This window comes from Enoplosus armatus, chromosome 24 (genome assembly GCF_043641665.1).
Source record: "Enoplosus armatus isolate fEnoArm2 chromosome 24, fEnoArm2.hap1, whole genome shotgun sequence".
NCBI lineage: Eukaryota > Metazoa > Chordata > Actinopteri > Centrarchiformes > Enoplosidae > Enoplosus > Enoplosus armatus.
Genome location: NC_092203.1, coordinates 642,204 through 714,292, shown reverse-complemented (window position 1 = coordinate 714,292; position 72,089 = coordinate 642,204). Strand labels below are relative to the sequence as shown.

The following is a 72,089-nucleotide window of genomic DNA, read 5'->3' as shown; positions in this document are numbered from 1 at the left end:
GCAAACCGTTGGCTGAGCGAAAGGCGGCAATGAGCCAAAAGCAGAGTTAGTGGTTTCATTCCTACAATGGGAGCGATGGGGGATGTGGGAAGCCTTCATGGATGCACAGTCAGTCAGGCAAGAGGGGCCGAAGGAACAGCAGGCTAGCGCCTTAGCACCATTTTTTATCAGAAAAACTTTTCTGGACTCTCGCCCTCTAACTGCAAATAATTTTAATTACGCCTCAAGCAGGAAATTCTCAGTAGAAATGGGCTTACAGCACCTGGGACGGCCCAACCGCAGAAACAAGTGGCCAACGTGCTAAACTCTTTGCTGCACTGATGGGAAACTTTGGAGGTTGCCCTGTAACCACCAACAGTGAGGATGCAGAAGCCTTATTGGATTCAGGGAGCACAATTGCTTTGACCCATAAGTCATTAGTCAACCCAGCAGCTTTGGTTGATTATTAAAGAAACATATTTTTTTCCCCCCACCCAAAACTGCTTCGACCTGCCGCCATTTTCAACACCGCCCAAGCGGTTTCCAAGACTCCAAGGCTCTGGTGGCGCCACAATAGATAGAACAAGGACTAACATCGAATTCAAGGTCGACCCCCCTTCACGGGCGAGGGAACGCGCACGTTCACATTACGCCATTTTCATTCTGACGTCATTTTTAGCCGACGCAAAGCGTTAACTCGTGGCTGACGTCACATGGCTCATGAAGCTATTTTTTGCGCGATTGTTTTGGCCACGGATAACGTTAGCTACTGTTCATTTGGCCCAGTAGTTTAGGCGACATCTTGCCAACTCAAATCACTGTAATGAAGGGATTCTGGGTGCTGAAGTTCCAAGTTTTCAACAATTAACTCGATGTGCAAATGCGGCTTTATTGGCGTTAATACGAAAACCAAAATGAAAACGCTATTTCCATCTGCTTCTAATTAATGAGGTCTTCTTCCAAACATTCACCGTGGGCCAGTGTAAACTTCCATCTCCCCATAATCCCCCCCTCCCGCCTCCCCTCAGAGTGTAAGGAATCCCACTGAACACGGGGCGGATTTCACACTGCGCATTAGCGAAGAGTCTTAGAGTGCAAGATTATTTCGGCACTCCGTGCAGAGGACAGTGACATGGAAAATGGGAGCGCGAGAGAAAGGGATGACATCCACTAAAGATCATGAATCACATCCCAATCTCTAACAGGATTATATGGTCTGCACTTGAGCTCTCGGGGGGGGGGGGGGGGGGCCACCAGAGCAGCCCACCGCAGAATCAGATGACACTGAAAGCTCATGCCGTGGCCTCATAAACCGATGCTCGGGCCAGTAGTGCTGCGCTAGGGAATGTTACGAATGAATACATTGACACTGATGAGTCAATGAGCAACCAATGGGACAAGATCAAGCTGTCAAACAAATCCGTGAAAACGACCTTAAAACGACCAAAGCCGGGGGGATTTATTGCAGGAAGACATACTCAACCGAAACACTAAATAAAGGCAACCAGACCAAACAGCCCAGGGCCATTTTGGTTTCACCGGCGTTAATGAAATTGCGCGGATATCTCACAATAAATGACACAGTTAGAGATTTCTTTGCGGGAAAAATCAGACCGACAAAATAATGTCTCAGATTGGGAAATCAAAAAAACAGGGTTACGCGCGGGACTATTTCTCGGCAGTGAGCAGTTGGCAGACTTCAGGACGTTACTGAGCCCCATTACGTTTACATTTTTGCCCGTGTTAATTTGTGAGCTTAGCTTAGCTTAGCTGAACCGGCCGCCGGATCCAGAGTGGCGTCGGTCTGAACATGGAAATCTCGGGCAGGAAAGTGCGTTTTTTCTCGGTTGGGGCCAATGAGAACGCTCAATTACAATGGAGGCTGGGGCCCGAAGGGGCTTCAGACTTCGCTTCATCGACGTACGGGTAAGTGCACACTTCGGTGCGTTTGATCCGCTGCGTCGTGAGAACCAGTTTGGCAAACATTTCGTGTCACCCTCCAACTGCGTATCCTCTAAGTGTTAGCAGGGAACCTGTTGCGGTTAGGTGCTCCATGTTCCTCGTTGCTGAGAAAAAAAAAAACAGGACAATCTCCTCAGAAACTTGGCCTTTTTCCTTTACTCCACAGCACGCTGTGAATGTGGAATTAAAATTGGAGGGCGGGTTGTATTTTCCAAATGTTCCACCTGGTATTACACATGGTGATATCAGACAAGTGCGGCGTGAGGAAATGTACGGCAATATCAATCGGGTAGATAGAGGAGTGGAGGGACAGGAGTGGTGAAAACAGCCTTTGAATGACTGAGGAGACGGCGGTGTTTGTGCACAGACTTCTTCACCTCTCCCAACAGCCAGCCTTATCTGACGCTCGCTCGTAGCGGAAGGGTTCGGGAAGTTTTGGAGGAGGAAAGTGGGGCAGGTAGACTTACAAAGGCCCATCACTTTCTTTATATAGTACACAGCCTGTCCAGAATATAGATCAGGTTGCGGCACAGTATCTGCTGCTCCGCCGCTCTGCCCTTGAGAGGCGGAGGGGGAAGGACAGGGAGACGGGAGGGGGTATCTCTTCCCGTGGCAGACTTCTGGAGAGTTGGTCGAGGAGCAGGACTGGCAACATTTTTTGATAGCATTGATTGGACGCAGACGGGGGTGGGGTGGGGTGCGAGGGGGAATTGAATCGCACTTGGCAAGTGGCTCCTCGGGCCAGAAAAGCATGTCCTTGAAATATTATTTTCATACTCATTTTCCCAGTATCATTGGATTCTATTATAGCACAGGACCAGCTGAACGGACACTCGAGAAATGTACGGTTATTCATACGCCGAGAGAATCCACATCTCAATTGTCTCAAAGCTTTTCTTCAACTTTAACCACTTTTTAAGTTTGACAGTAATGAAAGATGTCAATAATTGACTGAATAGCCACAGCCAGCAGAGAACATGCTCTTACTACTTTTCCTCCACTAGTGCTATGGGGGGAATGAAGAGCTGTGAGACCAGAACTTCAAAGTTCAGGTCTCCTCGTGGTTGTGACGAAATTGTCAGACATTTAAGAGTTGTTGTTTTTTTCTGTACAAAACTATCCAAATACATTAAAGCTACAGTGGGCAATATTGTTGAATTATCATTTCGGTTGAAATAACAAAGTCTGACCACAAAAATGTGTCTGCGAGCACCCGCCCCCTTTTTGTATTTAGTCTTTTAAAAAAAAAAACTGGACCCGGTCTGAATCAAACAACCAATCAGGGCTTAGCTAGCGCGTAACTGGCCAATCACATCGACTCTGGGCTTCTGCGTCTACTTTCTGGATTGGAGTGTGAACTGGAACGGTTGGAAGAGAACACCCTGATTGGTTGTTTGATTCAGGTCCTCCTGGTCCAGTATTCTAAAAGACTAAATACAAGGGGGGGGGGGGGGGGGGGTGGCGGTGCTCACAGACATACATTTTTTTTTTTAAAGGAGCCCTTCAAATTTAAAAATACTGCCTACTGTAGCTTTAATTATCATACACCTTACACTGGAGCTATGGTTTTGCTAACAAATGAAAGGTTATTTCACTTCAAATTTGAATAGAAATCATAACAGCAGATACTCAACTTCTCTTGCAACATGGATAGTAAACACCGGGGAGCACGTTTTACTCTTTTCCAGGCCGAAAGAAAACCCTCAGGAGAGATTGTACTGAGTTACAGAAGCTAGCGGGACAGGAAGCGGACTGGTGGTGTTCAATGCAGCTGAAGCGCCAGGGTGTCATAAGCCTCCGAACGTTGCCCCTGTCTTTTGAGTCCTGCAGCGATTCTCACATAGGTCTGTTGGCTGGCCAATCAAAGCTGTGCTTGTAGGGGGGGGAATAAAAATGCAGGAACTGGCGCGTCCTTTTTACGTGTAGCTAGGTGCAAAGTAAGGATGCGGATCCACAGGGTTGTGGGTGGCCGCGTAGGACGCCCCAACTTCAATGCAGGACCCATTGCGCTCCCATCCATCCCCTGCCATTAATCATACATTAATTGACGTTGGGACTGGGTTGGAACGTGTCTGAACGTAATCCTGGGTTTGGCAGAGAAAGAAAGCGGCAGTCACGATCACGAACGAAAACGCCAGAACGTTGAGCAAGTTGAGACCTTTTTCCAACATGGATTCACCCTCGCCATCACGCCGTGTCCCTAAGACTTTTCCTGATCATTGGTCAGTCTCTTCATTAATTAACCGCAAGATGATACGTTTTTTCACTTTGGACGTCGAAGACTTTCTTTTGACTGCTCGCTCTCTCTCTCTCTCGGTGTCACAAGGTCAGCGTTCTCCTCGGACGGGGAGATAAGGGAGCGTTCCCCAATCGGCGCTAGCAGAGGTCTCTGAGAGCGCCTGATAACGCCGCACCTGCGTTATCTCCCGTGTTAAAAGTCCCTCGCCTTGTTAGCATGTTAAATGATGGATCGTCCTCTTGGTGTACAGGGGGGACTCCGTGCCCCTGCGGCTCGGAAACCCCGGCGCGCTCCTCCCCCCCTCGCCGTCCGATGATAGATTACCCTGCTTTTATCTCAACCCCGCTGATTATTCCTCCTCTATCGTGGAAGCTAAGTCTGAGCGCGGCGGCGGGGGGGATGTGATCGCCTTGTAATGTGGCCTGGAATAGCTTGATCACGCTCCGGTTCATTTTCACCCCTTCACATTTCAGCGGCGGCGTGTTTGTCATGATGGCGATGCCACCGCGCAGATGTACGGCGGAAGCAGGATCCCTAATGGCTGTCACAAAGCTGTTCTAATTTGTGGCAGACATTGTACATTAAACATAATCAACGCAGGAACATGACAGGAATTAAGTGGCTTCCTCGCTGGTATCCGTAACATCATCAGTGAGAACGCTTCAGGAGGATGACCTATTTGAACGTCTATCAAAGAATTATTAAGCCAACAATCGCTCTCGCAGTAAGATACTAATTACGAGACATCTTTTAAAGGGGGGTGGGGCATTTTTACAAGACTGACTGTTATTACTGTCATTATTAATGATCACAGCTGGGCTGTATTACCACACAGACTCACAGGCCCGTCAGGATTCAGCTGATGCCTGACCTTCAGATGGGAACGACGGCGCCCGAGGTCGCATCCCTACGGCTCACCGGCGGGTTGCACTTCCAGCTCTGTTCCATTCTCCTGCAGCCAAGCTTATTTTTCATACCAGCGTATTGAAGTTGAAGTCGCAACTACGCGGAGACCACACAGGAGGATTAACGCACACAGGACTTGAGGCTCAGCGGTACCATTATGGCGTTTAGCTTGAACGTCCAGCTTCGTCAGGTGGAGGAAAAACACGCCGGGAACCTTGCACAGTGCGTAAAAACTGGAGCAAGTAAGGTGGCACTCGTCAGCAGTGCAAGAAGTATTCAAAACCGTAACGTAAAAAGGTCCCACGTTGTAGAGAGTAGGACTTTTGCGCCATTTAAATGAGCCGCCATTGTGATGTCACAACCATACAGTCACCGCACTCAGCCACGCCCCCCCCCCCCCTCCCCCCTAGCAGGTCATCTGCTCCAGGCACAGCACCACCCACGAAGTACAGGGACGCTCATCCACCCGCTGAGTCTATCAGTCAAGTTATTGGAGCGCTCGGCTCAGGACTGCTCTTCAAGTTCTTGGAGGTGGTTCAGTTTGTCTAAAACAGCTCATTTCAGACAGAGGGGGGAACTGAGGGGGCTGCAGAAAGGGCCAGGAGAAGATAAATAAGGACTTTTTATGAACTGTGAATAATGCAAAGCTGCTCTAGTGGACTCCCAGAATAAAAACATAGAGCATGAAATGAGCACAATACGGGACCTTTAAAGGTGTACCCCGGTAACTGTGTATTGCACTTCCACGCAGTTGGCAGCCTCTCAAGAGACACATAAAAAAATAAATTAAAAAAACAACTTAAAATGAAAGCAACAGAGGCTGAAATATCCCGACGTTAAGCCCGTCAATCTACCGGATCGTACATTCCCCCATAATTCACTGTCACGCGCGAGACCCTGTCTGACTAGACGATGGACTAGACGATGCAGGTTAGCTTAAGGAGACACTATGTGGATCTGAGGCCACAACCAGCGCTCATTCTCATCCTTCTCATCAGAGTGCGGTTAATGTGATTGAAGTTATTAAATGTCCTTTTTGAACTGTTTTAGCGAGCCTCTGATCAATACAATACAATATACAATATATATATATATATCTTATGAGTCATTTCTAAATTTGTAGCAGTTAAAATGACCAGTTTCACAAGCCTTCTATTTATTCCGAGCTTTAGCCCCCAGCCACCTCGGGTGAAGGCAGCCCCAACACCCCCCCCCCCCCCCCCCCCCGTGTTCGTGTGCGACTGTGTGTGTTAAGTAACTGAAGCAGGTGAAAAAGAGATAACATGCGCCGAGGAGAAAAAAAAACAAAAAAACAACCTTCACAGCGGCTCCATTTTTTTTACACACACCCTACACACACACACACACACACATACAGTACAGTAAAGAAAACATCAATGCGCGTGCAGTCTGAGTGCGGGCCCAGCCGCATGAGATAAACACAGCCACGGCTGGGAGAAAATGACTCTGTTATTGGGTCCTGAATGGAATTGGAGCCCTGCGGGGGTTGATGACAGCTCCTGTGTTGTTTACTCTGTGTGCGTGTGTGTGTGTGTGTGTGTGTGCGTGCGTATTTCCATCTCGCGGCGGCTCCTCCGCGTCTGCGTCGCAGCGACGTGTTAACACGACTTTACATGGAGCTCATGTTGCCGCTGACAGTGACGAGGAGCAGCAACCAGCTGCGTCTGTCTGCAGAGGGTGGGTGCATGGATTGTGTATTTGTATGTGTGTACAAAGGGGTGGAACGTAAAGCCATGGCTCTAAGTCACCCGCAATAAAAAAAACAAGCAAGGGGAAAATCTATAGAATTATTCATGGTTACTTCTTTTTTTTTTACTCAACAGAAAGATGACAGCGTGAGGCAGCAGCAGCGACAGACACTGGGCCCCCGTGGTACATTTCTGAGATGAAAAAATAAACTGAATCAATAACCCCCGCTGTTGATGCCATGTGGCAGAGATTGATACTCTGCCGGAGCGTATGAAATATGCATGCTTTCCTCAAATACGAAAAATATTGCTTCTGTGGAACCGACTCGTTAGTCCGCGGCAAACTTTCCGATTGTGTTACAGGCGGCTAAGAATACACGCGGTGCTGATGGGTATCTGAAACCCGGGATAACGTCAATCACTCGGTGCCGCCCGTCTAATGATCGCCTCGCTTGGAAAAGCGAGTGACTCCCAGAACAACATGAAATGCATGAACTTATTAGATTTCACCCATGTTTGTCATTCCCAAGACCCTGCTGTGCACCTGGATGTACTAGCAGCGCCACCAGATTCTTCACACGCTCGCACCACAGCTCAAACTGTCGAGCTTGAGATTTGACAAGCTGGGGGGGGGGGGCGTTAATGAAGTGTACTCAAAGCAGACAGGCTTTTTTTTTTTTGAGCACGCTGCAGATGCACGCTAGGCCTGCCGCAAAGACCCGCGTGGACCACAAGCTGCACCCTATGCACGTGCTGTATTCCCATCCTTGGTCCTATTCTGAATTTCAACAAACAAAGGAGGCCTTTCCTTTTGCTGTCGAGGGCTCTCGGCCGTGTTTGGAACGTGGTTTGTATAGAAGTGCAAGAGGCAACACTTGGGCTGAACACGTTCACCGTTCAAGTGTCTTGCCATGCTAACAGTAGCTAATTGGCAATTAACTCAAAGTACGTACGTCCGAGGCTGACGGGGAACGTAGGTATTTAGACATTAGAAAAAGTAGTTGATGATGGTGTCACTGGAGGAGAGGCCCGAGGGATTCATCCTCTGGGCGCCGTGAATGTCTGTGAGGCTAACTGGCAGAACGAGAACCACCCCCTGCATACCTGACCTTTTATCCTCCCTTTGTTTGTCATTGAATCTCTATACTAACATAAAGCAACAGATCCTGCACATATCTTTTTACAAGAAAATTACAAGATGGTGATGATATTTAAAAAAAACAAAAAAACAATCAAAAGAAAACGCACCAGGTCCACCATGGATGGTGACTGGGCCAGGAATTTGAATTCATATCCACTGAAATGCGTGAGGTCCTTCGTCCCATTTCCTGCTGCGTTTTATTCTTACACCAATCACGGCGATCATCATGATTGCATGAGCGCAGCCCCGCCAGCCCACCAGCCCTCCAGCCCTCCGTGCAGCTGCTATCGCCAACCGCTTGGGAGTCCCCACCATGTCCTACCCGCGCGCCTGTGCAGTGCCTTCGCGTTTCAAGTTACATGTTTCAAAGACGCATCTGTTGAGTTTAGAAGATCTCAGTCCAGTTTCACCCACACTAAGTTTTAAAAATGTAAAACCAGTGACGCTTGTTCCAATTACAATCATTCTGTCGGTTCTGTCATTGATAACAAGCAGTCATCTGCAAAGAAGGCCTCACAGTAATTGGACTATTAAAAAAATAGATTCATGTTTTTTTAATAGTGTATTGTGGCCTGTTTTGGTAGCATCAGCCTGGTAAATGAAAAACAAGGCTGACAAAGCTGGTCGAGATGGCCTCAAACACCTCAAACCTAGGGATCAATTACCAGATAGCTTGGGACTGCAGGCTCACTGACCCGGGACGAGCGAGATGCGAAGCATCTGGGATAATGATTTTGAGATGAACATTAGATTTGAGATATTCACAAGAGGGTCCTGTGGCGCTTGCTCTTTGTGGCCGTTGAGGTGTGCAAACTCTTTAGGGTGTGCAGTGGCGAAAGCAGCACATTAGCAGGGTTTTGCTTAATTCTTACCTTTTGTACTGTGGCCTTGTATGGTAGCGGCAGTCGGGTAAAAGAAAAAGGAAGGTTTTAATAGCTTTCCGTGCCAGATTCCATCAAGACTGCAAATTCATATGTAGCTGCCGCTTTTCACGCCCCCACCCGCCCCAATATCAAAGACCTTTCATTTAACATCTTTCATTTTCCATGTACATATCAGCGTTGGCAATTAGAACAAAGGGTTGATTTTGGGTTAATTGGATATCTCCACCACGTGGTCAATACGTTTGCCTTCGTATAAAATGGGTACATTCCCTGGATAGTGTCGCGGTAGCCCCTCTGCTTCCCCACAATAAATCTTGCTTATCTCACCCCCCACCCTCCCACCCCTCACCCCCGTCTGTGTCCTGTGTTCAGGTCCACCTCGCTAAAACCATAACAGATGTGCTTCCCTGGCAGTGTGTCCTCCTTTTTGCTCACAGTGTATTGTTTTGCCACCACACAAGGCACAGTTGCCACGGGAGAAACGCCGCTAATAAACAACAACAAGCAGGCCAACGTACAACTTGACCACATCGTTGCAGGGTCAGATGACACTTGGTGGCTTGGTAGCTACTTTCACTTCTCGTCGCCTGCCGCTGCAGAAGCGCTGAAACGATGTTGCTGCTGGCTCAGTGGCGTCACTGAGGTCCATTTATGAGGACCCTGAGGTACATACTGAACGCCTAAGTGCCTGCAGCGATTTTTGGGGTGAGTCAACGGTCAGAGCGGGCCAGATATTGAATGTGAGCCAGCTTGAAAATAGAAACAACAAATCATCTTTAGCGTGTGTCAAGGCACTGCCAGGGATTACGGCGGGACTGTTTGTATTCATGGACAGAGCATGGCCTGGGGTCAAAATAAGCTCTGGGCCCCTAGGGATACCCCATACCTCCCAGTCTCCGCGTATTGCGTTTGTATTCTGTTGCCTTCAATTACTCTAAACATGGTTCACACATGTTAGACACGGCAGCTTAATTATATTTCGCCTAAAGGGTCGGAGAACAATCAGTGCTCCTGTGTTGAAACGCCACATGGCTGCGGGTTTTCTGTACGTCTGTTAATTTGTGGTGCTTTGATTTAAAAAGGAAATCTTCAACTCAGGGCCGATTAACTGGCTCTTTTCCAGAGCTTTCAACTGCATCTTATGGTCTTTTTTTTTTCCAATAGGTGAAGTGTCCCTCTGCTGAGACTATTAATGCAGCTGAAATCCCATCAGTTATTAAGTGTTTTTGGTCCATGGACCAAAGCCCTCCTAGCCCAAGAGTGCTGTTCGGGTTTAAATGAACTGCGGTGTGTTTGCCTGTTTTAATTTGAATTTCAATCACTTTGGTTGGTGTGAAAGATGTCATTTGAACTCTGGTGTGGACCAAGCAAGCGGGCAGGTGGTCTTGGTCCGGTTCTGAGCAAACTCAGTTCTGGTGCCATTTGTTGATGGATTCGCGATTCAATGCTTTATTTCCATTTCAGCGCAGTTGCTAGAAATTTGGTTTGGCGAGCGCGCACGGACAGAAAAAAAACATACAAAAGCCTCACATCGCATACAGTAACCACCTTGGGACATACAACAGCATGATTAAAACAAGCGTTCCCATGGGGGATGCCGTTAGTATCGCAAACCAGCTAGGATGTATACCCTTGTATACACATATACCCTTACAGTGTGATTTTGGGCGTTAAGGGCTCTAATGGCCTCTGGGCGCTGTTACAGAGCCTGGATGTCCTACGTCCTACGTTTCAGTATTTTAAAAAGAAAAAGAAGGGAGGGACATTAATGAACCAATGGTGCGGATTCCTGCAAGGGACAGTAGCTCCTGACCTGTGCGTTTCCTGTCTTGTGCTGAGGTGTTTTCGAAGCTGAAACATCGGATAAAATTGCATCACACCTTATCGCCATGTGACATGGAAAGCCTTTCCGGCCGTAAGGAAAGGAATCTGTATGAGCTGTATATTCAACCCCCCCCCCCGAAGCCACAGTAAAGCACTGCATAACTTGCTGTCAGTCACCAGAGTTGATTGACCCACATGGTTCCATGTAGCGCTGATGATGTAGGATTACCTTGCCAAAACTTGCACAATACAAGTCATGTTCTAGTCAAGTATTGGGGGAGAAGCTCCGGTTACCTTCTGTTCAGTAATGAACGGTGACGGGGGATACTCAGGATCATGGATGCGTAAAATTGGACCCTGCCTGCCTCTGTGTCTTTTGAGTTGTCTCAGGAAGTAAAGACTCTTGGCACTGAGGTCCCATGTGAGGTTATCGCCGATCTGTGTGCCCAAGGAACTGGAATTAGTCGATTATTGTAATTGCTTGGCTGTTGATGCTTTTATTGATCATGTTGATCTGAAGTCGATGATCATTTCACTGGTCTTTTTTTCCCAGTCAGGACGACGGTCACTTTCCCTGCACCGGTTGACGGACTCTAACCTTCTACCTCCTGAAAAACAGAATTCTTGCACGGGTATATTTGGACTCCAGATGTTGGAGGGTGAAGTGCAATGGTTGCCTGTGTAATCTGTGGACCGGTTTTGGGTGACATGCAAATTGTAGTGGGTCCGTCAAGGGGGATGTGACTGATTGAATGTGTGCCAAGACTCTGGGCTCCAATGCCTTCATAGCCACTGAGGCCACATTTTTTTTTTTGCTGTTTTGGGAATGGGGATTAATGGTGGAGTTTTTGAAAGGAGCTGGCTAATTGAGGAGTTATAGATGTCAATATTTTGTAATTGGTCAGTTCTTGAAGACTTTTTCCATGCTGCTTTGGCGCTGTTTGCGACAAATTGTCCTCCAGTTGTTTTTTAGCACATGATGTTTTTGCTTTCCTTATTGCAGATCTGAGTTCATATTTAGCCGCCTTGCATTTTTGCCATGTCCCCACTTAAGAACGCACAGTTTTTCTTTCGTTGCAATTCAGTATTGTTGCCAGATGACGGTTAGCCATAGCTATAAATAGAGTGCCCGTGGGATTGAGTCCTAAAACGTGGAAATTGGTCAGCATTTTTACACTTCCTGGTTCCCTCGTCTCAAAATCAGTGGGTTTCTTGAATGGGTTTTTGGTTAGGTGCCTGAAAGAAGGTCTGCGGTTGACACGAGCTGAAGAGATTTTGTTCTACACGTGAAATACATCAGTCAGTTACCCCGCGCTGTGGCTTAAAAAAAGGCGGGTTGCTAACAAGAGGCGAAATGAGCCTACAGAAGTTCCAGTAGAATTACAAAACAGGTGCTTAAAATAAAGTCGTAATCCAGGACCCCTTCCAGGCCTTCATCGTTTCAGTTGATATGTACAGTAGTGGTGTGCATATTCCCAAATGGCGCAATTAATCAAGCCACCGTATACCAACTGACATACAGTGAACCTGCGGGTGGCCTGAAACAGTACCCTGCTTTGCCCAGCTGGGACACAGTGTGGACAGTTTGATTATTTAAGGAAGAGCCAGAAAAAAACACGGCGCACCAGCGACTGAGCTTCCAAATATGAAAGGACAGCATGACTCATCAGTCGACTGTCTCCGGTGACCAGATGGACACTCTCTGTTCGCTTTGGATTGGCAACTGACTTGGCTGAAAGTATCGTTGCACTTTTGCACCCTGACTTTTCAGAGTAATTGTGCTTGACTTGAGTCAACACTTTGCCCAAGACAAAGAATAAAAGTTTTTTTTAAATTACATTCTTTTGTTAGATCATCATGGCAACATTGTGTTGTTGCATTCACATTTGTTATGGATCTTTTTAAAGGGGACCTATCATGCTTTTCCTTATTTTCTGTCATATATATATAATGTTACAATGTCGGATATTCATGTTAAACGTTGCCAAAGTTTCAAATAATGAGGTAAACGTATGTAAAAGTAAAAGACCGCTCCGAAAGCTACGTTCCCGGCGTTTTGTTTTTCTATTTTTTATCTGTTTTTGACGTCAGATAGAACTGAGGGGCTGCATGAAGGGCTTTTGAACTATGAATCATGCAAAGCTACTCAAGCGGTCTACTCAGAATAAAAAATACAGAGCCGAAATGAGCATAATCCCAAGGTCCCCTTTAAAAACTGGACTTGTATTTGTTTTATATGCATTCCCCCCTGACTTCCACACAGTAATGTGGGGACGTTCGCGGTCAACGAAAGAGTATAAAGCGCACAGTGGAGCCTGATGTAGTGCTTAACCCTTGTACATAAATACAGAAACATTTTTATATATATATATATATATATATATAAAACACATTTATTAGACCACCACCCAGTGTAAGGAGTTTGCCACCGCTGCCCTAAATTAACAGTATTGCTGATTACCAAAATATTTGATGTTTCTGTAATGGTTAATCCACCAGTATGTGCAAGCTAAGCTTTTTAATCAAAATGATATCTTGCTAAATGCTAAAATATAATTTTTGTTGTTATCCATGAATTCTCAAATTTACTATTTTACAGAAAAGCAGAAACAAATAGTAAAGCACATTATTATTTTTTGATTGGGATGCCAAATTACAGTTATTTACTTGCATTCCTGAACAGAAGAATTTGTTTTGTGGTTGCAAGAATGCAAGCTGTTATCAGGGCCAAAGGAGGTTGTACAAAATATTTTTGGTTAATATATGTGAATAAGGACTATTTGTTCTAGTTTGTTATTTGCCAAATAAATGACGATACAATTTTTAGTTTGAAATGAGTTTTTGACAGATTTCTAAAATATTTGTGTTTTCTCATTTTTATGACAGGTGGTCTAATAAATTTGTTAAGCACTGTATATACATATATAGTCTATAGTCATATATAGACTATACATATATAGTCATACAGTGTAATACATACATATATATATACACATACATATACATTATTGTATATATTGTTTTACTTTTATTTTTCACTTAAAATGAAAATATTTATTAAAATTTATTTATTTTCTTTTCTATTTCTTATTTACATTTTGTACATACTTTTAGTTCAAGATTTTTGCTACTTTCTACTCTCAACAGTACTGTACCACCCCCCCCCCCCCCCCCCCCCGGGATCAATAAATGATGATTGTCATGTAGCCTGAAAAAAAACACATGGTCAATGGCTGCTGTTTTACGTAGTGCTTTTATCCAGAGCTCTTTGCAATTTCTGTCTCTCATTCATCCATTCACACACACACACACACACACACACACACACACACACACAGATAGCATTCAGTGTCTTGCCCAAGGACACTTCGATGTGGCGGGATCAAACCACCCAACTCTGTGATCAGCGATTCATTTCACTCATTCATTCATTCATCATTTATTTATTTTTCATTCCCTTCAGCGTTATAACACATTCAAGAAAAATCTTGTATTACATAAGAATTAGAATCAGAAATACTTTATTGATCCCGGGGGGGGATTGTACAGTACCGGTGCTCCCATTCAAGAGTAGAAAGCAGCATAAATTTACAGCTAAAAGTATGTACAAAATATAAAAATAAGAAATAGAAAATAAAAATATACACATTTACAGTATTTAAGTGAAAATAAAAGTAAAAAATATATATACAATAACAATGTACACCGTCAGAGAGTCCAGCTCCACCCCCCCAGCAACGTCGCTAGTTCCTTGCAGATCAGTGTGTCGAGTCTGTCGGAGTCCGCCACCCTCAGCCTGCTGCCCCCAGCATGCAGCAGCGCAGACGTCCGGCAGACGTTTGAAGGATCTTCCTGTAGAGGGCATTCCAGTTCCAGTTTTATTGTCACGATGATGATGATGATGATGATGCCTCGGTGGCCTCTGTAACGCATTCCTGGCCGAAGGGTGAGCGAGCCACCTCTGCTAGCTCTGGCCCGTTGAAGTTCACCCCTAGTTTAAATGGGGTCATACATTATGCAAATCGTGTCGCACTCAATCATTTTTTTTTTTACTTTTACGAGTACGCCTCTTTCCTTTTGTTTGAAAAGAAGAAGAAGAAGAAAAAAAAAAAACTCCCTGGAGGGCTCCGTTTTAGTTTGCAGCAAAAAAAAAAAAAAATCACTGCCAACGTTCCTCCAACATTAAATCTCCATTACATAATAAGAAGATCCAATTATACAACTTTTCTACTACAAGCCATTCCGCAGACTTGCATTTGCCGCATTTGCCTATTCAAACCACAGGCCTCAGCCCCCCACCCCCCACCCCCCAGCAGATCTTGTTTTAGATGTAGCAGGGATCCTGACAGTGTGTCAGCTCTCGCTTTGCCGGATTTAATTGGTGTTTTTTGATACGGCAGATCATCACATTTTAATGCCGAGCCTGTAAAAACACTGCCGGTCTCCCAGGACGTGCGTTGGATTGGTTTAAATATTTCACGCCCTGAGGGTCTCTCTCTCAGTCTGGGGAGCGTGTGTCTTTTCTTCGGCTATTAATAACATATGAGCGATCCCGCCAGGTCACCTGCTGGCTCTGTTCTTTGTATTTACTCCCAACAGGGAAACAGTCACAGTGAAACAGCGTTCGTTTTTAGTGCAGACACATCCGTGTATGTAGATCAGGGGCTGATGGGTAATAGTGGTAGAAACGAAAATGTGCAAACGAGTAAGGAGAATGGCCGGCTGTCTCTTCCCCTGGACCGAGATCAACACTTATCACCGATCGCTCTGCAACCTTTGGTTTCTTTTAACCACGACCACAGTCCTTATTATTGTAACCGTGGCGCTGAGGGTCCCGTAACCCCTTAACTAAGAAGTAGTCTTGACCCAAACCTTAAAGGCCCTGACACCTTTTGATTTTGTTTTCACCTTTGTCGTTGTGGTTACTTTAACCACGCGGCCATTGGTTAAAAGAAGCCTGTGTTGACTGTTGGGCAGGAAATGGGATATGAACGGCGGCCTGCTGTGCAAGAGTCTGACGTTTCCCATCCACCTTGAACTCCTCCCCCTCTGCTCCCGTCATAGTTAAATGCCGCGATCCCGCTTGACAGGTTACCGCGGTAGCCACGCCCTGAAGCACGCCCTGCTTTGTCGTCTGCTTTACCCCAAATGGGACCACAATCTACAAAATGAACTTGGAGGACTTGAAACTAGCGACTGAGACCATGAACTCGTTCGGAAAATGTATTGTATGTATGCATTTTCTCATAGACTTCTACACAATCAGACTTATTTGTTTGTAACCAGTGGAGCCGCCCCCCCCCCCCCCCTCGCTGGCCATTAGACAGAATGCAGGTTTAAGGCGCTTCCCGGAGGTTGGCAGGGACCTCCTGAATGCAGCATAGACCACCTTCACCTCGAATGGATTACGATGCGCAAAACAAGGCCACATTTGCCCAGAGGCTTAATATAGCCAAAGTTCAAAGATCTCAGTCTATTTTAATTCATGTAAAAGTCATGGGGGTCACAGCATATCACATATATTTTTTATTGTTTTACTTCCTCTATCTCCGTCTCTACAATCTCTACAGTTATTGTTTGCCACATGTCGCTCTCCCAAAGGTCAGTTTGTGATCTGGAATGTTTTCCTTGTTGTGCAGTTAAAAAGGTAGAAAAATAATATATAATATATATATATATATATATATATATATACGACAGGAGATTCATTGTAAGCCTTTTCAATGGGAACGAGCCAATTCGGGCAAACAGTATGCAGATCCAATTCAACGCAATCAGGCCTCATGAATTGGGCTTATCAGCGAGTGGAGCAGAGTGCACAAAAAAACCCAAAACAAAACGTATTTTCCATCACAGTCAAAAAACGAGCATGCACGCTTCGGCTCCGATTCAACGAAACACTGGAGGGCAATTTCAGGATAATCCCGAGTGTGATTGTCGCGAGGCAGAGATAATCAAATATTTCTGACATTTAAATCCGTGTCAGCTCAGATTAATTAGGGAGTGTTAGTCCGAATGTTGCCAAGCGACGCGGGCTGCAAATTGACCTTTGGCCGACAGAAGCTGATCAGAGGCCGCAGTCAGGGAGGGAGGGAGGGAGGCAGGGAGGGTGTTATTGGCTCATCACTCTGCTATCACGTCGTCAGGAAGGAAACCGAGGCGGCCTTGAAAGCTCCTTGTGACATTTTGATTTCTTTGCCACCCCGCGCTGCGCCGATAAGCCGCTGTCATTCCTCGCCGAAAGAGGTCGGCCCGAGGGGGGGGGGGGGGGGGGTGACAGGAATACTGTGAACATGAAAACGTCATTTGGGCTATAAAAGCTCCGAATCACCGGCCCTCCACCTGCATGCGCTGAGGGGCCTCACGTCGTCAGACACTGAAGGTTGAAGGGGGGGCTTGTGGACAGAATCACTGGAGGTCGGAGCTTTTCACAAAACATGTAGGGGGACCCGCTACTGAAATCCTCACATTTTTTTGCTTAAAAGAAAAAGGTCCCACATTATGCTCATTTCAGCTCTAGATTTTTGACTCTGGGACTCTGGGAGTAGCTTTGCATGATTCACAGCTCGGACCGATGGTTTCGATCTTTGATCCTTTCACAGTATTTCCACAGCGGACCTAGACCTGCTTTATAATCCAAAAAAAACATCTCACCTTCTACAATATGGGACCTTTATATATATATATAAATTTTGACACATCAGTCCGGAGCACCTGCCGCCATTTCTCTGCACCCCAGTTCCTATGTTTTGGTGCATAGTTGAGTCGCTTGGCCTTGTTTCCATGTCGGAGGTATGGCTTTTTTTTGGCTGCAACTCTTCCACGAAGACCACTTCTGGCCAGACTTCCTCCGGACAGTAGATGGGTGTACCTGGTTTCCCACTGGTTTCTGCCAGTTCCGAGCTGATGGCACTGCCGGACGTCTTCCGATTTCGAAAGGGAAATGAGCTTCATCTGCTGCACTAAGTTTCCTTGGCCGACCGCTGTGTCTGCGATTCCTCAACGTTGCCCGTTTTCTTTGTGCTTCTTCGAAAGAGCTTGAGCAGCGCGTCTTGAAACCCCAGTCTGCTTGGACGTGGTGTATGACCTGTGACATGAAAGCGTCTTCCACAGCCTCACCTTGGTAGCAGAGTTTGGCTGTTCCTCGCCCAGTTTTAAGCCTCCTACACAGCTGTTTCTGTTTTCGGTTAATGACTGTGTTTCAACCTACATGTGAAATTGATGATCATTGATCACCTGTTTGGTATAATTGGTGGATCACACACCTGACTATAATCCTACAAAATCCCTGACTTTGTTGCAAGTATACCTAGAAGAATTGATGCTGGTTTGAAGGCAAAGGGTAGTAACACCAAATATTGATTTGACGTAGATTTTTCTTTTGTTCGCTCACTTTGCATTTTGCAAATTGATAAAAATAAACAATTATTTATATTTTTGAAGGCATTCTTAGTTTACAATGTGTTTTCACACCTGCCTAAAACTTTTGCACCGTACTGTACAGAAATACATGTAATGACACTTTCTACACACTACTTCAAGATGCGCACATACACACACACACAATTTGAAGTGGCATTCACTGTTTGGTGTGTATACTTGCAGTAATAGCCATTGTGACGCACCCGCAACTCCCACACATTATATGAACACACACACACACACACACACAAGCACAGACTTCCTGGGGCTGATGGAGTGTTCGGGAGTGTCAGTTTAGTGTTTACTTGTGTTCTCTGGTCAGGGTGAGAGGATCAGAGACACCCTGCGGGGGTGGGTGGGTGATGGTGGTGGTGGTGGTGGGGGCTGCAATGCGCGAGTTAATGTTTCACATCCAACAGATTAAGAGCAAGCCGCCAGACGTCAAGTCCAAGCAGGCGCGAGGGAAGTGAAGGGTAATGGATCAGAGAAATTACTCCAGCACAGCTCAGTTCGGGGGGGAGGAGAGACACATTCAGCCACAAAAGCCTCTCACAAGGGCCTTCATTAGTGGGATGGCTGCTTCACCACCACTGTCCAGGAAGCGTTACATTGTAAGCCCCCCCCACCCCCCTTGTGGCAGAAGAAATTCATCAACACAGTTTCACTTCTGACTCAGCAATACGGCCATGACTTCAGTGCAAACCAATGGACAGATGACAAGTCACCCAGGAAGACCCGGGAAGTCCTGATTATGACATGCTAAGTCATCCATTGAAGTAACCGCATAATACTCATTGAGCAGACGTGCTTAACTGACTCTAACGGGCTTCCATAACCCGCCATGAAACTCTGGGATGCAAACTCCTAAATATAAATGAACACCATAGTGAGTCAAACTGATTTCATATACTGGAAATCAGCACGTCATGTCTCGTAACCTTTATGTGCTCCGAACTCCATTGTTTTTTGCCAACCCCAGCGCTTGCTGATCTCTGGGTTCACCCTCGTGGACCGCTCGGAGATTTTCGTTAAATCCCCCAAATTTCCTCACAGCTCACTGTTGATGTTTTTACACTCATTTCGAGTGAGGGTTACAGCCTGGCCCTCCGTAAATTCTTTACTGCTTCAGAGCTAAACGTGTTGCACTCCGTGTGCAACCCTGTCAACACTCACTCTCCGAACGAGGCGCAACTCACTTCAAACGCTATTTATTTCTTCTTTTTTTGTCTTGATCTCCACAAATTCGCGGCTTGGGCGCACAAACTCGACAACATCATTCTAGCTTTTCAAGTTGTGCACTATACTTGTATTCTTCCAACATACGGTGGATCTGTGAGACCATGATGGTCAATAAGACTTTGATCGATGGTGGTCGATAAGACTTTTCAACCTTTTACGGTTCCCGAAGCGCTTTACAGTTAAGGTCTCCTTCACCCATTAGGGTTCAGTATTTTGCTCAAGGGGTCGAACCCCCAACCCACTCTACCCTGCTCTACTCTCTGAATAAAAGTGAAAACTGAATGAGAGTCGGGTGCTATGTCAGCCATTCCATCCCTGTTCACCCGTAGTCGTTAGCGTATTCCCGCTTTTCCCAGTCACTTGATCTCCACCCTATTTTTTGAGGGTTGGAGGGGGGGGGGGGGGCGGGGCACATGGATGGCCTCAGCAGGAATAGACATCGTTGTATTTTAATTGACTCAAACTATCGGAAATTGCTATGCACAAGGGCCTTACTATTAGCCTATCTTTTTTTTTTCTAGCTCCCCCTAAATTTCTCAAATGAGGCTTTCTGGGGAGCATTTTGAACCCTGATCTCCTCAGCTGCGTACACGCCTGCTCCTAATTCTTGCATATACTCGCCTAGTGTATATACTGGACATGCTTTCAAGCTCTTGTACCTTGCCAGATAGTCTAATGTGCCATCCCAGCCTTCAAGATCCGGCCTTTAGGCTTGTTTCCTGCCTGCCTGGTTTTTGGACTTGGACTTTGCCTTCTTTATGTCCTTTTGGATTTGGCTGCCTTGGGTCCGAATGCCTGCCTGTTGCTGAGACCTGTTTTTGCAATGACTTGGTGAACCCCTTCTTCAATTTTACCTGCTTTGCCTGTGAGTCACGCACTCAACTCCACACCTCGTTCTACTGCCACCACAGTCAAGTTTTCCATTTGTCTGGTGTGAGTGCAAGGCTGGGAATGAGGGTAACCATCTTGGAATGATACATGAATGTTCTAAAGCTGACTAGCTGTGAAAGCCCTCACTTTCCACCTCATAAAGAGCACATTATTCTTTGCGTTGAACTGAACGCTGGCCTAGGACGTGATCCGGGAGGTGCAGGATTGACCAATACGGATGTATCTGTAGGGGTCCTGGGCTGGTGAATGCGGTATATTATTAGAGGCTGGGAAATGTTAACCTACAAAAGCTTCACTGGATTGTTCAACAAACAGAGAAATGCCAGATTTTAATTAGCCTCCACCGCGGCTAATTGCTGGTCGCCAACTCCCTGGGAGCAGTGTGTGACCGAGCTGAAGGGACTCGACTACCTTTCAGGATCAAGATATCAATCACCTAGCGATGTGAGAACAGCGGAGTGAGGAGCGCCTCGGGCTGCAGACACTCCGAGGACTCTGCCTTTTTCTTCTTTCAGGACACTGGATCATTACTGAGAGAAAGCAAGGGGTGAATGTGAGAGGGGAAACACTGTGCGCACTTCAGGAGAAAGCAACCGGGCCGAAGGAATCTATTGTGGAAGATTCGACAATAGCCTCAAAATACCACCAGCGCCCAGGGGCTCCGCATGAACAGAAGATCAAACACCCTCAGTAAACACAGCAGAGCAAGGCTCGCGAAGAATAACCTGTTGGTCAACCTTGGTGCTAAAGGGAAAGTTTAATTTTAGCCTTAGATTTGTGGCTCAGTCTACTCATCGTTATCACAAAAGGGAAGACAAAAGAAACATTTCAAAGTAAAAATCTGATGACATTACCGCTCAACTACAAGGTAATACTGGGGTAATAGCATGGTAATTGCAGCATTAACCTGTGATGTCACGGTAAGAGAACAGTCAGCAGCAGCAAATCAAAACACAGTTTAGGGAACTTGCTCATTGGAATCGTTTTCTTGCTGGTTCTCGTGAGATGAGATTCCTGTCAGAGCAGACAGTATCGGCAGGTAAAAGTATTAGCGACCACTGTGACCTCGTGGGGGTGCCATACATTGCAAACTGGAGGTGTGGAGTTTGAACATATGTATCAGGTTGGGGAGGAGGAAATGAAAAGATGCTATCAAGTGGGAGTATGGAACATGTAGGACCCAGTGGGCCTTTTTGGGCCTAAAAAGTCAGGGAAGCAGCTTGTTTTCTGCAAACAGTCTTGCTCTTTTCCAATTCATACACCATGTCTCTATCATACAAGGCACTTTAACACACACACACACACACACTCACACACACACACATACACATTATACAAACAGCCGTAGTACTTGGCTGCATGATAAATGCTTGGTTCCAGAGCAGATGGAACCGCGTGGCCCAGGAGACCTCTCAGCTGGTGTGGTCCAATCTACTGCGGTCGATTCCGAAAATAGACATAGTTTCCAAACACAGGAACACTATGGGAAACAGATACTGAACACCGGGGCCGAGCACGTGTCCCCAATGCAAAATCCAAAAAGTCCCCATTATTTACTGAAGCTTACGCTATCCCCAAACCTAAGCTTAACCCCTACCTAGACTCCTGCTAACAGTGCTGCATCACCTGTGTCTCAGTGGACAATTTAGCCCGCCGCAAAATGCATCGCAGACCTGCGCTTTAGAGCTGCAAGACTCGCAAGCACTGATGAGCTGTTGACAAATGCCCACAGAGCACTTAGCATGCTAAATATGTAGGCTAAAGTAACCTGCGGTCACTGTGTTCATTTTGGAAGCTGATACATAGCGTGTGTAGTATTTCACCTGCTGCCGCGCAACTGATTCAAATGTCAGTGACCCTCCCGCACTCATCGCAGCTTTTAACATTTAAATCAAAGGCGATTTGCGCCTCATTTCGTTCGTTGACCTTTTGACCTCGTGCGCTGTAACCCGCGCCAGCGAACAGACGAACGAGGACACATCTTGTTTCAAGCGTCGCACTCAAGAGTTTATTCGGCATCGTTGGTACTGGCGCCCGAGTTTCGATGTGCGGCTCGCGCATTCAGTCAACGCCTGCGCGGTCACGCTTTACTTTGTTGCACCGTTTGCTTAAGCTGTTCTGACGTCCGTTCCGGAGTTAGCAAGCCACTCGTCTCCCGGTCTCTCCCGCCAGAGGAGTCTGGGCCCAGAACGTACTTTTGAAAATTGTTTCATTTCTGGGTGAATAAAACCAAAGCCTACGAACTCCAGGTGATGTGATTTTCGAGGTGTCGTCGGGGGGGTTGGGGGTTATGAACTTTTTCATGGTGCACACAATAAGTACGAGTGGGTTTTGAGGCAGACCCTCTGTTCTTTTATCAACGGGACGGCTTTCTTTCCCGTAGAAGCTCGACAAATTTACATTTTGTGATCTGACGGAGCCACTTGAGGGGCCAGCCTCCACTGCAGCTCAGTCCTGCGCCCTGCACACGACGGGGGGGGGGCGCTCCTCTGCTCGGTTTAGCCCAAGGAGCTCCGCAGTGCACTAAGAGCTAATTAAGCCAACAATAGACTTGGCCTGTGCGGCGGCCACACGATTCTTCACCCCCAGAAGTTTCATCAATTTTAGCTGTTATAACCTCCAGAGGCCATTTGAGGAAATTAGATCACAACATTTGATTTCATTTCATAAGGAGACTGTCTTCACCTGCAAATACTATATTCCTCCTAATTGCGAAGCAGAAAGGTCCGGGACTTTATGGCTTTGAATTGAATTGCTATATTCTCAGTGCCGTGACGGATTGCAATAACTTCTTTCGCACTATGATATTCCTTTATGGTCTATGAATTATCATTTCAGGTACTGGTCACGGCTCTACAGCTGCATTGCACGTAGGCACCCCAAAGCGTCCCTAGCCTAGCAGTGATCATAACTGACCCCTGGAACCACACTAGGGGGGCGAGTAACGGTAGAAGGACGAAGGAACCAACCGTTGTGTCTCAGTCCAGATGTTGAGAATGCATAAATGTGACTCCCAACCTGTCTTATTTACTCGCACATGCTGTGTCTTCCTAGCCGGAGGGTGTTCGAACTCTGCAGCCTCGCTCGGAGGACTTCCGGAATCCTCGAATGCTGCTGCAGTTCACTGACCACACGCTCGCTCGAATGAGAATTTTACTGACTTAATCCAAACAAGCAGCTTTACCTCAAGAACCCTAAGAAAATGACAAATCACAAGTCGTATGTGTATATGTGGCGCATGTGTAGCCAACGTTCCGAGTCTGACAACAAAACAGATCCTCCGCTGAAGTCCCACAACAACCGCAGTAATGTTTTAGAACAAACCATGACGTGGTAGTAAAAAAAAAAAAGTATCCCGACCCGGTCAGTCCTCCCTACCGACCCCAAAGAAAAACAGCGTCTGTCGCCGGCAGTGAGAGCCAGGTGGGTCTCGCGATTACGTGACAAGATTTCGAGCGACAAAAAAAAACACTTTTCTTTGTCGCTTTTCCTGCGATGCCCGGCGGTCAGGGCCTCTCTCTTATGACACAACCTTGCGGCATGCATTCGATTAAAAAAAAAAAGAAAGACTAAGTGGAAACTGCGAGATCCTTCATTTGAAGCAGGGCTTTATTTCTAATTCCCTTTGTCTCCCCCGTTTTCTGATATGCTCCTGCGTTTTTTATTCGAAGCTGATGCAACCCTAACACCTCCCCCACTGCACTAATTCCGCGTCGCTCTCTGGAACTCAGACAATTCCCGCAGATGTTTCAAATTAAAAGTCTATCGGGAGAAGGAGGGATCGCGTCCATTCGGATTAATTGGGGAATGAAAACGGTATTTCTGTTTAAAGAGCGTGCACTGCTGGAATCGGCACTGGAGACATGTACATTACCATTACCAGTACTGGTAATCCCCTCAGTCTGGAACTGGCCTGTTTGTTGGCGCGAGCTGGCCATTGCTGAGCGTTATTTAAGCCATTGTTTCAGCGAGAATTTACAGCAATGGCGTTTTCAGTGAGGATGATAATGAGTAGCAAGCCCTTGAATATGCAACACATCATCCAGTGTTGTGGCAACGCTGCGTTCAAAGTATGTATGTATATTTCTTCAGACTGCAAAGAGTGACAGCCGAACTACCCCATCCAAGAATGATGGCACCCACGCTGGCTGATGATCCACTAATGGATGTCTCCTTGGGCACAAATGAATCAACAGTGTCAGGATTCTAAATATTAGCCTGTTACAGGGGTGGACTGCAGATAATGACGTCGGGGAAAACTGAGACCTGTCACCGGGCGACATTCCCTCATGTCGTCGTCATGCTGAGAAATGATTTTTTTCCCCGGCCTTATCTGCGGACACGCAGCAAGAAACATCACAATCACAAGCCCGCGCTCAGCCGAATGCTAATGTGAAGCAATTGCATCCCACTGTCTCAGGCTTACATTCAAAAGTCGAGTGTAAAATCGCGCGCTGATTTGCATTTCATTTAATCAACTCTCTGCACCCCCACCCCCCCCGAGCGCTTAGTGTGTGTGATATAACATTCCCTGCATTTATGCTTCAGTGCAATCATTTCAAGTGCAGAGGGCTGTCTCGAAGGCCAACACATACTGTTTCAAGCAGCTGTAAACTTAAAAGAAGCGCCCGTCAAGATAGTCTCAGAGGACACCGAGTCCAAGCTGCCCCTGTGGCCAGCGCAAGCAGCACTCCGGTGGTTTGGTCGTTTTTTTTTTTTCCTGACCTTGAAAGTAATTTTGTCCGTCTGTCACAGAACCCAACAGTTCCCATCGTGAGCAAGCACAAAAACAGAGACCTCGAGCAGAACTGGACTCCAGGTGGGCGGTCGGTTGGGTTTGGACACCTTGGCCTAAAACAGCCACAAAATAAAAGCAGCACAGCAGCGGCCTCTGTCGCTATCTACGTTGGATGTGTTCAGCTAACACTGGCGCTGAAGGTCAGCTGCATTTTGGGGGAAAGAACACACTTGAAGCCAACTTCAACCAGGTCTCCTACGAATTCGCAGGGAGGAATTCAGGGTGCATGGTAGGTGACCAAAGTCCAGGACTTTGACAGCAGAGACCTGGGTTCTTCGTGTGGCGTTAGGCAACAAGAACACTGAACTGCTCGCGGTTAGCGAAAGACTGTGGGTTTCGGTGACACGTCAATGAGGTAAACGTGTCATTCCTAGCCACTGTTGACATTTTCACCCTCGTAAAACCCGATAAGGTTAACGTATTGACCTTTAAAATCTCCACCACCAGGTCCATTTAGTAACTGTGGTGGAGCTGCCACTCATATCAAGTGATCTTTACCAGCAGATGGGGGACCGCCCCAGTAGTTGCCATGACATCGTGGATGTGGCGCCAACGTGGACGAGAGGTCCTTAAAGTGCCGGGCAGCTGGTCGAACTTCCAGCTGCTCGTGAAGCTCATGTGAAGGTGATCAACAGCTGAATGAACAACAAAAAATTGGCTTTGTTTTTGTGGATTGAGAAGCGGACTGTTTCAACTTGAAAATAATAGTTTGAGAGGAAAAAAAAGGTCCACTTAGTAGCTTTTTATCCGTCAGTGTTAGCTCAGTTCCCGCGGAGATGGTCGAGTTGTCATCGCATGACTTAAAGGTCCCATATTGTAGAAAGTGAGATTTCAGTGTCTTTCTTGATTATAAAGCAGGCCTGGGTGCTGTATAAATACTGTGAAAGTATCAAAGCGCTCGGTCCACGGGGGAGATGCGCACAGGCCCGTATTCAGAAACTGCGCCTTTAGAAACGAGCCGTCAGGACTTTTCGTAACGTTGTGATGTCATAACTATACAGTCAACGCACTCATCCACGGCAGGTCATCTGCTCCAGGCACAGCACGCCCACGAAATACAGGGACGTGCTCATCCAACCGCTCAGTCTGTCTTAAGTTACCGGAGTGCCCTGCTCAGGACTACTCTTCAAGTTTTTGGAGGTGGTTCAGTTTGTCTTAAAACGGCTCGTTTCAGACAGAGGGGTGAACTGCGGGGCTGCGGAAAGGGCCAGGAGAAGATAAATAAGGACTTTTTTTGAATCATGCAAAAGCTACTCTAGTGGAGTCCCAGGATAAAAAAATTTATGTAGAGCTGGAAATTAGCATGACACGGGACCTTTAAGAGTGGTCCGACGCCTGACGCGGAAGACCTTTCTTTAAACAAAGACTGTGGTTACAATCTCCACCCATACACGGCCGCCTGTTAAAAAATACACACCCAACTCCACCTGCTGACGAGGACCATGAGATGCGGCTGAAAGCTCAAATAAAAAGCTACTGAACGGACCTCGAGTTAGGATTGCCGGAATGTTTAAAAGAAACCGAAGCTAACAGAAGGGGATTTGACATTGGAATGGCAATGTGAACGTGGAGAGCAGTTTGGAAACACCTCAAGTGCATTGGCATCACAATTTAGTTATTCAAAGCAGACTGTTGTTTAAAGGTGCTAATCCATCAGCCGACAGGTGTTGGCTGCGCCCTGGGGCTCCATCTGCAGAGCCGGAGCCCTTGGAAAACAAAGACAGCCGCTCTTCGAGGGGCCCTTCTGGAGCCCGCTTATCCCGTGTTGATTTCAGAAATAACCCATTGGAGGTTTGGTAATGGCTGCAATCAATAACTGATGCGTCCCCCTGTCAGTGTGGAAATCCCGACTCAGAGGCACGCAACACGACGCCGCTGCTGCATTGTTCACTAGCTGGAAGTAGTCTGTGTGGGGGTGGGGGGGGGGGGGGGGGGGGGGGGCATGAATTCACATCCCACTGATGGCTTTCAATATTTTCCATGTTTTCTGTGTTTTTCATCGCTGATGCGTTACAGTTGCTGTGGCTGCGGGGCCTCGGATACAAAGGACGCACAAAAAACAATCTGCAAAACACTTGGTTTGAGATGCCGACAATACTTGAATCATTTTTAATATCTCTTTGTCTCGTCTCTCTCCACTCTTCTTGGCACCAGGCTTTTTGTTCCGGCGTTGGGTGGAGCCAAACAGGTATAAAAAAAAAATCTTTGTTGTTGAGGCCTTTAGATCTCAAAGTGTAAACATCTTTCCTGTCTCCGCTCAGTTCCCTCACTTGACCACGTGCATGCATCTTATGGTCGCTTTCGCTTACCGATAATGATGCATTCAAAGCTCATCCGGCTCGTCAGAATATTGGGAAAGTATGTATCGCGCGTCTCCCACTTCCTCCCACTGTGCAAAAATGAAGCCACGAGGCGGCGGTGACGAGCTCGAATTAGGTGGTGTTAATTCGTTTTTTTTTTTGCTACCAGAGAACTAGAAACTGGAGAACCATTATAGAAGAAGAACAGATATAGATGCACAGTGAATGAGACAACTTCTACTGTGAGTTGCTGAAGAGGCACCAAAGAAGCGCGGAAGTCGTCTGATGGGTCCTTGGCCTTTCAAACACTTCGGAGTGACCCGGTGTACAGCAAATGCGGTATTACTCGTCCATGCCGGTAGTTTTGACATATCTGCGACGTTGAAATGATGAGTTTTCGAGGTTCAAGGGGTCAGGTTTTGCAATCACTGGCGGATTTCCAAGGTAAGGGTGCGCGTCCCTGAAAAGTGACATCCAAGAGCCGAGTCCGCATGAACACGTGCGCCCCTCAAGATCTCTCATACGACAATGACGACACAACAAACATAACCTTAACTGTTTTGTGGTCACGGAACACACACACACACACACAATTTCCATATATAAACTTTTTTTTTTTTTAAATACCCCAGCACATTAAGCAATTGCTCGCTCACTTGTTATTTACGCCTCACGGGTTACCTTGAACTCCTTTTCGAAGTGTTGCTTCCATAACAATACAGTTATTGATGGACTGCCTGTCTTGATTCAAAGGCTTTAGAAAAGCTCCAGCTATTTACTGTCATACAGCCTCACTGCCAATATGGGGCATTTCTCGGAAAACCACGCATTTCTTGAACCTGCCTCGACTGCCGCACTGCATTTTCCCCCGTGTGAGCGCCCTCCATGTGTGCGGCATTGTTTTGTTACGGTTACACAATGGATTCATCATCCTCTTGTTCACCTCAGACAGCCGACCTTGCGCCCACACACACACACTGGCTCTGGGAAGTGCTGTTTCTGCAACGAATATGAAAAGAGCATTCAAAGAAACGCTTACCTTTACACGCGCTTAACATCTTAAAGCGAATCCGAAACAGGAAACAAGGTCCCGTGCCTACAGACCACCCTGTGTGTTTGAGACATTCATTCCGCTGAGCAGCGTGGACCGTAAATCCCATTCACCTGCGTTGTGCTGAGAGTGGTGGAACGGGGACATCACATTATTAATAGTGAAACTTAAAGCTGCAATAACAGATTTGGACTTGGATCTCCAGAATTGAAAAAAAAAAAAGTATATCGTTGCATCGTAAAGCTGTGATGCGGCAGAAACAGAGCAACATTAGCGGTGCTTTAGGTCTTTCGCTTAAGTAGCGCTTTTGCCGGGTAGCGTACGGAGACCTCAAACCCAAAAGAGTGAGCTGAAAGAGGCAAGAACTGCGGGGGAACTGCCAAGCTGGTGATAATTCCCTGGGGGCTCGTCACTACGAGTCGCTCCTTTCGCATGACTTTAGTGGGACATTTAAAGGGTTATTTAAGTGATTTGGTATAAGGGAGTTCCGCATGTTTCCTCGAGTCCGACGGAAGCAGCCGTGCGATGCTTAGTTAAGCGGTCAACCAGACACTGGTTAAGGTTGGGTTAGGTTTTCGGGAAAAGAGCATAGCTCGGATACTTAGTTAAGGCTTGGGAAACATCGTGGTTTGGGGTTAAAATCGTGACTTAGGTTAAAGGTCAATTTAACATCATGCTCATTTCAGTGGACCGAGCGCTTTGCTACTTTCACAGTATTCATAGAGCGACCTAGACCTGCTTCGTAATCCAAAAAAGACCTTTAAGGTTAGGGGATCTCTGTCGCCATGGTTTACAATAATAAACTTGCAACGGGATATGAATGGCGAGCTCCCGTGTTAAAAGTCCGACACGCGTTGTTCTGGGGCTGTCGTTTTTTTTTTTCTCGGGAGGACGTTCTCAGGTATCCTGAATCCAAAAGCCACTGGATCTTAATTTTCCTTCCGTTCGACCCTCCCCGATATGGCAAATAAATGCCCTTGTCTGTCAAACTCACACTATATACACAACTGTGCATAAATATGCATGCACGGCTTCCGTCGGAACATTGAGTTGTTTTCCTGTGTGTGTGTGTGTGTGTTTGTGACAGGTGGGTAATTTTTCCATCTGATTCAAATGGGTTATGAAGCCGGAGAAAAATAAGCCAGAGGATTTATAGTTATCCCGAGACGTGACGGCAGAGAGAAAAAAAAGAAAGAAAAGTGTATTAGTTGCACAAACAAAACAAGTTTGAGTTTATTTGTGCTGTGATAAAAAAAAACTAGCGGCCGAGTGACAATGAAGAAGGCACAGTTGATGAAATGCGATGGTGGGAAAACAAGACGGAGAGGAGAGAGGCGCAATTGATCATCTGAGGGAGTGAAATTAAAAAGCAGCAGCAGGCCTACAGGAAATCGGGATGACAGGCTGAGATCCAGAATCCAAATGACGACATGAGCAACACGGCGCGTAACTGAGTATAATAAGATTCTTGTAAGATCACAGGGGGAATAAATATATAACGGATTAAATTAGCTCCAATGCAACGGGAAAAAAAAAAATAAATCAACAAGTGTGGCGATGCCTGGGTGGCTCACAGCGTGTGTGAGACAGAGAAGAGTGAGAGAGAGAGACCAATGAAGTGCCTAAATTATACATGTTAACTTAACACTTGCTCGCTTTTAAGTTAAGTTTCAGCACGTTCTAAGATCACCAGGATCTATCTCGTTACGGCAGAACGTTCCCCCAGTCTTCGTCAGCGCTCAAAGGATGCGAGTCAAAGCGAACGGAGTGCCCAGGGAAGTGACATGTGGAACGTGGTCGAGAACGTGTGTTAGAGATGCAGGTTCTGCCTCGGACCTGTGTCCAGATAGATTCACTGTAAGATACCACATAGATAGTATCGAACTCGACTTAGTTAGACCGCTCTGGGACAAAGGTACGGAAGTCCTGGGGGTGGATGGTTTGGTTCGGCGACCCCTCTGTCCTTTGTGATCAATCTCATGCCCAGAGGTTCGAGTGTTATGTTGTCTCACTGTAGGACCGGTCTGGACCTCGAAATGTATTGAGTATTTTGAGTTTTTGGTACGACGCATCTTTCAGACCTCTAGATATGCAGGTATCGAGTGGAAGTAAAGCAATATTATAAAGACTATAAAGGTATGAAAATGAAAATGAAAATGCAAAACACTAAAAGCTGTCTAACGATCAACCAAACTGCAGCAGCGAGTCCACAGGCAGCAGGAATATGATCTACAGGCTAACAAGCATTGAGTCTACTCTCTAACTCTGGTACATGATCGAATCTGGCGAGCCCTGAAGCCCCCCAAGCGGTCTCTTCGATATTCTTCGGCGCGCAGGCTGCAGCGCATGTGAGGGAAGTGGCGAGGGCAGTGAGTATACAAGAGCTGGTATCCGCAGCAGCTGAGTCGGGTCGAGTTGAGTACGCGGGTTTGTAGTGCTCTCAGCGGGGAGTGCATATACAACTACAGATGGGCCCAGATGGGGGAAAACATGTCATGAGAGTCTGGTATGAAAAACATCAGTAGAAAAGAATTGTTCATCCACTTCTGAGCAGCACGATCATCGAGAGACGCATAGAAGGGTACCCTTTCCATGCCAAGGCCAAGGGTCCCCATCTCCTAGAGATTACCAGGGGTGTAACGGTACACAAAATTCTCGGTTGTCTTGGAATGTCCGTCGGTTTTAGGGTCTGGCATTCTGTAACAAATGCACGGTTTTGCTTGGTCAACTCAGAGCACCTGGTTAAGGTTAGGGAAAAGGTCTTGGTTAAATATTGGAAAAACTCAATGCTGACCGGGCGAGACGGGACACGTTCACGTTTCTCAGTATTCAAATGAAACCGCCGTCTTCCCTTAACCGTTAACTGTAAGTGTTTTTTGTTGCCTAAACCTGCCCTAAACATCACATGGGATGCAAAACGCCCATCAAATCGTCTCAAAGTGTCAAAGCATCCTACCCATGAGGCGATCCCTGCGAGAATGCAACACTTCCTTACATGTAAAAACATGTTGGCAGTGAACGTGATCCACGCGGCGGTCGCCTCTCCTCCACAATGCATTCGGCTCTCAACCACGGGCTTTAGTGTTGCTGTGACAGCTTCCACTCTTTCGGTTTCAGGCTTCCCAGCGGACGTTGGAACCTGCTGCAGGGATTTGCTCGCTCCCATTCAGGCGCAAGGGTGTTCGGTGATAGGGCCTGGCTGGCATGGATGGGGGTCGAGGTCAGTCGGGTTCTTCCACACCAAAGATCCAGACCTAAAGAAACACTAAAGGATGTTTTGGCCATGTAGGTTATACTCCCTTATCTTGTCATTGCACCAAAACACAGCTGACAGTTGAGTCTTAGAAAATCTGTGTATATACAAGATAAACCTTTAAAATACAGTGAGATTTACAGGAATGTTCCTACCTTCTTGTGCATCACATAAAAAAAAAATAAAAAAAATAACAGTAAACCTGTCAGCTTTCTCACGCATTTGGAGTTTGCACCTCAGGAAGTGAACAAACCTTGTGACTGACAGGTGATGCACAGCGTTGGAACGCCAAAGCAACGGGTTCTTAGATACCGCAGATGGAGACCCGCCGAAAAGGAAAACCGGTGATCTTAAGGACTAGCACTCCAATGTTGTGACGTAGGCTGCAACACTCTGATCATCACTGAAGCGTCTCGAGGTAGTAAAAGCCCCCTGCCTCATCAGTATTTCATCCCCTGGCCAAGTCAGAGAGAGCCTGCTGCTGCTGTCTGTCACGTCTTCCTCCTCTCAGTGCTGGAAAGGCGCTTAAAACGCTGCAACATCATTAAGCTTTTGTGACAGAAGAGCGACAAGAAACATTCAAAAGCGACGACGACGACGACGACGACAATGTGTCATCATCGCGTTTGTTGCCTTCATAAATGCACATCCACATTCTGCAGCTACACTGGAGACACAGTGGCAGTGTTTTGCCCCAGGGCACGCTGTCAGGTATTAAAACGCCGCGCTGGAATTTTCAAACAGGGCTATCTTTAAACTCTCCTGCCAATTTGCAGCCTCGCTGGGTGATTACCACCAGAATAACTATGCTAATTGTTTAATAAGCAGCACTTTGCTCTGCATCAAAGGAGAGATCTTTTGCACACTTCCCCCCCGCCACCCCCCCCACCCCTGCAAGTTCAAAGCTGTCCTTATACCGAATAAATGGCCCCGACTGTGGAGGCTGCTTTTAAATGCGCCAAAGAGAGCAGGGTTAGAACGCGGCCATGTAGCTGCATAATTAAAACAAGGTTATCAAAGTCGGAAGCGTAGCTCTTTTGTCATATATTTGCTATTAAAAAGCTATAGGCTCATTCCGTGCTCCGTGCCCCAGGCCTTACAGATCTTAATTGGGCACTGGTGTCAAGTACTTAGGTGCTAGCTAATGCGATTTCATTTATTCACTTTCTTCTCGACACAAAAAGTCCTGCCTACACAATAGGGGAAATCAGTTTTTTTTTTTTTTTCCGTGGGTGTCTTTGAGTGAGTCCTCCAATTGTCCCCGGCAGATTTCTTAATTCAGAGGGGCAATTCCAGGCAAGGTTGATTGAGTTGGGTCTCCTAATCTCTCTCTCTCTCTCTCTGCTTTCAGCATGGGTGGGGGTTGGGGGTGCTTTCTCCTTGAAGTTCACAGAAAAACACCATCTCGCCATACTGCTGCCTACCTGCCATGTGGCGTCTCTGAGGAAGGAGGACTTTTTTTTTTTTTTGGCGTGACAGACACGGCGTCGGGCCTCGGCTAAGGAAGCAGAAAGCCTCGGAGGTCTGAGTTGACTGGCAGTTAGTCGACAAGGTCATGATAGCAAAACTGGCTGCATGGCTCAGAGCCACTGCATTAATCCTCTCACTGCCTGCCTGCGCCCACTTTTGACATTTCAGCCACTCGATTACATCACATCTGGTCCTCAAATGGGGGAAAAGAAGAAGAAAAAAGGCATGAATGTTGCTGCCTTTTTATCATCATATCAGTGGTAACATTTAAAGATGAACCCCCAACCCTTTAACGAAAACCCCGGACGTACCAGACCGCGACCTTTCACAGAACCTTGAACATACCTGACACTAAACCTATCCCTTTGCGAAATCCCTGACATACCGAATGCCAAACCCCGAGCCCTCGCGGAATCCCTGAAACACCTAACACCTCACCCTTCGCGAAATCCATAACATAACCCCACCTGCCCATTCACAGAAATCCCCGACGTACCTACCCCCTGAACCAGACCGCAATCCAACATTTCAACCCCTAACCCAACCTACGCAAAGACCACTCACTCCTGTGCATATGTTTATTTGCTGATTGGTTAAACTTACTGATAGGTAGAATTTCAAATGAGTTTGTAACCTCGCAGCATTTCGAATCAGTCCCTTGGACCTCATATATTTACAATACAACAGGGGCTGTTAGTAAAAGGTCTCAAGGCACCCAAATATTCATCCTCTGCCGAAATAGAACGTCCCTCTTGAGCAATGAATCATCCACCCACTGTGTTATGTCAGATTTTGTAAAGAAAGAAAGTAGACATTTCATGAATAGAATCTTTCTCTCACCCCTTCCCTCACCTCACCTCCCTCCGTTTCAGTCATCCTCCCGCTCCCCTCGTCTCATTTTCCTCAGCGTTTTTAATGTTTAATTTAAACCTCCGGTGCAGAGCAGAATCAACAAGAGTGTGTCACGGCTGCAGCTGGCAAAGCTCCACAGCGCCCCCACATGGTAGGTAAGGGGACGTCCCCCCCCCCCCCCCCCCTCCTTCCCCCGTGGCCAGACATGGGAAAAGAGACAAGCCTCCTGTTTGCTAAGGAGGTGTAAGGCGCAGCAGGCACAGTTCAGCCATAGCCAGGGGGAGCTTTGCTATGTTTAGTCAGGGTGCCGTTCTGTAAGTTGTCATTGCGCACTCACCAATGCCTGAATGTGTGCGAAGGGAAGAGGAGGGGGAGGTGGATGTTAGAAGTGTGATTATAGACATCCCCGTTGTGCAGACTGTAGTGAAGGCCCTCCCTCCCCACACACACACCTCGCACAGCTCTCTCATTGACAACGTCATTATTAGCGTCGCATCAGTCGCTCCCCGGGCAAGATCGAACCGACAGTCTCAAATATGGAAGCAGGGGCTCTAGTGGTGAGTCGCCTCTGCTTTAAAGACGCGCACCGATATCAATATTTCTTTCACAGGCCGGATCACATGGCTGCATGTAATGTTGGCTTCTGGTGACAAACTAACCAACTCTGCAGCTTTTTAGCCTCCCGTCAACATTGTTTTCGAGCAGCAGCAGCAGGCAGCTGATAAACCCACTGTTCACTCCCTTGCTCAGCAGCAAACAGCAGACAAACACAGTTAAGAGACTAGCTGGTGAACATAGTGGAGCGTTTAGCAGCTTAAGACACAGACACAGAGTTGGCGGAGAGCGCAAAAAAACCAGAGCCAACACGAGCGCAAGCGAATGCTAATTTTGCCTTTGCGCAGGCAACTGTTAACTGCCTAACGCGAACATCGGCTTCCGAAGATGACGGGAGCTGTGTTTTCTAGGTTTGTCCGCAAGCGGCCAAAACAATTCATGGATTGAAGCTTCAAAGAGTAACTCAACGTCAAATCTGCAAAGAAACTAGGTGTCAAATACGCATCAGTATATCATCAGTATAAAGCAGCGAAGAACGGAGATACTCAAGCAAAGTACATCAAAATTGTACTTAAGTGTTGTACTCGAGTACGTAGCGCTTAGTTCCATTCCACCGCGAGGTAAAAGAGAAACTGTGACCGTGATCTCAATTTGAAAGCGCGAGCCAGCGAGCGAAAAACACGTTTCCTAAACAGCTGGCACATTTATCACGTCGGCGTTGTGCTGCAGAAAAGTGGATAGAAACACATCCAAGCAACGGCTCCATATCTTAATCATCGGCGGCGGACTCTTGACAGCTTCCTGTGTCGGGGGCCTCGCTGCAGCGGATTAAACTCGTCTGCTCGGAAGAACACTTGGACATCTTTATCTCCCTCGCTCTCGACGGGGGAGCCCGGGCTTGCGCTCCTCTTTGTATCTTTTTCCTCGGGGGAGACTCTTTGCTCAGAGGAAGGAAAAAAAAAAACATATTTGCATCAGCAAAGCCGGACCTGTCCGCAGGCGGCCCGAGAAACCGAACCAATCAAACGGAATTCGGGTCCTGGGCCGTAGGGACCTACCTGCCTTGCTCTCAAGATCGTGGTCTCAAGGTGGAGTTTGGAGTCACCATCTTTAGGACCTGGAAGGGACATTTATTTTTGTCCTGCGTATATGTTTAAATGGCACATGTGCAGCCAACCCCCCCCCCCCCCTTGTTTTTCCTGTCCATTTCCTGTCATCTCTCTTGCGGTACACCTTTGAACGAAGGCATTTCGTTTGATAACGTCTCGCCTGGAATCGGCGCCCTTCGTCCGCCTAATCGGCAGAATCGCATGTCAAGAATGTCAAGAAATGCCATTTTTTTTGGGGGGGGCAGTTTTTTGACCGAAATGTTCAAACGCTTTCGCGCTCTCCCTCTATTCTTTAGAAACGGCTCGCAAAACGTTTGCACTTTCATTTCAGAGGCTTACGTTGTTTCGCTGGACCTGAGGAGCCCCCCTCCCCCCTTCCCCTCGCCTCTGTTATATCTTTCCAGTTGTCAGACAGAGGCAGCGAGCTGATTTAAAAAAAAAAAAAACAGCTCTTCAAAGTAAAAAAAAGACAAACATTTTTGACATTTCGTGTTTCTCCCACAGTATAGCTGGGAGCATCAGACGGCAGATTCAGGTCAGGCAACCAGGAAGCCCCTCCGCCACCCCCCCCCCCCCCTTCTCTCCTGGGTAGACACTGTAAATGAGTGGAGCTCTTGTTTGGCACTGTGCTCCAGCTCTCGCGTCAACATCCACATCAGTCAGAGGTGGGGTGGGGGGGGGGGGGCTGATTCTTGACAAGCTGAAGTCTCAGTTTTGTCATGTGATCAGAATGACGGCTAGGAACCGCGGAACTGAAACCTGAATTGTCCTAGAATACTGTTCTCAAGGAAAAAGTCCCGTTACTTTGAAGAAAATCTTATTCAAGTAAAAGTGATTGATTGATTGATTGATTGAAGAACACCTTTAGGCGACAAAATTTTGATTGTGCTAAATGTGAAACGTATACATGCCACCGGAATTAACCAGGAAAGAGGGCAAAACTCCAAACGCGGTAAATGTGAAGTCAAAAGGGCACCGCGGGGGGGGGGGGGGGGGGGCAACGCGCGTTATTAAGCCACATCAACATTGCAAAAATCAGGAAGATCCTGTCTCAAACAGATGCAGAAAAATTGGTCCATGCATTTGTTACGTCTCGGCTGGATTATTGCAATTCCTCATTATCAGGCTGTCCCAATAAGTCCCTGAGGACTCTCCAGCTGATCCAGAATGCTGCAGCACGTGTACTGACAGGAACCAGGAAAAGAGATCATATTTCTCCTGTATTAGCTTCTCTGCACTGGCTCCCTGTAAAATCTAGAATAGAGTTTAAAATCCTTCTCCTGACTTACAAAGTTCTTACTGGTCAGGCACCATCATATCTTAAAGAGCTCATAGTACCCTATTACCCCACTAGAGCACTGTGCTCCCAGAATGCAGGGTTGCTTGTGGTTCCTAGACTCTCCAAAAGCAGAACAGGAGCCAGAGCCTTCAGCTATCAAGCTCCTCTCCTGTGGAATCGGCTCCCAGTTTGGGTCCGGGAGACAGACACACTCTCTACTTTTAAGAGTTTTTGATAACGCTTATAGTCAGGGCTGGCTCAGGCCTGCCTGGACCAGCCCCCTAGTTATGCTGCTATAGGCCTACACTGCTGGGGAGACTTCCCATGATGCACTGAGCTTTCCTCCTCTCCCTCTTCATCTTTGCACATTCATCACAGTCCAATGCATGTTACTAACTTTATTTCTTCCCCGGAGTTTCTTTGTGCTTTGTCGTCTCGCAGGTTGCTGTGGATCATGGTCCTGGTACGCCTGGGTGCTGCCGCCATGGGCCTGCCTGACTCTCATCACTACAGTTATTATGTTTAGTCGTAGTTCTGTTACTATTAAAGCTGCTATTATTAATCTCAGCTAGTATTACAGCTGTAACTACTATTATCAGTCATATTTCCAGTATTATTATAACTATAGCTGCTATTTCTACTGCTAGTGCTGCCATACATCTCTGTCTGTCTGTCTGTCTGTCTGTCTGTCTATCTGTGTCTCTACGTCTATCTTCCTCTCTCTGTCTCTTTCTGTCTGTCTGTCTGTCTGTCTGTCTGTCTCTCCCCATCTCTCTTTCTCCCTCCCTCTCTATGTCTCTCTCTCTCTCTCCCTCTCTCTCTCTCAAACCCAACCGGTCAAAGCAGATGACCGCCCACCTAGAGTCTGGTTCTGCTCGAGGTTTCTGCCTCTTAAAAGGAAGTTTTTCCTTGCCACTGTCGCCAAAGTGCTTGCTCATGGTGGGAACTGTTGGGTCTCTGTAATAACATTATAAAGAGTCGGCCTAGACCTGCTCTATTTTGTAAAGTGTCATGAGATGACTTTGTTGTGATTTGGCGCTATATAAATTGAATTGAATTGAATTGAATCAATGAAGTGGCCTGACACGTCTCATGGAATCAGCAGTAGAATAAAACTCAGCCTCTCAGTGTCCCACTATAACCAGTCCTCTCAGTGTCCCACTATAACCAGTCCTCTCAGTGTCCCACTACAACCAGTCCATTCAGCCTCTCTGTCCCACTACAAGTCCTCTCAACCTCTCTATCCCACTATAACCAGTCCAGTCAGCCTCTCTATCCCACTATAACCAGTCCTCTCAGCCTCTGTTCCACTATAATCAGTCCTCTCAGTGTCTCACTATAACCAGTCCTCTCAGTGTATCACTATAACCAGTCCACTCAGCCTGTCTGTCCCACTACAACCAGTCCACTCAGCCTCTCTATCCCACTATAACCCGTCCTCTCAGCCTCTCTGGCCCACTATAACCAGTCCTCTCAGTGTCCCACTACAACCAGTCCTCTCAGCCTCTCTGTCCCACTACAACCAGTCCACTCAGCCTCTCTGTCCCACTATAACCCGTCCTCTCAGTGTCCCACTATAACCGGGCAACACATCATACAAACCGGCTCATTTCAAGCACACTGAGCCCAAAGTGGGCCGCCCTGTTGCTATGATACCATACTGGGTATTGGCTGCATAAACAGAGACGTTCCCGCGTGTTTATCAGCTGATTATTATTTGAATTACCTGCCCCTTCTCTTTCCGGCTATTTTCTTGACGTCTGATGTTCTGATTTCTAAAAAAAAAACGATTTGGCTTCGTTCTCCCGAATGTGACACCATTTCCGAAACTAAAACGGCGTCCAGATGCCAACAACGCCGCTGCGATGCATCACTCGACATTTTCCTGACACAGGTTTAGAAATTAAACATGACCCATTAAACAGAAGACAGGACCTCGATTCGGCGTGCTCTCGGGTGCCTTTGACCTTTGTGGTTTAGTCCCTGTTTTTTTTTTTTTTCATCTTTGCAAACCTCGGGCCTTGCACAATATGTCTTTCATGCCACTCTGGGCTCTCCACACCTTATCAGTTAGAGCACAGAATAATGGCGCGATAAAAAAAAAAAAAGGGAAAAAAAAGCTCTCTGTTTGAGATTGATAAAGGAAGAGAGACAGTTTTTTTCCCCATCAAACACTCGGGGCTTATCTGAGACCGCTCGTCTCGAGAGGTGGGTTCGGATAGCGGGGTGTGCGTGCGCTCCGAAGAGCACGTCTGGCCCCCGGAGCCAATCCCGGCTGTTTGACTGTTAAGGAGAGAGCGGTCCCTTGCTATAGAACCTGGCTTGTTCATTAACAAGGGGGGGGGGCATCGCCTCAGACGCTGGCTCCATTGCAGCGACAGATGGCCAGACGACTGAAACAATGGCCACTTTGCCGCGGCGAGAGAGACCAAGTGGTGCTTGTCAGAAACCAGGCCAACTCAAATTGCCCTTAAAATGACATAGTAGGCCTCTTATTGCGTGAAGCCAGAGTGCTGTGGGTCGAAATGCAGCAGAGAGCACCTTTTTTTTTTAACAAAAAGTGTAGGTATTACTGGGTTAGTTTTTTTTCTTTCTTTCTTTTTGCCGCTGAAACCCAATTGCATGACATTTTTATTTAACCCTAATGCCAGACGAGAGCCTACGCATCGGGTGACTCTATAAAAAACCCTTTCCATTTTTTTTCCGTTTACTTTGTCTGCTAGTTCACTCCAGAGAGATGTCGGGGGGTTGTATAGGAGGTTATATGCGTTAATTAATATGCAAGTATGCTTTTTTTTGTTCGTTTGTTTGTTTGCCTTGATTGTAAATACTCAGGTACTTAAAGAGGCTGTATGTGCAGGGCATAGTATGTATTCCCGGAAGTGAGTCTGTCCACTTGAATGAAATCCTGTCAAAATTAATAAATAATTTTTTTTTTTTAAAAAAGATGAAAAGTCAAAGAGATTAAAAAATACAAATACTCTGTGTTGTTGCTCATCTCACAATTACGTCTCACGAGTCAACTCAAACTCGCGTCGTTATATCAAAACTTTTGAGTCAAAATAGTGAGTCAAAAGGTTTACTTTTTAACTAATATTATAAGGTTGTCACGTCGAAAGTGCGGGATTTATTTGTAAATTTAAAAAGTGATCATTTTTTTAGCAACCACATTTTGACCTTTTCTCAAAATTAAATTAACCTGGAGTTTAATTAATTAATTAATTTTTTTAAAGTAAAAATTAAACTATCTTTTTTTTTCTGGCACGATTAAGCTTCCGTACACATTGTGCCTCAACTTCTTTTTAAGGACACGAACAGTTCTCAACTGCTTACTCTACCGGTGTGTGGGAATCGATACACCAACTCTCCGGTCACCAGCCTGCTTCTCGAACCATCAGGCCATCATTGCTGTTGCCGCCGCCGCCCGTTATAATGCTATTATCACTGAACACCGACGTCACAAGAACAAGTGCGGGATGTATGGAAGATCAAACCGACAGTTGACCCAGACTTCTTATATGGAGGTCAAACTGAAAGTGGGCACGCCTGAAACGCGACTACAGTAAGCCGAAGCAGGAAGTGCTTACAGCTGACAGTTTTAGGGGTAATCATTTTAACATTCGCCTTATTTTTTTTTATCTAAACTAAAAAGGCAAAAAGGGCGACTGACGTCTTTTTTTTAAAAAGAAAATATATATATATATTTTTTTTAAACAATGTCACCGTGGCGCACCTGAGCTCATGCGACCGCGTTTACGTAATCTTTTTTTTTTTTGAAGGCAATTAATTGTTATTATCATTGTCAGACTTTATTTAACTTGTCTGCCTGCTAAAGGTTTGGAAGCGCTTGCAGCGATTTTGACGTGCAATAAATGAAAGTGAGTCTGCGTCGAGCTGACGCCATTTCCCGCTATTAACTTAAAGGCTCCCGACGCGCTGTGAATGTTCAAGATACGTATTGCGACGGAGGTGTTTATAATTAATGCTGAATATTGGTCATGAGGGACACTCAAGTCTTTTTTTGTTGCTAAAATAACACGTGACAAGCGCAAGTTAATGCATTTCAGTGGCCTGTAGTTACTCCAGAAGCTCAATGTCAAGTCTGATGTACTTAAAGGGACATGGCATATTATTTCTGGATTACAATAGTTTGTAAAAAAAAAAAAGAATTTAGATTGCTAAGAATGTTTATTGAATGCAAAAGTCGATGGAAATGTGAATGTGTGAAACTGAGAACGCCAAATGAGGAAATGGTTTCCTGTTCACGTGACACTGAGTCGTCTCATGAGACACAAGCATGAGAGGCTATGTGGAAGGAAGCCAAACGCACCGTTTTTTTTTTTACCTGCTTGGTTTCCAGATGTCGGTTATTAATGTGGGGGTGTTCAGGGTCGCTAGGTGTGAAAAATGAGACCCAAGTTGTGATAAACCCCTATAAATAGTGCTTTTTTGGGGGGGGGGTTTTGTAAGGAAATCCTTGGGTTTTCATTCCAACGGTTACTCTTGGTAGCCACAGCCCGCTCACTGCTGGCCACGCCCCCCAAAAACCCCGCCTGCGTCGCTGGAATTGCGACAGCAGTAGCTCCAGGCACCGCTGCAGAGTCAGGCAGACTGACGATGCAGAAAAAGTCCTCTTATTATTATTATTATTCGAATGCCGAGAAGCTGCAATGTTACCTCCGTGATTTTTCAACTTTCCAAAAAGTTGAACAAAGTAGTAATTTGCCTCCATTAGATTACATCTCCTATTTCTATTCTGCTTGTAAAAAAACAGGGGGGGGGGGTGTTGTTGAAATGTTGTTTTTGGGCAAATTGAGGCAGATGGGTAATGAGAAATGCTGGCCTCAGGCTCTGTCAGTCTGGATCCCTCAGCTGTCAGGACTGCTCTTTTTTTCCTGCAGCCCCGACAACTCTGTCCTGCTGTGTTTGCTGGTGGAGATGTGAGAGAAGCGAAGCAACCGAATCGGTTTGTTGGAGATCAAGCACAGTCTGTCCAATTCCAGTCTGCTCGGAGAAGGGGTTGCCGGTGTACTGTTGATGCGTCTGGGAAAAAAAAACAAACCCCAAAACCACTGAAGTGAAGTCACGCAGTCTCGTCCGCGGTTTACATTTTGTCAGAGTACAATGAGGTTAATTGTGTATGTAAATCAGCCGAGCAGCTCGCCACCCGCGCACAAACAAACAAAACAAACAGCAAGGTGTTCATAAGAGCATTCTGGCATATTCATATGTTTTCATATGTCCTTCAAAATACCGGAGCATGAGCCAGGCCTCGTTTCTTGACTTTTTATCGGAGGCTACGAGGTCGACATCCGGATCTCGTGCCAGTCGTGCTTTACCTTTTTTTTTTTTACAATAGCATGGCAGCTGAATGGGAGCTCAAAGGGAAATCCCGTCAGAGGCTTTTTAATTCTGCATTTGAAGCTCAAGACATTTTCCCAACACTTAGTCGAACTGACTGACTAGCTCTTAACGTAGAGACTGGGCCTGTGGAGCTAAATGAGTGTTTTCGAAGCCGTCTTAATCGCTTCATCGCGCATCCATCGTCACGGCGCCTCCATCAGCTTTGGGGACGAGTTCCTGGAACTGCATTTGGGGTGATACCGAGCGTAAGTGTCCCTAACCCTAACCATACCTTTACTATGTTTTCAGAGTTGTCGGCACGAAAGCGCGACAAGTCTTAACAAAATCCTTGTCCGAAATGTCCCACTTGGAAGACTTGGAAGTGTGAACGCATGACGCGTGATGTCGAGGCTCGGCGGCATTCTGGTTGGTCGGCTGAACACCGGGACCGGGACCGCGCGGTCTGTAACGTCCGGGACATCCAGACTTAACAGCCGCCCTCCAAGAAAGTCCACACAGGCTCATTCTGCCGCTCCAGAGAGTCGACATTCGGCTCCTAACCTAACCCCCCCCCTCCCCAGACAGGAGTATCTTTCAGGTTGATTTGCTCTATTTCGTTTTTATTCAAATGGAATTCTTGCACTCTTGTTTACATGAGCAGGCATCAGTGAACAATAATTAAGCAGCACTCCACCGCTTGCTGTTGAATTGCTACTGTTGTGCCCCCCCCCCCCGTAAAGTCACGCAAGGGTGAAAAACGAGTCGGTGATTAAGTAATGAAAGCAAGCGTTCAGAGACGCAAATTCACCGTCAATAATGATGATCCAAATGGGGTAATTATTAACTAATGAAACAGTAATTGTAAAAAAAAAAATTATTGAGGGGGGAGGAAAACGCAGCCGCGTTCCAATGCAAATGTAAAGGTACATGTGACATGGACACTAGCGGCCACATATCTGGTCTGTAAATCACTTCCTGTGTTCTCCTTTGAGACAAAGTCAGACACCAAGAGGAAGTACAGTAGTTTATATATGATGGGGGGGGTTCATGATGGCCGCTCCCTAGTTTTGCATTCATGTCGGAGAAGGGATGCCACTGGCGTCCATCCGGTGCGGACGGAGACCTTACTGGGGGACACGGCCAGTTCAAATGTTGCGCGAGGTGGGACCAAATTTACGTTTTTTCAGGTCTAACGTAGATTACTTCACGAGAGCGATCATAATTTAGCCTCTAAGAAGCCCACAAGAATCTGGTTCTGGTATACGTTTGGTCGCTGGTTGAGAGGATCTGGCATCTTTTTTTTTTTTTTTTTTTCACAATTCAAGCACCGACCCCCCCCCCCCCCCCCACAAAAAAAAAATCTGTCTCTTTCCACTTGCGCCACCGTCTGGCTAAAATTGAATTGATTAAGTTTAGTCACTTAGCTGCAGCCTTTCCCGGCATATTACTGACCACCTGCTTGGCTGTTGCCCTAAGGTCTTACCCCTAACCCCCCATGGATATACTGTCCTAAAATCCTGATTAAAGCTTAAATTATGCAGCATTCATTTTTGAAGTGTCCCTCTTTATATCCCCTTCCTTTCTTTCTTTGACTCCACCATGAATACAGGGAAAGGTCACGTAAGGACATGGGAAAGAAAAAAAATGGAGAAACACAGGAATTATGACCACTGGGCTGATTTGTGAGAAGAAGGCAGACCATTATAACATCAAGCAGCTTAAGCCCACGTCCCCGTCAACACTGTTTTCACTTCTCAGTGCCCTCCCCACCCCCCACCACCACCACCGCATCATCATCCTGATAACGCTGCCGCTGCTGAAACACCAGGCCAGGAGGCAACATTAAGAGCAGGAGGAAAGCTTCTAGAGAAAGAGGGTGAAATGTGGTGGTGGGGGGGGGGGGGGGTCATAGTTTGCAAAGGCAAATTACACAGTTGGATGACTATATCACTATATGACTTTGACTTCAGCAGATGGGAGCAGCGTTTATGAGACAAGAGATAATGGCGGCGAGGAGTCGCACTCATGCAGCGCATGACTTGCGCTAGAGAAATCGTCTCTGGTCAAGAAACCGCATTGTGACTGCGACGGCCGCAGCGTTCACATTCAAATCTACCGTTGCTCGTGCTTCAGGCGTCATTCAGCGCAGCTACCGGCTTAACTACCGTCACGTTCCTGTTGATTTTTGGCGACCTTATATGACCTTTCCTCCAGTGCCACCACGATGGTACTAGCAGGGCATTTGGTTCTGTCAAACCGAGACCGCCTGAGGAGCGTATAAGAACTGCGTCCACTGATGGTGGGAACTGTCCAGGGAACGGCTCTGAATGAACAGATTTGTCGAGGTCAAAACTCCAGCGACACAAGGGTCACCGTAAAAAAGGTAGGTGTGAAGCGAATATAAAACACGAGACACAACCGATTGTACACATCCATGCGGGTATAGAGGCAACGGGGCGTGCCCAATAAAAGGCGTGGGTGCTTCCCCCAGAGGTCAAGATGTGCAGGGGAGGTCAAATGTTGGATGTGGCGTACTTTAGAGACACTTAAAAAGACTTCTGCAAAGTGCGATACATAAGGAGAGTATGGAGAGCAAACACTATCCATCATAATAAAGTCACATAAAAGATATTTAAGAGCCACTATAACAAAAAAAAAAAACGTGTTAAACGAGGAGTCCTTTTGAAATAAAACGGATTTGTTATGCAAGGTCATTTGGTTACGGCGCTTGAGGTGCGTTGTTGGGCTCATGTCATAATCTGTGTATGTCGGTGGCCCCTCATTTAAAAGCAGGGGGAGTGAAAGCGAAAGTCACGGAGCGACAGTCTTATGCGTTTGCCACTGTAACAGTCATAAGCACTCGTGATCGGCACTCGTTTTGCTCAATGCGTGAACATTCCCTGCACTCTCACCTCTTCTCAGGGGCCCGAACCCCCCCCCCCCCCCCCCCCCCCGACTTCGGCCGACACAGGAGATCACGGGGATCTAATGGCCCGGATTGCCGTTGGAATTTCCCGAGGACATCCGTGCTGCCAGCAGGATAAACTAAAAAATTTTTGATTTGACTGAACTGTTTGATCCCAGACAACCATGTCACCATGTGGTTTATGAAGTGCTGAAGTTCCTTCCTTCCTCTGCTGAGGTCATTTTGAATAAACTTAGTCCACGGGAGCGGATTGCATTCTTCGTTAACATAATTACTTAAGTCTCCCCCATCAAGGTGAGTCCTCCAGTCGCATCAGGTGAATCAAAAGCACTCTCTCGCAACAAAAAAAAAAAAAAAACCTCATCTGTCAGACCGAAACTCTCCCAAAGCTCCCCCCCCCTCCTCTTTCGTGTGTTTCGACAGGCAGCTTCAGAGGAGCTGTATCATAGTGGAGCGCCGAATACTTTCACAGCTTGAGGAACGCGAGTGCAAGTGTTGTGGCCACCTCTGTCTAAATCAAACGCATCGTTATTCCATTCATGCCGCAGACAGTCTAAGAAAAAAAAAACAGGGCGCAGCATGAATACTAATAGCAGCCGCCTCTGCTTTGCATTGCTAATGTGGTCAGAGAACTTTGACGGCTGTGGAAATAACCCGAATGTGCAAAAATCAAGGAAATCTGAATCGCATTTGATTAAAATTGCTTGTGCTTGTGTTATGCGTTCTGCGCTTGGAAGCAGGTGCGGTACGCGGAATTGAGCTGATTTATTTAGGCCAGAGGAGGCCTAAATGCCACGCTGAAGACAGGCAGGATTTTCAAAGCAGGCAGAGCCGTAAATTTGAATGAATATGTGGCGGACTGCGCGTCCAAACCAGGGTCCCGGTTCTCTTCTGCCAAGTCTGGCGGGACCGTAAGAAGTGAACTGGGCACTGAGGGCAGTGGATCTAGAGTGTATTTTAGGGCTATGTCAGTGGTCTTGAGTTTCCTCTCCTGCCCCGCCTCCCCCCCTGACAACTTTAACCCTGTATCCAAGTATAGCCTACCCAGCCATAGGCTATTTAAAGGAGACTTACACTCATTTGGGTATTTGAAAAGTTGGGCCGAAAGCAGCGAAAGAATGACCAATTTGATCTTAACAGGGGGTCAAGGTTAGGTGCCAACTCTGCAGTCCACCCCCCCCTTTTAGGCGCTTTTTTAGCTCATTGTTTTGGTTTTATAACCCTCAACAACTCAAGAATTTGGCTTGAAATTGGACCAATCCAAGCCAAGAAATCGCAAGTCAGCTGCCACGTCGAGGCCGACGAGTCCCAAAACCAAGTCCTACACTTTGTGTTCCCAAGTCCTAAACCCGTCACATTGTCTGTCTTTCCTCACCGCCAAACGCGCCTTTCCCACATTGCTCGTGTGATATGACTGATTCAAAGTTTATCCAACATCAGCCTCAAACTGGATCTCCATCTGCTATCCATGATGACGATGTGCTGAAGAACAACACTGGGTTTCATTTTCTGCTCCGGGAGAAATGAACGTGTTCGACGAATCTCTTGGCTTTTAACGCGGACGTTTAGGCCTGAGGGCGGCGCTTAGATGGGAAGCCCGTGAAGTGCCCACAATTGGAAAAAAAAAATGGATCAGTAAATTTCATGGCTGTCTGGCAAATTTCATTTTCATATTTCCTGCGATTCCTGTTTTCCACGCGAGGGGGGATATTCCGACACAGGGCTGTCGAAACATGAAGGGAAATTTGGACCTGGCGGGGTGAAAGGTCACCAAATTTACAGGAGATGGTGGTCTATGGACTATACATATTTATACCCCCAATTCGTGGCAATGTCATGGTTCGCTACTACTTTTTAAGATATGTTTCTCCGCACTGAAGTGATGGACGGACTAAGATGATGATCACTTTATAATGAATTACAAGGAATTGTGTGTAGGCCTAATTTAACTTTTAATCTGACCCTTCCAGGGCCAGCTTCGCTTTCATTGGCCGCATTTTGGCTCCTGTCTTGGAGAATACAGGAAGTTGAGCAATTAAGCGCAGAACGTATTTGTGATTTTAAAAAACATAACAAAAAACGCCCGTTCAGTTACTTTCTTAGAACAACAGTGTTAATTCGTCTAATTCACCATGAAAGAAAGCGGGGACATTATCTCGGGGGGGCTTTGCTTTAGTCAGTAAGCGTCGCCGCGCGGGTCAACATGTTTTATTGCGAAAGTCCTGTCCGGAAATTGTTTGGATGCTGTTGTCGTACCGCTTCCTGGTTGATGTGGACACCGGGAAGGACTGCTGGGTGAGGTCTGTTGTTGTAGCTGAGTAAATAATGGAGGAAATCAGTAAACTTGAGTCGGAGAAGCCGTGGGAGTCGTCGAGGCAGTGAGGTTTTAAAACGCCCCTTTATACCGGACTAACGGGGCATTTATTCCGGGGGCTCCTCTCGTTCCCGCTGCCCTTTTTCTTACCTCCAGTGTTGTGGTGCTTCTCCCATTAGCTCACTATGGAGTGTTAGCTGCTAGCCAAAGTCGCTAATGCTACATGCCAGTGCAGCGCACCTGTCACCAGCTCCTTTGTCTCACTCACGTCGGTGGCTTCATTCCCTACTGCCTCTTAGTTAATTAAACTTGTTCACGTAAACGTTAGCCCCCGGTTTTTTTTCCTGCTGACTTTCTCCGACGTGGAAGGCGTCGGGTCAGCCTGCACCGCCAGAGCTTAAGACAAAGAAGATGAACCGGCTCCCCGTGTCCAGAAATGTCTAATTTCAACTCCGTGCGCGTCCCGCGTCTGGATATTTTTAAACCCAAATAGTCAGCGAGTGCCGAAAGTAAGACATGGCGTCCTCCAAAGCAAAGGTCGGCGTCAACAGCGAGACCAATCCCCTGAGGGAGAGCAAAAGCAACGCCAGCGGTTCCGCCGGAGAAGCGTCGCCAAACAACCGGATATATTGCCTTGATGACCTGGAGACCATCGCCACAGTTGGTGAGTTTGTCGCGCACAACGGGTTGTCCCAAGTAGCCACAGTGCAACATACAGAACTCCGGGGACTAGGCAGGAGACTCAAATACATCATGCGTGTATTAATAAAAACTACAGTAATACTTTAGGTAATACTTTAGTAATGAGTATTCTCCTTGATTCATTTGACTAACGATTTGGTCTACAAAATACGAGAAAAGTTGACAAAAAAAACATCAGTATGGATGGTTTGAAAAATACAATATACAAGGAGCCATAATGATACTTTCACAAGGAAATTGCACCCCCCCCCCAAAAAACAAAACACTTTTCATTTCACGCGGCTCAAATAGATCCATTCTTTCAGAAGTCTGGATCACTTTGAACCAAGCGAAGACAAACGTGATATATATATACCGAATCAAATTGATCACATTACGACGTTGGGAATCTCTCACCGATCTGCTGCGACAACCGTGACATTTGACCGGACATTCAACCGACCAACCAACTGACCAACCGACCAACCAACCGACCAGCCGAAAGGTCTACTCCAGAAGGACAGCCATCCCTTAGACGTGTTTTGTGGGAAGCTGCGCATCCCGTGCAGTGGTCAAAATACTGACGCACTCCGGCTAAAGCACACAAAGTCGTCCATCTGCTGCTGCCGTTATAGACAGCATTTGCTGCATCTACGTCACAGTGATGTTGTCCCAATTTTTAGCCATTTCGAATCCCTATACATTTGAAGGTATGTATTGGTCATGTTTATTGTATATGGTAAGGTAATTTAATGAAGAATAAATCAGAACACATGTAATATTTCATTTTGATTTAAATTGAAGGGCTAAAAAGAGCGTAATCTCTCATCACGCAGTGAATGACACGTTCAATGGGCCTCAAGCCAGCGGTAGCGGACCAGTTCATACTCTCTCAAAACTCAGTGCTTGGCAGATCAGTTATTAGCCAACTTCGCTGAAAGACGGCGACTATTCATTAACAGCCTAAAATCATGTTCCATAAGTCAGAGGCGTGTACGCCAGCCCCGTTAAGTGAGGCTGGTATTCAGGGAGCCCCGCATGCCAAGGTTGGTCCACGTTCAGGCAACAACCTGCCCTTCGGGGGAGTTAGTCATTACTGTTTGACTTGTGTTGTCACACCTACATCGTGGGATTACACAAGAACTTACTCAGGGTGTTTCATTCTTAATCAACAAATGCTTTACTTTAATATCAAAAGCCATGACACATGCCACCCATAAGTCACCAGATCTCACAGCTCATGCAGGTATTCACTTTACAATACGCCCTTAAACTGTGCTTTTTTTTTTTTAAACATAAATAATTAAAGGTGGGAATTCACTGATTTTTACCCATGAAGGTCGGTTTACTCATCATGGGGAGCACTTCTGAGCCAACGACAAATTAGCTGTGTGTGTGTGTGTGTGTGTGTGTGTGTGTGTGTGTGTGTGTCCTCCGTTAACCCTGGCGGCATCACTATGACGTCACCAGGCGCCATTGGCCTTTTGTCACTTCCTTCCGCCGGCAGGAGTGTTTTAGGGCGGCAGCGTGACTGATTATTTTAACAAAAGTTTGTCCGACAGACAGCTGCGTCCGAAGCGGCCCACTTCAGTCTCCAGAGTGTGGTCTGGGATTACAGGGTGGAGCTCCCAGGGCTGAAGTCGTAGCCAGCCTCGAGGCACACAACACGCATTGGGTCATGTTACGTACGCTCACTACCGCCGGTGGAACAATGCCGATTTGACGTACACTATGAAATGAGCCCACACAGCAAACTCCGGTTCTGTATTTAGGCCTGTAGAGTTACTTTCATTGTTGTACTTAAGGAGTAGGAGGCAGCCAGTATCAAGGCATGAATTCATGCTCTCTATTTCTTTATGAAAGCACTGAGTAGAGTCCTCATGTCTGTCTCTCTTTGGTGACACAGGCCTCCTCCTCTGCCTGGGCCTCAGTTGTACACAAATGGTTAGAAATCAGTAGATGATTGCACAGTTTATTCGACGCTCGTATATATATATACACAACTTGTTTGTATGCACGGTTCGAGTACTTTTGGCAGCCACAATATGTATTGATTCAGCAGCAGCTGAATGTTGACTAAAGCGCTTTGTAAGAAGGACAACTAATATCTAACGATTGGATAAAAATCTAATATCTAAATAAAGGCGAGAAAATCAATAAAAATAAAAATAAAAGTCTAAAAACTCAGCAGGGGTGTTGCAGAGAGAAGTAATAGATGACGAAAAGAGAGCGTGACCAGTTATATCTCCTCCATCACCAACAGCGCTGTGTTTTGCAGATGGTGATGGAATTGATAGCGAACACTGCAGTGATGACACGGCAAGCCTTTTTTTCATTAATAGAAAGAGTTTGATTCCGCACGCCGATTTAACATGCATTGTGATTTATGGTCTCATGCTGTGCACTTTACGGAAGACATCCAGCTCAATGATATGCATTAAGCTACATGCAGGCAACAAAGCCCGAGCTTAATGCCTGTCAGGGAGGTGTGCAGCAGGGATCGGCGTTCACCCTGTGCTGTTGGGAGCGAGCTCCAAGCTTATGGGCCCCGCATAAAAATCCAATTTGCCAAGCCATTTTGTCTGATGAGAGGGATTTACTGCCTAAAACAAATCAGCTAAAGCTCTTTATCTGCCTGCTGTTGTTTAATTGTCATTGAAATCACGAGGCAACTCTCTTGCGCCATTAGATTTATTTGCTGCCGTCGCATGCTGTGGTGGCCTATATGGCCCAGAGAATATCACTCAAAGGCAATGACAACTGCAGTCCTGTCAGAGCAAATGAATTTGTCAGCAACATCCCAGGGTTTTTTTTCCCCCTGCATAGATCAATTTTTGGCGACCCCAAAGAGGTTTTCGCCAGCTAGCAAAATGATAAGAATTGAGAATAAAAATAGCAACTCAAATCCTCTTTGAATGTGTTTTAATAGCAATTTAACTGTTGAACAAGCAGAACGTGGCGTCTTTGACTTCCAGTAGTCAACTCCCTTCTATCCACTGCCGCTATGGTTCACACATGTGGCTGGAGCTGGATAAGCCAGCTAAGCTGCATTGTTTTGACTGGGCCTGAATGCTCTGCTGTGAAGCTAGCACTAAACCGGTGGTTTTAACGGTACTAATTAATCTCAGTTTTACCGTCCAGAGTCAGGCTGTACCGGACTCCCCTGGTGGTTTTAACGGTGGTATTTAATCTCAGTTTTACCATCCAGAGTCAGGCTGTACTGGACTCTTCTTTGGTTTTAACAGTACTAATTAATCTCAGTTTTACCATCCAGATTTAGGCTCTACTAGACTCCTCTGGTGCTTTTAACAGTAGTATTTCATCTCAGTTTTACCATCCAGAGTCAGGCTGTACCGGACTCCCCTGGTGGTTTTAACGGTGGTATTTAATCTCAGTTTTACCATCCAGAGTCAGGCTGTACTGGACTCTTCTTTGGTTTTAACAGTACTAATTAATCTCAGTTTTACCATCCAGATTTAGGCTCTACTAGACTCCTCTGGTGCTTTTAACGGTAGTATTTCATCTCAGTTTTACCATCCAGAGTCAGGCAGTACCGGACTCTCCTGGTGGTTTTAACGATACCATTTAATCTCAGTTTTACCATCCAGAATTAGGCTCTACCGGACTCTCCCGGTGGTTTTAACAACAGCTTTAATCTCAGTTTTACCGTCCACAGACAGGCTGTACCGGACTCTACCGGTGGATTTAACGATACCATTTAATCTCAGTTTTACCATCCAGAATTAGGCCCTACCGGACTCTCCCAGTGGTTTTAACAATAGTTTTAATCTCAGTTTTACCGTCCACAGACAGGCTGTACCGGACTCTACCGGTGGATTTAACGATACCATTTAATCTCAGTTTTACCATCCAGAATTAGGCCCTACCGGACTCTCCCAGTGGTTTTAACAATAGTTTTAATCTCAGTTTTACCGTCCAGAGTCAGGCTGTACCGGACTCTACCGGTGGTTTTAACGATACCATTTAATCTCAGTTTTACCATCCAGAATTAGGCTGTAGTTTGCAGCTCTTTGTGCTGTTTAGCCATGTTACCTGCCTCCTCCCCTGGCATCTCCACTAGCGGAACAATATAATAATAATAATAATAATAGATGTATACATGTATACATCTATTATTATTCCAGACCTAGGGCGATAATATGCAAATGTTTTCTTTACTGCGCAAAGAGGGTGATTAGCACTACAGCTAGCCAGTTTATTCTGTCAGGGTCTACAAAGGGTCGTTAAAGTAACGTTAGCCTACGTCAAGCCCTCCCATTTTGATGGAGCTGGTTCCTTTAAAAAGTTCTTTAAAATGTAAAATGACAGTCGTCCATGCTTGCAGCTTGATCATGAAGATGAGGGAGAAAGGTGAATATTTATCAGAATAGCCAAACCATTGGCCATATTCCTAAATAAAATTAATGAAACAGTAGTGCTACAGTGATTCCTACAGGCTCTTCATTTACTCATGCATAATAAATCCTTTTTGTCTACGAAATGGTCAGGAATAACAGGAAAATGCGTAGATATCTGTCAAATAAGGTAACACAGACTGTAGTCGTCCCCCAAAGGCCCATTCTGAGCCAGGAAAAAAACCCTTGCATCCCTATCCCCAACATGATATTTAGGGATTTTGGCTCATGTGAATCTGTTATTCATGAAAGTTGCATCCTGCCAGTACAACAGGCATTTCAGGAGCTGCGTGCAGCGCATTTGTTTCCCTAAGCCCCAGAAGCGGAGCAGGTGGAAGCGGAGTCAGGGATGACCCAGTTTGTGGGAAGGGGAAAATATCAGTTACAGTACATTACTCTCTGAAATCAACTGGCCATTTTCAAGGTGGAGTCACATTGTCGGATGCCTTTTTGTCCCTGCTCGGTTTCTGATAACAACCCTGGCTCAGGAAATACCGGCGAAGCAGCCCTATGATTTATAACCCCACTACAGTGTGTAGAGGGAATAGCTTGTCTTGTTTTTTCCCCCTCCCCTTCATATGTTCAAACGCTCACACAATGCAGACCTTGTGTGAGAGCGGTGGAGGGGCTGTTCAGCAAGGTGAAACGCTACACCGGTTTAGCACATTGTTATGCACATAAGCAGTGGGGTTAGATACCTGAAGGCTCCTCCCATCTCACCGTCGAAAGCAATGGCTTTCTGTTCACGTTTTTTTCTCGCCATGGAGCTCCAATTTTCGTCATTTTCATGCATTATTTTCGGGTTTAACTTGTTCGGGGGAAGCGGTCCCGCCACCCGTTTTGACTTTGGCGAAACAAAAGGCCTCAGCACGCTTCAAATGCAGTCAGAGCTCCAACATTTTGAACATATTTGCAAAACAATCACAGCAACAGGATAAGTCTCCCTTCATACCGGCAGTGTTTACACACTGTGGGTGTTCCAACATGTGTGGAATTCCTCTTCAACGCCCGACAATACCCTGACGGACTAATTGGCTGATATATCGGTCTCATTGCAGATATATCAGATAAATCGATTATTCGATCGAAAAGAAAAGGAAGTCGCAGACTATTTTTGAGTCATTTTTCGCGCTAAAATGTCAAATGTTTGCCGGGTTGCAGCCTCTTAAGCGTCAGGATGTGCGTGTTTCTTTGTCGTGTGTGACAGTAAATGAAGAGTCTTTTGGGGTTTTGGACTGTTGATTTTGGGACAAAAGAAGTTACTTTGAGATTTTTTTTGTGTTATTTCTTACGCCGTCAAATGTCCCGCTCGGTACGCATCGCGGCCTTGCTGCTTTAATAACCACATTTCTTTGGGAATGCCTTGTCAAAAAAGCGCGTGTGCGCCTGTGTCATTTGCGTAATGTCAAAAACACAAATACCAGCTGACGTAGACACTGGAGACGCTGTTCCTGAACCATCCTCAAACATATCTTTGGCATTTCTGCTGCTGCAGTTGTTCGTTGCTGATCTTTAGTACGTTTACTGCCGTGATGAACGAGTTCAGACTTATTTCTCACAGGTCTCTCTCCGTTGATTTCGTTTCCACCTTTTATTGCTCATATAAATTGGCCTTACCTAACACCAACCATTACTACTATTACTCTTTATGGGATCTGACACTAACTTGACGAAGCTGTAAGAAGCCTTGGACGCAACAGGATCTTTCAAGAGACGTAGTTACATAAAACATTTTATTGCTTGAAAAGTTTGACATTATGGGAAGAAAAAAAAAATCTGACAGAGATGGCGTGCTCCTGTCTCCTTGTTGCCATGGAAACACCAACAGGCCTGAGACAAAGGGTTCATTGTTGGTAAAGCAGAGGAACGAGACAGCCAGCATTTCATTAGGAAGTTGAAGCAGTTCCATGTCTGACTCAGAGTGGCTGTTATATCACATATTGTCATCAGCCATTTACTCTGCACCCCCCCCCCCCCTTCGCTCGCTCGCCGGTGCCGCAGGAACGAAATCCCAAATGCTTCTCCTCGTCTTTTAGGAAGAAAAGCAGCAACGGACCAGGGCTCAGGGCAATACGAGGCCACAGGAACTGTGGTCACTGAACTGTACTTCTGCCACAGGAGGACAGAAACTGGCCTGCTCCTGCAGGACTTCCAAGCGTCACTGCCCGCTCCACTGCCTCACTATCCTGCTCTGACCCGGTTCCACTGACAGTCCGTGTTCTCTGTTGTCCTCCCCATCCCCCCCCACAGAGAAACGCATGCAAGAAAGTACATCCTAGCGTTACAGTAAATTGCATCCTCCTATATGCACCCACCTAGCCTCCGCTGATTATTATTATTATTATTTTTGTTTTAAACAAACAAAAAAAACTGGTGCTCATACGTGGGCGGGGGGCGGCTGTGGCTCATGCATGATTCTCGAGTCTCTATTCTATATATATATATATATATATACAATCGCTGATACCAGATCATCATCAGAGCTCAAGTATCAGCTGATAATTAGCACTAAACTGCAGATTGGTCCATTACTAATTTGAATGTCTATGTATTTTATGCATAATGGTAAGTGCTTTGCATGGAGGAAAAGCCACCCACAGGGGTAGACGAGTCACTGCAGCGTTCACAGCCCCCTCCAGGTCCCGCTGCGCCGGGAAACCAGACCGCATCCCTGTCTTCACTGAAAGGCAAAAGCACATGCTGCGCTGTAACCACTGCGTTGCGTCGCCTTCTGCATCCATTTCGGTGACATTCAGCAAGGTGCACCATGCCGCTTAAGTGCTGGTGTGGGTTCAAATCTGGCATTTTAATTCTGTCGAACGGGACCTCGAGTTAAGTTTTTATTCTCATAAAAGTTGAAGGCCGAGCTATTCAGCTGTCACGCTTCTTTTTTTTTTTTTTTTTAATTGCTTCGCTAATTTCGATGTGGGCCCAAATGTGGGCTTCGCGTCTTTTTTTTTAAAGAGCATTTTGACGCCAGCTTTCAATAGTCGGACACCTTTTGGTTAATACAAAGAGCATTGAGGTTCGGTGCCTGGTAGTGCTGCAAGTAGCAATCATTTTCTTCATCATCGATCCGTCTGCTCATTATTTTTTGATTAATTGTTTATTCAGTAGAATGTCAAGCAAAGTGCCCAACGTCATTTTTCAAGGCAAAAGTACCTTCAAATAGCTATTTTCTTTGTATAAATCCACCCAAAACCTGAAGATATTCAATCAAATGAGTTTAGCTTGAAAGTGCTGCTTGACCACAGCGATTAATGCATTATTAAAATGGCATTTCCTATATATACTTTCATTTGATTAATTGATCAGTTGTTTCAAGCACATTAGATAAGCGGTTGTTTGTCATGGTCTAGTTCCCCTGTTTGCTGTGGCTAATCCTCATCCTCACCCCTCCTGTCTCCCCCCCACCTCAGGCACGGGGACTTTTGGCCGAGTCTTCCTGGTCAAGGACAAAAAGAGCAGGGCCTTCTACGCCCTGAAGCAGATGAAGATCCCCGACGTGATCCGACTGAAGCAGGAGCAGCACGTCCACAACGAGAAGGAGGTGCTGACAGAGGTCAACCACCCCTTCCTCATCCGACTGTGAGTCTGCTCCCCAGCCTTTGCCCGCAAGCGCAGCGGGTAGAGGGCAGGGGTCACCTTTCGAGTGGAAAAGGGGCGCATTCTGACACACACAAACACTGACCTATACTACAGTGTACTTTGGAGGCAAAATCATGAAACACCTCCCTCATTCTTTTGCCGGGCGCCCATATCTCAAATGTCCGTTGCACTTTAATCTCAGTCAAGACGCTGATAATGTCCATTTTAAAAGAAATTCACAGTTCAATTCAGTACATTATTATAGTGGCATCCCTGTCATCCCATACACGAAGATGCTATTTATATGACACCTTATTATATGGTGATTTTATGGCTGTGGTGCGCTGCTTGGTAATGGCAAAAACATAATAAAATATAAGTAATAACTACAAAAAAAAATCATAAAAAATTTATGAGTCGGTAAATGTGGCTATACATGCCCCTATATATACACAGATATGTAAATAAATGCATACTGTGGAATTGTATAAAAAGCAGACATTGTCAAAATTATTTTTTTAAATTCCTTTACCATAATTTAAGTTTACTCTTATCTCCTCCATTTAGTCCATTTTGTTTCTGAATAGTAAAATAACTACCTCCATATTTATGAGGGCATCGTTCTGCCTCTACCCTCTTGTGATTAATTTAAAAGGAGCAGTTCGTGGGAACATTTTGGGAGTCAGGGCGCAGTTAGCCTAGCTTAGCATAAAGAAACAGCCAGCCTGGCTCTGTCCGAAATAAATTAATTTACATGTTGTAGCTCGTTTGTTCGACCCAAACGACCGAAATCTAAAAAAAAAATAACGAGGTGTGCGTTTAGGGAGGGGTTACGGGTTGGATCTAATTTTTTTTTGACGAACAGCGTATCCTTCCGCCTTAGCACTTCTGTGCAGAGTCTCCCATAGCTGCTACGATTATTTTGGCCTCCGGAGAGGCACGATGGCACCGAACCTGGCAACCTCGCCAGGTTTGGTGCGGGCTCTCTGAGTTGAATCAGCGCGATTCTCTCCACACCCCTTCCAGCACCAGGATGGTTACAGATCAGCCACTTAGTTTGGAATAATAAAATACTGCTGTATCTGTATCTCCCCAGCACGTTCTTTACTTAAGCGGGAAGCAGTTTTATCCCTAATATGAATATCAACTTCCAAAAGTCTCTCTCATTTATGCTTTTGCTGTAGTTTTTTTCGGTGTCAAAGTCTGATATATTGGATATATTGTCTCTGGGGATGAGCTGGAGGCGGAAGGGGTGCTCTCGTGCTTCGTCGTGTCAGAGGCGCTTGCTCCCTGCACCAGGCGCCATACTCTTGAAGCTAAGGCAACTGCAGAACCACTCGTCAAGTTTGAGACCCAGAGGCGGAGGTAGACACCTAGACGAGGTACAGCGGTTCAGTGTCTGACTCAAACCTGCTCTGCCGCGCCGCCCAAACCGGTTTCTCGATACCCAACCGTAGTCCCTGTTACTAGGTAGTAAGGACTCCTTCACATATAATGCCTCAACGCTGTGAGAAAGTCACACACACACACACACACACACACACACACAGTATAATGAGAGGCTTTTTGGGTCAGGCTCCAGTGGCATTTGAGATGTTCTATCCTGTTAAATTAAACAATTATATTAAATGAAGCAAATTAAAAAAGGCTCACTGTGTGCAGCTGTAGTTTTTTTTTTTTTTTTAGCTCTGCAAAACACGAATTACTGCACTTTGGAGTTTTGCATCTCTCTTGCGTTGCTGTTGCTTTACTTTCCTCCAACAGACAGACACACCACACAACCAAATTGCGGCTTTCAGCGGCTCGTTGGCTAAAGTGCAATTCCAGAATTCTCGCTAAAACGTTGTCCTTTCCCCTGGAAGAAATACCCGTAGAACCCTCAGATTTGTGGCTTGCGTGTTTGCATACTAAAGGCTTATTTTTAGTAAATTTATTACCGTAATATAACCGATTTCAACTTTTCAACCTCCGTTTTTTTTTTTTAAGGTCGGCTGTGTGGTCAAACGGCGGCAAGTCGCCCACAGAATTAGTCAGACGACGAGGATGCTCTGGGGAAAACCATTCTGTATGGCTGGTGTAGCGTTAGGCACTAAGAGTATTAGAAAATAGTCTAATAAATATTAAACGCATCAGACATTTTGAATAAATGCCATTTTGATGAATTATCTGCAGTCCCATGTTTACAAACAGACTTTATTTTTCCTGGGGAAAAGAGTGATAACTTCCCTTTTTAAAAATGACAGTATTCATTGATAAAAGTAGCCCCACCCCCCCCCGGTTTTACTGTTACAGTCTTACTTGGTCTTACTGGTATGAACAGTAGCTTAGGGTGGCTAATGTGAGCCCCAGCCAATCACGAATCAAGACGCGCGAAAATAAACTTGTCAGTGGCGAACTGTAACAGAGACATCTGTTCCCAAATGACCTCAAACACACTGCATCATACTACAATTTATCTGCAATAAGATGCCACCAGCCTGTTTATCAGTTAGACACTAATCCGCTGTAAATAAGGGTCCACATGAGCAAAGCAACACACGAACCACAGACCAAACTACGGTGGCTCGAGGTGACCATAGTAGCACGAGACGACAGAGAAAGGAAGTGTGTGGAGATAAGGCGGCGGTGTAGGACAGAGTCAGTAATCGTCTTTGTGGCCGGCAGCCAGCACTTACGGAAAGCACCGGAGCCTCCTCGATCTTCATCAGTGACAGAGCTCTCTTGTTTTTATTCCTCTGAAGTGCCCTTCCAGCTGAAATAGCTGTTGCACACTGCTCCGAACCACACTGGGGAGGGGGGGATAAAGAGTCTGAGACCGATACAGCATCTCATTTTTTTTTAAACCTGATTTTCCCTCCAGCTCGTGCAGACACCTAGCCTTTAAGCCTTAACGAACCTGTGTCGTTCCAGGTTTTGGACCCACCACGACGAGCGCTTCCTCTACATGCTGATGGACTATGTGCCGGGCGGCGAGCTCTTCAGCTACCTGCGCAGCCGCGGGCGCTTCAGCAACGCCACAGGCCTCTTCTATACCTCCGAGATCGTGTGCGCCATTGAGTACCTCCACTCCAAAGAAATCGTCTACCGCGACCTGAAGCCCGAGAACATCCTGCTGGACGGCGAAGGACACATCCGCCTGACGGACTTCGGCTTCGCCAAGAAGCTCTCCGACAGGTGATACGGCGTAATGTGTATCAGTACCCATTTACGACACAACCCGAGTCGATGGGCGGGAAATAAATTTAATGTGTCTTGTTTTAGTGATTTTATTTGCTGGTTCCAGCCTCTGGAAATACAGGAACACCAGCTAATTCTTGTGTGTTGTCACTGTAAGTGGATACCTTTGGGTTTTTAATGCCGACTGACTGCAAACAACTTTTGAAGACGTCACCTCGGGCACTGTGAACACCGTGGATGAGCGTCGGCGCGGCTGCATCATAGAGTGAAAAGCATGGGTGAGATGCAGCACGTGCAGTGGATTTGGCGGAAAACTCCCGATTTGAACTTGGAAGACGCACATCTTAAGACTTGGTGTTGTCTGGAGGTCAGGCCACAGTTTTACGCGTTGCGATGGTTTAGTGGGGGCCGCTTGTTGTCAGTTTAAGTTCAGGCGACGGAGCCTTCCTCCTTCTCTTTTTAAAGGCCTGTTCTTTCATTTCCAGGAAGTGAGCGGTAACATTCATAACATAGAACATTTTAACATCTGAGGGGAGGAGCCAGGGCTGGTGTGTTGTTGAAATCAACATTGCGGTGTTAATGAATGCATTTTTTTCCCTGATTTGTATATTCATATACTACCATAGAGTGCCGCGGGGGTGGCACATTTTTGTAGGAAGTTAGCGTCGCCCCTGGTCCACCTCGAGAATATAGATAGATATAGATATACGGAGTATGAACACAAACGAGGCTGTGAAGGCGGACTAGTGAGTAGATGGCTTTCCGTGTTCGCCGTGAAGGCGTTTTAATGTCTGCGACGACCCCAGTGGTCGCATTCAGCCGCTTGTTAGCGACCCACCGCGTAAAATGCTTCAAAAATTGCACGAGTGGGGGTATCTGTTGCCGTATTTTAATGTCGCAGGGTTTTAGGACTCATTCCTGCAGCGCTCTATTTGCTGAAATGCTGGAGTATCACGTACTGCCTTGCCTCGTTTTGTCCGTTCCTCCTACTGGACTTCTTTTGATTGTATTTAATTGTCTCACCGGTACCTCGCACAACAACACAACAGCCCCCCCCGGTATGTTTTTTTTTTTCTCAAATGAAGCGCTTCTTGGATTGTCGTGTTTTGTGTTTACCTCATGACACAATTCACTTTTAAATAGTTGATGGAGACATTTAACCACCGACCAAAAAAAACAAAACAAAACAGTGTTTGACAGTAGAGGAATGAGGAAAAGCCAGAAGCTGCTCGTGTCCTCCGTGTGTCCTTGAAAAGCTCACATTTTCTTCTGGAAAACTGGAGGGAATCCTCCCAACTGCAAGAAAGCCATGGCAGGCCCACTGAAGGACAAACATAGCCCCCCCCCCCCCCCCCCCCCCCGACTCATGTCATTTAGTCTGAATTAGATATACAGTGAGCGAGGCCTCCCGGCGACCTCGGCAGAATTGAAACGATGCACTGTAGAGAAGAAGTAGACGGCTTTATATCTGCACTGCAGTGTTTCTCCCTAGCGTTTCACCCGCCGCTGCTTTGACCCCCGCTGACAAGTAAACATAATGGAGTAAGATTACATTTTCCCCCGGACTGGGAGAGCAAAACAGATGGGGGAGTAGATATCTCTCTGATGTGCAAGTGACTCACTTATATAAATGGAGGGCAGCCGAATTGCCTGGGATGGGGAGACAACTGCCTCATCGCCACTAGCTCTCTTGTACTTTCCATGTTCAGGGTGTGATGGAGCTTCGTCACAGCGCCCCCCCCCTTACCCCTGTCCTCCCCATGCTGCCACAGTGTCCCCTGCTGGCAGCCGCGCTCTCCTCAACCCTCAGTCTAAACACGAAGCCCTGCACGATGACACAGGGCCGCGCCTGGGAGAGCGTGTGTCTCCCTTTTGTCTCCCCCCTCATACCTCCCACCAACATCATTTCCATACAAATTGCCGTCGCCGTGGCAACCGGCCGAAAAGGAGGTCATCAGCCAGGTGATGTCGGTGACAGGCGATGAAAGGCTGGCGCCGGGCCGAGTGCTCTCCATCGGAGGACAAGTGGCTGTTCACGGGCAACACTGTGCACGTTTGTTACGCGGCGTCAGCTCTAGACTTCCTGTTATTGTTCCCGCTCTCGCCAGCCGTCCTCTTGCGTGTCGCCCCGATGCCTGTATTAGTTGCCGACCCGCATTACTCATCCCCCATCTCCCCAACGCCGATCGCTCCTGTATCCGCACGGAGGGCTCCCATCATCCTCCATCGTACCGTATAGATGACACCATCCCGTCAGGTGACACAGGCAGATCACTTTACCCAACGGTGTTTGTTGTATGCCCCCCCTTCCTGTGCAACTGGACCCCTCTCTTTGCTCACACACACAGCGTGTGATTCCCCCGATGTTTACAGAGCGAGCAGAGCATCACGTATCACCCGTCAAACAGTAGCGGCCACTCAACACTCTAAACATTAAATATTGATGTGGGCAACTTGCGTCTGTATCTTCCAAACATGTCGCTGCGCTAGAAAAGACAATTACACATATTCCTTTATGACAGTCCATTAATCATTTTAAAGCATTTTTCCGTTCCACACCCAGGTTTAATTTGCTTGTTGTCGTGAAAGGTAGAAGCTCTAGAATTTCATTCTCTTTCGGCCCGCACCTATGAGCCCCCGACATAGGTGACATTATCACGTTTCTTCTTTTGTCCAACCAACAGCCCAAAACCCAAAAGATATTCCAGTTTACAATGATTAAAAAGACTAATGGATTCATCAACTTCTATTTAAGCACAACCTGTGGAAAGAGAGCTCAACACATTCTTGCTAATATAAATGTGAGTTGTAAAGAAACCTTTTTTGTAACGTGTGTAATTTCCCTCCCCTGTCTGATCAGGACCTGGACTCTGTGTGGCACTCCGGAGTACCTGGCCCCCGAAGTCATCCAGAGCAAAGGCCACGGCCGAGCGGTGGACTGGTGGGCCCTGGGCATCCTCATCTTTGAAATGCTGGCCGGGTGAGTGCTGCAGCGCACAGTGTACGCCCGTTTTGAACACCGGGGGGCACTCTCCCCCACCGGAGCGGCCGAGAGGGGTGAAGCAGCACGCCCCTCAAAGAGCATCTAGATTTCAGCCCGTTGTAAAGGCACGGTTTATCTACCGTGTTGTTGTTGTTGTTTTGTGGAGAGTAACCCAGTTTGGGATCTACCGTACAGACGCCGGCCCCGTCTGAGATCAGAGGAATGTCTGCAGAAAGAATTTCTCATCTTCTAACACAAACACACACACACACACGCACAGGTGGAAGAAATTCCTCTGTGAAGCCCAGACATCGAATGCTTTGAGCAGTCACTCCACGTGACTGGAATAAACTCGGATGATCATGGTCGCTCGCAACAAGTTGGTGGGTGGGTGGGTGAGGTGGGGGGGGGGGGGGGTGAACACCTGCGCACCAGTGATGCAATTCCGCTGCAAGACAAAGCGAGGGAGAGAACGGAGCGGCGGCGGCGCCCGTGTACATGGAACAGAGGAATCATTCAATTAATCGCGCCAGCCGTTATTGTCTCAGTGCGGGGGGAATCTATTCATTGTGCTCTTATTGGATGCTGCAGAGCTGCGACAAATTAATCGCTGAATGGCAATCACTGTTGGAACGACAAGGAACAAAGCCTCCCCAGGTTCACCCTAACACTCATGGTGAATATTAATGCCCGCGCCTTATCGGCATCGTGAGAGAACGGGGGCCCGCCGGAGGTTGAGGTTCGACCGATTTTGATCGAGACACGCGTTTCAGGGACTTCCCTCTAGCGCTATCTCTGCATGTTGTGGTTAGTTTAGGTTTTGAGATATATATATCGGCCTCTCTGAGATTTCTGCCCCCACCCCAGTGCAGCGGAGGTGAATAGAATTGAATTTTTCGGCGCTGCAATAAATTGCATTACGGTCCTCAGCGGGCCTGCTCTCTACAGAAGACATAGTCCCAATAAACATTGTTTTTGGGTTGGTTATACAAACTAATGGGGACACTGTTTCTGCAAAGAAATGTCGCCGTGGAATCATTAAATACACACAAGGAACGGAGCTCTGGGGACGGCAGTTTCAATTGGTTGGTTTACCACTCCCAAGTCAGAAGTCAGCAGGATTCATTATGTGGGGGGCATTAACGCTCGTACAAAATGATAAGGCAATCCGTACCTTATTTATTTATTTATTTATTTATTGGCCAGTTTAAAATACGGAATAAGTCAATAAATAAAAGATCAATTAGCATTAGCATTCATTTGGAGTCATTCATTTTGGGTCCCAACATTCACTCGCCTTTTCGCTCCAGGTTCCTGAGAAAAACCATCTGGATCTTTAGCTGCTAAACGCCCCACTATGTTCACCAGCTAGTCCTCAATACCCCCCCCAAAAAAAAATTGCAAGAATCATGCAAGTATATCAACCTAAAGAAAGAGATTGAGTTCATAGCAAGGTATTCATGCACTGGCCAGTAAAAATGCAATGAATGAAACGACACCTGTCCATCATGTTTTAATATGGACAGCATACACTGGTCAAACCTTTCTGCTTTAAGTCCTGAATATGGAGCACCCCCCCCCCCCCCAAAAGCTACGTGGCTTTGAATTTGTGGAAGGAATGTGACCTTCTCCCAGCATTCATCAGCACAGGCTTTTGAAGTATTGCAGTCAGAGAGTGGACACTGTGCTGCCCTCAGCACATCGCCAGAAGTGTCCAGGGAAGGGGCGCTACTGTAAGACCCCCCCCCGGCCCGCCCCACCCCACCCCAGACAAAGACCTCTCTTCATCTTGCAGTATTGTGTAGCTGTTCGTCAGAGGTCCTGATCCAAGAATGTAGCGGCTTCTTCTGAAAAGTTAGCGGCGATAGATCCTCCTCCTCCTCCTCTGGGGGCAAATTGCAAGTTTAAAAAAAGAAACGTTCAGTGAGAGGTCACCCCCCCCCCCCCCCCCAGGAAGAAAGCCAAGAGTGGAAGGAAAAATAATAGGTCTTCCCTCCATAATCCTGCCTTCAGGGCCAGATTTCTGGTCTTAATGGAAACCAATCATCCTGTGTGTACATGGAGTTTGTACATGTGGCTGTGTATATGAAGTCCGAGTCCTCTCGCACCGAAAATCTGCTACCTGTATTTATCTTTACCCCTCCAGACCGAAGACCTGCTTCAGTGTGAAGGGAAAGCCATGGCAACTCGCTCACTTAGCGCTTCACTCGGCCCCAGTGGCCTGAGAGTTTGGCTCAGGGTCACTTTCATGTTAATTATTGAAATAAGTCGCATCAAAAAGTGTTTTTTTAATGCGAGGACGAATCCCACTTTGGAATTTTAATCAAAGCGCGTCTGCTCCCCGGACTCAATTTCCTGGATTGACTGCGTAACAATCCAATTGACCCCTTTCCCGCCTCTCACCTCCTCCTGGCTCCTCGGGCCAGTCCTCACCCGCCCCGGCTCAGTGGAGCGTTGGGGCGTTGGGGCGACTCAAGAGATGGAGATCTTGTCCCATTAACCAGCCCGTCACCTGCGAAAGCCATCAAAGCTCTCGCGGAGCTGGAGACGTTTCGACTTGGGACACACTGGTTCGCGACTGGGACTCCTTCCCCTTAGCATCGCTGGCGCCCTTGAAGCATAGACAAGAGCGCAGCACCAAAATCATCAGTGTTTTGAATTCAGCGCAAACTTAAAACAAAAAGTTCACACCTAACAAAGTTCAGCCTCTCGGACTTGCAAGCGCAGGAGATGCGGCAGTTCCCACGCTGCACCGAAAGGGCCGCTTGAAGGCTGCCATTCGTTACCTGCTGCACTTGGCCGCCCGCGGCGCCCCGGGAACCTTTCCCGCGCGCCACATCTCAGTCATTCGTGGCACCAAAAGACCCCTCTGTAAACAGATTGCAGCGTGTCATTTGGTTCGGTTTGTTCTCAGGGTGCCAATATGAGAGTTTTAATATCACATAGTTTAAATACCTCTATTATCCATATAATAACACAAAAAAAACAAACCTTAAACCATTCAGCCCCTTTTACTGTTTTTATTCGTCATACATTACGCTGTGTCTACTGTTAGACCATCAGTTTAAGTCAGCCCGTCCCATCCCACAGTCTCCTGCCTCTGGAGCTTTTTCACTGGGAAGGCAAGCGGTGTGTGTGTGTGAGACAAACGGGTGCGATTATGCGCCTATCTGCCACATGCGTAATGCGTTTAGAGGCCGGTCCCATTATGTAATTTGTGGGTAATGACTTGTCCAGGCCAGAGCTGGGAAAGCGTTCAGTCGAGTGCAGCAGCAGCAGCAGCAGCAGCAGCAGAAGGCCTCTTGGGTGGTAGGAGTACACACTAACACACACACACACACACACACACACACACACACACACACACACACACACACACACACACATAGAGAGAGAGAAAAACGCCAAATAGCTTTGAACAAAGGCTGCTCTGTCTTTAGCAGAACGTTAGCATCGCTAAATGGTAACCTCCTCGCATGCTGCAAAACCCAGCTGCTCGCCATTTTGTTCCAAGCGATCCAGGTGAGGTGAGGTGCACAGCGCGACTGTGTGTGTGTGTGTGTGCGCGCGGAGATGACATTTCTCTCTCTCTCTCTCTCTCCACAGGTACCCACCGTTCTTCGATGACAATCCATTTGGGATCTATCAGAAGATCCTGGCCGGAAAACTTGAATTCCCGCGCCATCTGGACTTCTATGTCAAGTAAGCTCCGGACATCAAGACCAGGAATCTGTGTGTGTTTTTGTGTGTGTGTGTGTGTGTGTGTGTGTGTGTGTGTGGATGTTCATTTAAATCGCTTAAATTATGTCACGGTCACATTCACCCATTCACTCACCAATGGCGACCAAGCTGCCATGCAAGGTGCTGGTCGGGGGTTCAGTGTCTTGCTCACGGACCATTCGACACGACGGAGGTGGTTTACCTTCCCGCGCAAACCACTGTGCCACCATTCCACTGAAGGGGTGGGGGGGGTCTTGTATACATGAATGACAATGAAGGACATATTCTGGGACAAGGTTGTTTTTTGACCCTGACGTATTTTTAGAGTGTCAACCATTTTGAACACCACGCGTTCACATTTAATGCCATTTTCGATAAGAAATAAAAAAAAGTGTGTAAAAGTGTATCTTTAGCCTCACTGGCGCTCATTTAAAACCAAAAGGTGCAGCCTGCAGGTGGACATGTTTATGAGCTGTGGCCAGTCAGGAAATCACCCCACCCGACCCCCCCTACCACCATTTAAATGACTATTTAAGCGTTGTACTGCAAGCGATTGTGGAGGCCATCATGGCCGTGGATGGGGTCTCTTAAGTGCTGCGCCGTCTAACCCGGGGGTCAATGAGCTCCCTAGAGCTAAAGAGGGCCTTCAGGTGGACCTGCAGTCGCTAATGACACACCCAGCTGATTTGGACCGCCCATAAGACCAGCTGGAGGGCACAGGAATGTGCGAGATTACAGGCTCAGCGCACTCTGGGTGTGTGAGAGAGTGTGTGTGTGTGTGTGTGTGTGTGTGTGTGTGTGTGTGTGTGTGTGTGTGTGTGTGTGTGTGTGTGTGTGTGTGTGTGCGCGCGCACTCACTCACTCACTCACTCAATCAGCCCTGACACAGTGGCCCCTGGAGAGGCCAGACACACACACACACACACACACACAGCTGATAATTCAGCGAACCCACGGCTTCCCACTGTTAAGCCATCTATCTTGCGGGCCAGCAGACAGAAGGATTTTTAATATTTCCTCCATTTATATCACTCTTACACAGTTCCACGTCACACGCTCCCATCCATCAAGAAGTGAAAGGCCTTGCAGAGGGCTGCAGAAAGGCTGCCGCGTCTCCAGCAGCAGCAGCAGCAGCAGCTGCCGCCGAGCACAGACCCTCAGGCAGACTGGAGATCTGTCCCAGGGTGACCCCGGCAGTTAAAGTCCTGTAAGGCATTAGTCATAAAAATTGAGTTTGTCGTTAAGAACTTGTAATGGGCATGTCGACATTGCGTTGACCTGACCTCATGCCCTCTGCGCCTTCCTCTGATGTCTATATGATGGGAGGCTTGTGCGTAGTTCCCGGGAGGCGTTCAGTCCCCCAGGGGGGCCGCGAAGGATGCGTCTCGTCTACATTCATAGGCTCAGAAAATTCCAGTCTGCAAAAACAAACAACGGGTGCTCACAATTTATTTTTATTTTTTTTCCAATTAAAAGATTGTCAGGGACACAACTCACTCCAGCCAGCCCTCGTTCACCTTTCACAGGCTGTCAGGTTACCTTTGGTGAGGATGCATTAGTCATCTCGACAGCGCTGGGAGGACCTTCTGACAGTTTTTTTCTTTGTGTGTGTGTGTGTGTGTGAGAGAGAGAGAGAGAGAGAGAGAGAGAACTCACAGTACAGCTTTGGATTCACTGACTGTTTCTTCCCCCCCACCTCCCTTTCCCTCCAGAGACCTCATCAAGAAATTTCTGGTCATTGACCGAGCCAGACGGCTAGGCAACATGAAGGTGAGTTGGTTAGACTTCCTGTCTCCGTGAACCACACGGCAGCTCACCATATCCCATACCTTCAAGTAGGTGGTTTTGACGTCAGCAGGACGGGACAGGAAAAAGACCCGCAAGTGCGACTGAAGCTCCACATGGTCCCAATTAGTCATAAATGAAAGAGAAATGTACCGAAGGCTTGTCCCCTTACTAGCTTCTTCCAGGGCTTTCCAATGCAGCCACGAGACCCACTGTTAGGTCACATGAAAAGACAACTGAGGACCACGAGACGTAGCTGAAAGCTCCGGAAAACTAGCGCCCCTTCTCTCTCCGAGTAATTCCCTGCGAGTCTTTTCCCCCGAAACAGGGCCGCACAAGAGGTCAAAGAGTCCCCCCCCCCCCCAATTTAGCGACAATCATTTGACCCATGCCGTCCCAACTGCCGCTCCACGTCTTCCTTCGGCGCCAAGTGCCAAGCTGTATTGCCTGGAGTGAATGAGCACCTCCCTGACACCCTCATATCGAGTCCCCCCCCCCCCCCCCCCTTATTATGACAGGAGGATTTATAAAAAAAATTCTTAAAAACCACATAAATCTGCTCCATTGGCTCCTCTTAACCCTCCCTAATGGCTACACTGCAGAACGTCTGAAATGTGGAAGAAAAGCATTTTGACTCATTTCACCGTGTACAGCCTCAGGAATTTTATATATATATATATATAATATCTTTTTTTTTTCTAGTGATCTCTTGGAAGCCTTACAGAGTGAGAAAAATAGTGTGTACGTTTTTGTTTTTTTGTTTTTTTTACATTTTACTGGGAGCCTGCCACTCCATCGCTCGTCAATAGGACGACTGGAGCGTTTCAATTAACATTAGTGAAAGGAGCGGGAGACGACTGGGAGCTGCTCTCAGTAAAACAAATACTTCTCTAAGCCCAGCCATTAACTCCGCATAATCCCAGACAAGATGATATGAATGTGTGGCTGCCAACATTCCTCCGCAAAGAGCAGCCACATCGCTCATTAGCGCGACACTGATGCCGGCCTGTGCTGCTGTATGGAGGCTGGACTGTGCCGCTGTAATAATGATGGGACTTCGACAGAGTTTAATTGCAATCGGCTGATAAATTGAAACGTATTTTCCATAAATACGTTCATTTAATTTGCATTTAATGATGCATCAATAAACTGAAAGTTACAAAATGATGATGATGATGAATTGGCATTTTGAGTTTTATGGAGTCACAAGGATTTTAAATATTTCTTATTCCATTTCCTAATGCTCCTACCGATCATATTAGCTGATTGTTGGTACTTGATTATTATCCCCTGATTTGATTCACAAAGTCGTTCGATTCAACTCTCAAAAATTCAGTTTCACCAAAAGCAATATGAATATTTCATTAAGTGCCTCTCAGAATTTTATTCTGAGAACGACTTTATTATCCTGCAAGTAAGCAACTCTTGTTTTCTTTTGAATCCAAAATTGCTTTCATTGCAAATTATAGGCTAAATTATGAGAATGTTCCCCACGTTGTAAAATTGCCACAAATCTGGTCTGTGCTGAGGTATGGAGGCTGGACTGTGCCGCTATAATAATGATAGACTTTGACAGTATTTAATTACAATCAACTCAAAAATATGAAACAGTTGAATCCAAAATTGTTTAAATCGCAAATTATAGGCTAAATTATGAGAATGTTCCCACGTTGTAAAATTGCCACAATCCGGTCTGTGCTGTGGTATGGAGGCTGGACTGTACCACTATAATAATGTTGCAAAATTGTGGGCAAAACATTGGCAACAAAAGAAAATTGAACGGAACAAAACAACTCTGTCAGTTCACAGTTTTAACAAAGTATTGCACAAATTGGAATTTTGAACCTCTTGCAAGAGCGAAAGGCAAGGGATCACTAAAATGATCAGGATCCAGCCTCTGGGGGGCTGTGAGGATGACCATTTTCATGGCAGTTCATCCAATAGTCCAGGTCCAGGTTTCAGTCAAGACAACATTGCTATCTCCTAGAGCCACGCTTAGCATGTAGCAGGTAGCATGGCCCATTAAAAATACAGGTTATCCCAATGCGGCTAGGAACTGTCATTACCAGATGCTTCAACCCAAGTCCCAACACATCCACTGTAACACTCGAGTTCACACAGTGTTGTCCATGTAGTCCCGCGTAATGCTTTGTCACGTTCAGGCCGTGTACGCACAGTAAATATGTATACTGCTACGTGTTTTCCCTTTGCAGAACGGAGCAGACGATGTGAAGAAGCATCGCTGGTTCAAGACAACTGACTGGGAGGCAGTTCCCCTGAGGAAACTGAAGGTGAGAGCCCTTTTCGGAAGTCTTCATATCATTTCAAGTTATAACTCAGTAGTTTGTGATTTGAATTAAGACGGGTCCATGTAGCACTTCATCAGTTTAGTTTTACATTTAAAAATTAATTTTTTTTATATATTTTTAAGGTTGAAAAATTCAATTCTATGTTTTGTTCATCAGATCAATTAAAATATAATACTTTTGGTTGAAATAACTCATTTTGACCATTGCATGCCACTAACAATATCTAATTGAAGGGCTCCTTTAAAAAAAAAAATGTGTGTCTGCCCCCTTTGTATAGGACCTACCATGCTTTTCCTTATTATATGTCATACATATAATGTTACAATGTCAGATATTCATACTAAACGTTGCCAAAGCTGCCAAATAATGAGGTAACCGTATGTTAAAGTAATCCCTGTGAGTCAAAAGCTCAGGCTTCAGACTGCCCCGAACGCTCCGTTTCAGTTTTTTCAACCGCCGTGGCCATCTGATGTCAGATAGGCACGGACGTCCTTATATGGTATCTCCGCTCCAGGCACAGACCAGATGTTTATGTTTATGTCGGCGTTGCTTAGTAACGTTAGGTTTACAGTTTGCCTTCTTGGAAATTCTTCCAAAAGACTTCCAGAACTTGGCCAGCCAATCAGAAGAAAGTGGGCCTTTAGAGACGGTGGCCTTAAAGAGACAGCAGCTCAAACAGAGGGAGGGTGACCCGAGGGGGGCTGCGTGAAGGCCCAGAAGAAGATAAACCAGGACTTTTCTGAACTCTGAATCATGCAAAGCTACTCTAGTGGAGAATCCCAGAATAAAGATATAGAGCTGGAAATGAGCATAATAGGTCCCTTTTTAAAGGGGGACCCGGTCTGAATCAAACAACCAGTCAGGGTTAGCTAGCGCACGCAACTGGCCAATGACATCGACTCTGAATCAGAATGGTTAGAAGAGAGGAATCAAAACACAAAACCCCTGATTACCCTGATTGGTTGTTTGATTCAGACCAGGTCCAGTATTTAAAAAAGTATTTTGAAGGAGCCCTTCAATTAGATATTGTTAGTGACATGAATGGTCAAAATTCGTAATTTCAACCAAAATTATAATTCAATATTATTGACCTTTGGTCTGCTGGGTTCTTAGGATATCTTTCAATCCAACCATCCTGAGGTAGACAACCGAGAGACGACTGCAAAATCTTAACGTTACGTTGATTTGACGAATACAAACGAAGGAACTTGAATTCCACATTCGTGTTACTGATGTATTACGTTGGCTCTCAGCCCCGCACCTGAACTTGTACTAAACGTTCCCTCGTCTCCACAGCCTCCCATAGTCCCTAAAGTCTCCCACGAGGGCGACACCTCCAACTTCGACGTTTACCCAGAGGACGACTGGAAGAAAGACCCCCCTGTGCCTCCGAAGGACTTGGAGATCTTCAAGAACTTCTGACCGCTCAGCTCGGTTATTTATTGATGGATTATCCCCGAGAATTGACACAACACATTGTAAAGTTGCTGTCACGGGTATCACGGAGAAAAATCCTTATTTATCAAAGTGTGTGTGGGGGGGGGGGAGTCGCATCTTTATCTGTACCAATGGCCTCCCCAAAGACAAACTCCAAATGATCGACGCTGTGACATGTATCATACCACAGAGATGATTTGCTTTTTATATTTTTATTTATCTGACTTAAGTCAAAACCTTTTGCTGTTTTCTTTTATTTTTTTTATCAGTTTTTTTTCTCTGAGCCTGCTCATATGCAAAAAAAAAAAAAAAAAGCAAATGTGGTTCCTTTGAAACCAAAAGACTGTTACTTTTTAGGTTTTAAAAGAAAAGAAAAGAGAATAATCAGGTCTTTTTTTTTTTTTCTTTTAAATATTATCATGTTTTTAATATTTGATGTTTTTTTTAAAATGTCTTATTTAACGTGACTCCAGACTGGTGCTGTAAATGTCAGCTGGCCCAGTTGGGAGGGGGGGGGGGGGCGGGGGTGGGGGTTCCGACTTACTATA

General features: G+C 46.4%; 1 protein-coding gene across 1 annotated transcript; it reads left to right on the top strand.

Moving 5' to 3' along the window:
• Positions 1-47,453: 47,453 nt before the first annotated feature.
• On the top strand, positions 47,454-71,765 carry prkx (protein kinase X-linked). Its single transcript, XM_070930394.1, has 8 exons — positions 47,454-48,110; positions 55,962-56,130; positions 59,041-59,304; positions 62,168-62,287; positions 65,897-65,992; positions 67,723-67,780; positions 70,009-70,086; positions 71,401-71,765. Exons 1-8 carry the CDS (start codon positions 47,963-47,965, stop codon positions 71,524-71,526), a joined length of 1,059 nt encoding a protein of 352 aa, XP_070786495.1. The 5' UTR covers positions 47,454-47,962; the 3' UTR covers positions 71,527-71,765.
• Positions 71,766-72,089: the final 324 nt, after the last annotated feature.

Excerpts from the sequence above, each read along its gene's own strand:
- prkx (XM_070930394.1), top strand. The coding sequence starts at position 47,963 with ATGGCGTCCTCCAAAGCAAAGGTCGGCGTCAACAGCGAGACCAATCCC. Across the intron at positions 62,288-65,896 it reads ATCTTTGAAATGCTGGCCGG|GTACCCACCGTTCTTCGATG; the intron begins GTGAGTGCTGCA and ends CTCTCTCCACAG. Across the intron at positions 70,087-71,400 it reads TTCCCCTGAGGAAACTGAAG|CCTCCCATAGTCCCTAAAGT; the intron begins GTGAGAGCCCTT and ends TCGTCTCCACAG.